We start from the raw sequence: 72,089 nt of genomic DNA, 5'->3' as shown, positions 1-72,089 counted from the left end.
CAAAAGGAAACTCTTTCAGACCATTGAAAGATGGCTGCTACAAACTAGCGTTGGACATAAGGTAGGGTCTAAACACCTCTATAGTTTTTATTTATGAATCTCATATGTCTAGAGAAAAATAGATTTATTTTTCTTCTTGTTGCTAGATATCTTTTGATACAAGGGAGATCAGCCTTGTCTGCAAGATCAATTTATTCGGCCAACACAAGGACATATTTGTTGACTATTGAATTAAAAAAACATTGGAGCACAAGATGGTGCACTTCATGAGGTGTTTTATCTCTACTTCTACCAAACAAAACTTAATACATGTTGGCAATCAATCATCAAAACAATGAACTAATCATGTCCAATAAAAGTGGAAGAGGAGAATAGGGGCTAAAGATAAATTTGATGCTCATGGGTGAAAACATTCCCTAGCTAGGCATCTTTTCATCTAACCTAAATATTGTTACTGAGAACAAAATAGAATTAATGGCACAAAATTTCCAAGAATGCGTCTTTTCTGTTAGGTAACTACTGAGAATAAGTGTGTTTCCTACTCAAAATCTACTGCCAGTAGTTCTTTGGAATGGCCCCCCCACGTAGGATTAATGTCATTCTATATCCAGTCCACAAGACTCTCCTAACTCAAAAGACTTACCTGCCATATATGCTGAATATTTTCATTGAACTCCAAAAGTCTAGCTTCAATGTTCACAACCATGGTAAAATTAGGATAAAAAAAATTTCTATTCACTTCATGCCACATGATGATATCAATATCTTGCTTGTGCCTTCTTATGTTGAACACATCCCTTTTGTTTGAACCTTGTGATAATAATGCACATAAACACTCAAAGAAACCTTTTCTTCTGATTTTAAATTAACAATAGCCTTTAAAGTATGATGAAGCTTATATATTTACAATGGATATGGAAACCTTTAGCAATATATCGTTACATGTATTCTTTGACTAAATTGTCAGCAAGAAAACTTCATGTTGGAAAAAAATATCCTGCTCTACTTAGTACCTTCCTTAGGATCAATCTAGTTCTAATCTCATGGAAATTCAAATTAATGCACCATGTGTGATTTTCTTTGAATTATAATTTTCTTTCAATCTTATACCTGTTAGAAAACACGACACCATAATCAACCCAACCAAAATGAATTTTAATCTTAAGAAATTCTTCATGGACTATAGTGTAGAACTTCCCATTTCAGGATGACTAATGATAATGACCCTCTGTGTACCTGAATAACTAAGTTTTCACAAGGCTTCCTATTGCACTCTTCTTAAATTTCTATTAGTTTTACTAAACGATGCATATTTTGATAGGTTTGAAAATTTATTTTTAGGTCACTCAAGTCATGGAAGAATTTATTATTTAATAAAATTTACAAGATTTTATAAGATGTAGCATGGATGATAATGTTACATAAAAAACCATATGTTACTTGCGCCTGGTCTCATCCTCATTTGGGAGATGCATTGGGGTGGTGAAGATCATAGTGAGAATGGAATTTTGGTGGTCAGTTTAATATTCTGTCCACCTCACTAGTGACTAAGACCTCGTTGGGCAGTTCCTTTTTAAAATCAAAATTTATTTTGATTACAATACTGATCTCGTTCCTTGGATTCCTAGACCACAAATATTACAAAAGAGATAAAGTGAGGTTGGAATGTATTAGGTCCATATTTTCTCTAAATTCTACCAGTATTTAAGAAAAGGGTACATTAAGCCCTACTAGGGTGGTCTATAATGCTTTAGATGTTATTTCATAAGAGGCCTTTGATTAAGGGAGCTAGAAAAAATTTCCCACTGAAACTTGAAGGCCTAGATCCAAAACAAGACAAGAATTTAATCATATTAACTTAATATCATTCATGAACTAGGATGAATTTCCTTTCACCTATAACCATTCTATACCTGATAATATTTGATCACATTAATTTAAGTAATGCATTCCATTCATTATGATGAATCTTAGAGAAGCTCATGAGATGGAAGTTTGATGAGGAATTCTCTTGATTGAGTTAGAAATAGAAAATAGAAATTGATCTATTCAGGTGGTATTTGTGTTAAAATCATTTCATTCACACCATTGCATTGTGCTATAACTAGATGTCAATGAATATAAAACTTTCCATTTCTAACAGAAAATATTTTAGTCAATTAATGGAAAATGCGTGGTCAAAATAGAAAAGTACTTTAGAAAAGCTTAAATATCCTTGTGAAACCCCATATTAAGAGACTAGGCAAGAAAGAAAATATATTTCGATATACATGAAATCATTTTCTTCATATTATAAGTTAATTAAGTTATTGAGAACTTTTTATCATGTTGGGTATTGGTCATGATTTACAACAATATAGTTAAACTTAGAGGAGAATTTGGTTATGCAACTATTGATTGAAAATGATCATGTTCAAACAATTAATACTTAGTCTTATGATGTTATGTCACCATAAGTTGTCTTTAGTTAATAACAAAGTACATGTATTGTTCACATTTTGAATTCTTTTACTTAATTTTGACTTCATGTTATTATTTTCATTGGCATGAGAAACCATTTTAGCAATTCTATTTTCAGATCTACGTTTTTTTTTTTTTTACGCATAATGGATTCTTGTCCAATTGTGCAATTATTTTCATCCACAAGAAGGCATATGTGGATAATTCTCATTGTCTTTTTTTCATTCCCTGGACTAGAATTTGAAAAAGATAGCCCATTGATCATATGTAATTTTTTTTCTCATTTGGTTCACAATTTTCATCCACAGGAAGGCAGATGTGGATAATTCTCATTGTCTTTTTTTTTCATTCTTTGGACTACAATTTGACAGAGATATGCCATTGATCAAATTTATTTACTTTTTTCTCATTTTGTCAGCAAAGGATTGATTTATGGGAGTCAATGTTCATATATATGCTACTGCATATTTCAACCTCAAAAATTTCATGTTTTTGGCATCCTTCTAGGAAACAGTTCATCACCAGAGGAAAACTATACAATATTATTCTTCATAATCTTCTGTAATTGCTATATATTCTACTCGGAATTATTTTATTGTATTTTATTAATATCAAGATTTGGTTGCCTCCTCTTGCTTCAATTATTGATATTCCATGAGTCACCTTATATTCGAAAGCTATTCTTCACTCAATATATGCATACAGTGTGGATGCTATGAATCCATTTTATTATTCTTCACCTTGACTAAATATCTAGTCAGATAATGCCATTAATAGTTGGAACTTTTGCATTCAATAACTGAAATATGGCTACAATGGGTAGTCCTTCAACAGAAAATGCCACTTTTTTTTTAATTAATGCCAATTTGTAGACTCATCTCCTAGACAATATACATGCTACATGATGGGCATATGTGTTCTCCTTTTTTTTGCCAATATTTTGGGCTTCTGGCTTGGGTTCTATGTTTTGAACATGAATATTATGTTAAGCAAACTTATCTTGGATTCATGATAGGAGGCTATATTTCCCTTCCTTTGATTTTTATTGTAGCTTTTGGGTTCAGTTTTGTTGTCTTATATGCCCTCTCACCACGAATTTGGATTCAGTTGTGCAGTGATTTTTTGTTTTTCTTCTCTCTATTATGATATAGTGGGATGTTTTGACTTCATATATTTTGGAATAATAACTTCATTTTCTTGTCAAGTACATTTTGATTTCCTAGATATTGAAATAATTAATTCATTTTCATGTCTAAACATGTATAAGATGAGGCAAAAAATAACTTCAGCAGACTGTAGGACGAGGATTTTTGTTTCTATCTTTATTATTTTGGGATCATGTTTTTTTTTCTACAAACATATTGGGTGCTTGGCAGAATAGTAGCTTTCAAAAGGTTGATAGGATTACAGACGAAATCACCAAATAGATAGAATGTGCAACTTTGTCTTTATATTTTGAAACTCACTAGAATGAAGAAGATAATATTGAACTTTCTGAGTCTAAAGCAAAAATATTTAAACCTTGTATTGTAAGATACATGGGTTACACGCCTTTCCATGACCAAAATAAACCTATGACATTTCCTAGAGATAATATGATATACAAAGAGATGCATTTCCCACCAGAGGATGACAAGATACACTGCCTCATTCATCATCCAATAGAATACAAAAATCCATTTCCATGTCCAAAGGTCCGTGACTATGTGTCATATGCATTCTGACTTCCAAGAAGATTATGCCTCTTCACTTAGAATCTCCCCATACCTTTTGTTCTAGATTACCAACATTAGAACTTGGACAAGTTTATAATGGGCCCACCCTCAACTTTAGCCTTAAAAATTCCTATGAAATATAACATACAACTCAATGCTTATCCAAATACTTCATCACTTAGTCAAATTACATATTGCAAGGAACAATAACATCCCAATAAATAAACCACACAACATAGAGGTTAGGGAGCATGCTAGGTGAGTCCCTTAACTTTATTAATGATGGGGTTACAACAACCATAGTACAATATAGATGAGTCTATCTACTTCCCATGAATCATTTTACGTAGGCATAAATAAATTAAGGAACACCTTCATTGTTGCGATTGTATTTTCCATGGTAAAATAACAAGAAATGTCATGGAGTTAGGGAATTTTTTCAGCATTTATCAATGTGTAACTTTATAAATTACTTTTATATTCCCTCAATCATCATTATAATAACCATCATCATTACATAGTGAAATATTTAGTAAAATCATAGTGAGTTGCACAACCATTAACTCTCATTGTTGTAGCATATTAACTTAAATTTCATGCTATAGCTATGTATCGATTCCATGATTCTTTTAATTCAGTTAATAATTCACATACTTGGTAATATAAACATCACATCATGAAAGAAATTAACATCATAAAAATGTCGCAATAAACAATCACATAATTAGAAAATGATATACCCGGGAAACCCCATACGGTAAAAACCAGCAAACATTTAATTTTATGATTAAATGCTCATGAGGGTATTCACCCCTCACTCATTTCTTATAAGCGAGCACATACCTTGACCACTATCATAAAATATTACATAGAGAAATCATCTTAAATGAAACATAACTAGCTATAATCTATTACAATATTCATGATATCATTTACCCACGAATACTCAATCTCTATGTCTTTATGGTATGAAAACTTCTATCAGTGGATCATCCTACAATTATAATTCTTCAATCTACACAATTATTTATCTACCACAATGTTATGTATGGACTATCCTATGCACAAGTCACCATTCTTTCCTATCATTGTTGTCGTTATCACACTTGATATCATGATTATATAAAATATTAATAAACCAGTCATAAATATTTATTAGTGACACTTCAACATATATTTGTGTGAATGCATAAAAAATAAACAAAATGTAATGAAATATATTCTCTAGCATCATTTCACATGCATTAGTAACAAGAAAATCAATATCAAGCATAATCTTTCAAACAAAAGACTAACATAATCTTGCATTCAATTTATATTATTTCCAAAGGAAAGTTAACATACTAGATATTCTTCTTGTGCATGCAAATGCATCAGAAGATTTTAGGACAACTAGCCCAACAAACAATTTTCTTTATGTCTACTATTATGTTTTCTTTTCCAGAAGGATTAACACAATACATTCTATACTTATGCATGTGAGTGCATGTTCTTTTCCAAAAACATATTTTCCATAGGAGAGTTATTCACAATGGCTATTATGTATAAAATTCAATGCTTTGTTCCAAACAAAGTTAATAGAATAGTTATAATTTCTTGCATGCAACTACCTCTCCTCGTCAACATAAAATAACATGATATATTTTTCTTCTTGCATGTGAAACATATATTTATTTCCAAAGGAAAGTAACTAAATATTGCATGGAAAACCACATTTCTTTTGTAAAGGATCAAATGCATAACATTTATTCTTTCATGCATGCAAAGAGACATTTTCGTCTTACCAAATTAACTAGCCCAATAACTATACATAATATTCTCCCAAAAGAAATCTAATACCATAACTAATCCTTTTATGTGTACAAATACATATTATTTTCCTGAAAAGAAGGCTAACACAATCAATATCATGTGATTGCACCTTTCTTTTCTCCAGAATCTAAGACCAAAACTATAATTTTCCATGCATGCAAGTGTATATGTTTCTTTAAAAAATCTTCCAATTAACACAATAGAGCATGTGATTACTAGTTTTCCTCTCGAAGAATCTAATTCAATAATGCATACAATGACATGTTTTTCTCTTCTCTTCTCTTTAAAGAGTTCTAACAAAACAAATACTTAATTGGATATATATATTTATTTATTTATTTTCCTATCATGTCATACATCAGATAAACTTGTAACATTTCCTCAATAAATAACATGAATATCGAATATCTCTCAGATAACACAACCAATTCACCTTTATACAAAGGTTTTTATGTCAACTCTTTCTCAAAAAAGCTACTTCTGTCTTTCTGCTTCACTGAAGCTTTCCATGTGTGTAAAATCACATACTAATTTCAAGTAGATCCAATATACTAGATATTATTCCTATGCACATAGGCACATATTCTCTTTATCAGTCCAATATTTCTCTTTAATAATTTAATGCATATGAATTATGAGAACATTCTTGTTAATATTTTTAATGAAATAGATTAATTCCTTTTAAATAATTATACACATAAATGTTCTATTTTTTTGTATGCGAATAACTTATTTCTTTTCAAGAAATATCAACATAATTGTCTTATTGTTGTTCATGCGAATAACTTATTTATTTTCAAGAAATATTAAACTTAATAGTTATTTATTCATGCATGACATTAATTTATTTATTTTCAAGAACGTCTATACAATAGTTATCTCTATATGCACATAAACAATTATTCTTATTGCGTTGACAAATCAAATGGCAACACTCTATTTTACTTTGTCTTTCCTCTTTTAGTCATCGACTTTAAGCCTAATTTCCAAACAACAAAAAACAATTTTTTGACATAAAAAAATGTTTTGGTTGGTAATGTCTTCATTAAAAACCTCCCTATGTTTTCACACAGGTGTCATTTTTTGGAAGATTCGAATGAATCTTTGCAGCCCATTGTTCCAGATGTAAGTATTAAATAATTTCCTCCTTCGTCATCAACTTTGAACACAGTTTCCGAGAAGTTGAAAACATTTTTTTTCAAAAATAAAAGATGATTTGCATGAGAACAGGCTCATTTAAAAAAAACTCTTTCTTTTTTTACACATATATCATATTTTGGGAGATACAAAGACATATTTGAACCCTATTTTCCAATAAATCATGCAATTCACACAATTATTTTGACATGAAAATATTTTAAGAATTCAATGAACAAAACACTTATTCCTTTATGCATGCAATTCCTTAGATGTTTTCCAGAAAAATAATCTTGAGTCTTTATCATATGAAAATATTCAACCAAATAAATTTGATTCTTATATCATCATGCACCATATGAAAACACAATAATTTTCAAAGAGCATAGTTACTAGTCTTTTAGCTTGGCATCCATTCTTTCTTTGTATTTTTTGCCTTCTGCATGTATTATGTCATTAGTTTTCATTTTTTCCCATAGGCTTACAATAATTATAATTAAGAAAACACAATAACTAATCTAAATCCTAAAATAATTACATAAATCACCCATAAATCATCCATAAATCTCTCATTCTTTTCTTTTCAAGGTAGAATTTTTTTTTCGTTATGAACAAAATATCACGTATCCATAGCTTTTCTAAAACTATTCCTCATTATTTCTAAAACTCATAAAATATACAAACTTGGAAATCTAATTCATTTAGATAGAAGAATATAGATTCTTCTACATAAAATAATTAAGAATTAATTCTTGTAATATTATTATAATTGAGAATTACAAGGATATTCCTCATGTAATATCAATATAAAAATTAATAATATTTAATTATTCAACAACCCTCATTTTATGAGAGTTTTTAGAAGAGATTATGCCAGAGATATTACAACTACTTACTTTCACTGCCAACTGCTGAAGCACCTACGGGTATGTGAACTTTAACGCCAATTTTCTAAGCTAATGAACTTGAACGAAGACTCCATTAGAGTATGAATCATGTTCCTTGAGTACGTAAGTTATCTGGCTTTCAAGTAGAAATCTAGGCATCTCTCTCTACAGTAGTAGTTTTCATCTATGTGGGATCACTCAGTAGCTATATGGGAAAAGTAAGCATAGACTTATAGCGACATAAGTTTATTATGTAAGCTCCAGTAGTAGTTCCAACAACACCAGTAGCTAGTGAGCCATAAAAACTGACAAGTAGCAATCCGGCTACCATCCAACCAAATCCAGCTAGGCCAACATCGTACCTTTCATCTCGAGACAATTGACATATGACACTAAGATGCTACATAATTTTCCTTTTCATTCTACCACCCAAATGTTAAACCATGTTGTTCCCGCTTAAATCCTCTTCCCTGTAACCCCAGAAAGGTCACTTGAGAGTATATTTCTCCCTCGAGAATGGAGAGCCAAGGGCACACCTCGATAATTACATATGCTCCCCTACATTAGCCCAAGAGAATATTTCTACGCAAAGTAGGCAAGGATATCTCGGGGTGGGATAATGATCATTTTGGAAAAAATTTCTGCTAGACCCCTGGTTGTTTCCCTTTGACAATTATGTACTTATACACATAGAATGAAACCAACAAAATTCTTAGACGTGTAATGTGGAGTATTCATGGCATCAAATGGGTATGTCCACAACTTGTTGAATATTTTTCCTTTTGCTTCCTTACATTCCTATCCAAATTCTAAGATTTATCCCATGAAACTTTTTATGCCATTATCCAAAAAAGAAAATTTGAGTTATTTCAGAGTCTCCAGCACATTTCCAATGGGCCACAATCCATGCAAGCTTCCTCTGCATTTTATTTTGTTGTGTATAGTAGTCTACATCCGCTTCACACAAACTTGCACCTCTTCGTAATTTCCACAATTATTCTCATATATTTTATATACCAGGGTATCAATCTATGAGATATTTGAAATGGGTGATCAAATACATTGAAGAAAGATCCAAAAGGTTAAACAATAGTCAAATTTGGGTCGACCTATATTAAAGGAACAAACAAATGATGTGAATTTAAGTAAACGAAATTTTCCTATTTCAATTCAACTAACACAAGGAAATAACCCCATATGTATATGGACTCTATGTTGAAGCTTTTTGTCAGCAGTAGTATTAATGCTCAACAAATTGAGCATGATACTCTGCATAGGGTTTATTAGATAATTTCTTAGTATAATTATATTTGATGGACTATTTCTTACTTGGGTGTGTATGGAAGATAGCGAGGACTACAGAAGTGGAAATATAATAGCTCCATTAGTGCTTCGTCATTTGGAATAGTTCAATATAATTGGCTCATGTTGACCAACTGAATTTAGATGTTTATTATACCCACAGGTGTAAAATAACCTATCTTGGTGTTTTCTTAGTTATACTTATAAATTTTTTCTTGCAATGCGGACATTAGTAAATTAAACTACCTACATTTAGATGATATGAAACAGGCTCTACTGCCTATGCGACTATGCTTTATCCTATTTGCTATGTGTGTGTATGTCATGTATTTTCCTTTGTTGTGAACTATGCTAGTGCTGGATTGATTACTTAGTCAATTGAATAAATTGGTTAAGCATCAAGCGCTTCAATTAAAGTTGTTGGATCAATTTCTTTCATTAAGTCAACAATCTATTTATTAATTCATCATAGCGACAAGTAAGCATATGATATGTGGGTCAACTACTTAAGCCACGGACTTACTGCCTCGCAACCCACCTTGTTAATTTCAGATTTTTGATCAAACACAGTATCCCCTCAATCAAACACATGACCATGTCTTATGATATATATATTCAAGTTTGACATATAAAATTTGAAAAACATAATGGAGAGTTAATCCTTACCATATTCACTTCTTTGACTTAATTTTCATATGTAAAGGATATCTTTCTATAAATTCACTTATCTCATATTCTTATTGAAATTATGGTAATACTAAGAGAATGTAGAGCATGGTAATATGATTTAAATTGTTAAATAAGCTCACTTAGACATGTCTTACATAAGAGATTGACATTTTAATATTAAGATTCATATCTTAATAAAAAATTATCATAAAACCATCTTGCCACTCAATTTGTTAATGATGCGAGACTTCAAGTTAATCTACTTAATCTAACAAATTTACAGCTATTGCAAATGGAAGATTTGATATTATATTGTCAATTTCATTAGGCTAACGTATTCCAAGATGAATGGTGCTATCAATATTTAATAAAATAGATTTAGAACATTATACAACATACTACAACAAAAACGTATTCCAAGATGAATGGTGCTATCAATATTTAATGAAATAGATTTAGAACATTATACAACATACTACAACAAAATGGAGGTAAATATTCTACGCCATAAATTAATAGCAATGTCTTTGATTAAAAATTAGAAATGATTGGAATGATATGGGAATGTAATTACGAATAATTTTTAAATAAATTTAATTTATTAGTATTTAAGTGATAGATTAATTTTTAATAATTGGTACACTCAAATTGAATCTTAATTAATTGGAATTGAGTTTAGACCTATAATGAAGCCATTCTTTATTCTAAATCAGATTAACAAGGTAAAATTCTTATAATTAAAATGAGCAAATCAATGCCCCTCGTAGATCTGATATTGTTGGTTAATGTGTCATATGTCAATATGCTGTTGAATATGGAAGGAATTACATATGTATGTTATAATGAGAGTTATATCATTAACATATATAAGAAATAGTTATCATAATTTTCAACTAATGCAATGATTTAAGTGTGATTGAATTAACTGTTTACATTGAGTTCAGTGAATAATATTTTGATATATTACTCTATATGTGATTGGAGTAAGCCATTATGTTGATTTTAGTGAATCCTATTGCATTACATTAACTTAAGTATCATTGCATTAATTCATTGCATTGATTTCATTGAATACAATTGGATTGCATTGGTCTAAGTGTGATTGAATTACTTGATTGCATTGATTTCAATTAATATTCTTGGATTCCTTAATTTAAGTGTGTTTGGGTTAATTAATTGCATTTATTTCATTGAATACTATTGGTTAGCAAGGTAAAATTCTTATAGTTAAAATGAATAGATCAAATCCCTTAGTAGATTTGATATTGTTGATTAATATCTCACATGTCAATATGATGTTCAATATGGAAGGAAAAACACATGTATGTTATAATGAGCAGTATATCATTAAAATCTTTTAAAAATAGTTATAATAGTTTTCAACTAATGCATTGGCTTAAGTGTGACTAGATTAAAAGATTGCATTGATTTCTGTAAATACTATTGGATTGCATTAATCTAAGTGTGATTGAATTAATTGATTGCATTTGTTTTAGTGAATATTATTTTGATACATTAGTTAATGTGAGATTGAATTAATTAATTTATTTGATTTCAGTGACTAATATTAGATGCATTACTTTAAGTGTGATTATATTAAATAATTGCATTGATTTCAATGAATACTATTGGATTTCATTAATTTAAGTGTGATTGAAGTAATCGCTTACATTGATTTCAATGAATAATATGAGATACATTAGGTTAACTGTGATTGAATTAATTTATTGCATTGATTTTAGTGAGTATTATTGGATTTCATCTATATTAGTATATGTTAATGTATTGCATTATCATTTAACATGGATTTATTGATGCAACCTATCAAATAAAGGTTATTTTCTAGCCTAGTGTTTCGTTTGATTGGGTTGGGCACATGAGTCAATTGCATCGTTTCACAATCTCTATACATATCACATCCATCCTTCCTTATGAGGCTGACAATGAGTTTACTTGGTATTTATGCTTTCATGTAAATTGCACATTAGTAATAGATTAAAGATATTTCGAAATCTCACTAACATGAACTTATATATATATATATATATATATATATATATATATATATATATATATATATACCTAAAACACCAAAAAATATATATATATTTTATGAAAAGTAAATTATACAGAATTATACTTAAGATAAAAAAAAAAAAAATCATGCAATCCACACCATTAGTTAGTAATGAAAATATTTTAAAACTTCAATGCGCATGAAATATCTTAAGCATTCAATGAAAAAAACACTTATTACCATATCCATGGAATTCCATACAGCTTTTCTCAAGAGATTAATCTCGACTATTTATCATATGAATTTTTTCAAGCAAATAAATTCGATTCTTATTTCTTCATGCACCATATGCAAATACAATAATTTTCAAAGAGCATTTTTACTTATCTTTTAATGCATGCTTGGAATCCATCCTTTCTCTCTCTTTGTTCCATTCTACATGTCTTTTTCCATTACTTCTCATATTTTCTCATAGGCTTACAATAAGTAGAATTAAGAAAATGCAATAGATTTTTTGAATCCTTAAAAAAATCCATAAATCACCCCTAAATATCTCCATAAATCATCCATAAATCACTTCATAAATCATACTTTTCTAAATTATACAATCACTCAATCAATCATCCATAAATCTCTCATGGTTTTCTTTTCAAGGTATATTTCGTTTGTCTTATGAACACAATATCACTTATCCATATCTTTTCTAAAACTATTACTCTTTATTTCTAAAACTTATAAAATATGACAACATGGAAATATAATTTATTTAGATAGAAGAATATAAATTCTTCTAAATATAAGAATTAAGAATTAATTCTTGTAATATACTTATAATTAAAAAATACAAGAATATTCTTCATGTAATGTCATTATAAGAATTAATAATATTTAATTATTCCACAACACTCATTTTATGAGATTTTTTATGGGAACTTATGCCACGGATATTACATACTCCCTCCATTAAAGATAACATTTTCCTTGGTGTTCTTCTCTTGTTGGAACACTAACTTTTACTCATACTATAACAATCTAAATAACAAAAAATGGAATCATTTCCCTTCAGAATGAAGAGTTTTTTATGTTTAATATGTAGAATCAATAATGTTTATCAAATGAAATAATTTTTGTTATCAATTATTTATGCAATGTCAGATAATACTTTAATCATAATACTTCCACAAGTACTGAGAGAGCAATGGCCCTCTAATAATCAAAATGATAAAAAAAAATGTATCAACTGGATATTATCTTTTATTTAGGGGTTCCACCAATCTTTCTATCCCACTGGTGTTATTAGGAAATTACTATGATTCTCTCCCACAATAATTCCAATCAAATTTAGACTCACAAAATTTATCTCTAGTTATTTTTCTTTGGTCTATAAATAATTTAGAGTTCAAAATCTCATTGTTTTACCTGATACAAATCATTTCGGTCACATATACATTTCAATTTATTTCCACATGCATGCATATAGATATATCTTTTCTAACATGTTCATTTCCTTACACAGACCTACAAGAAAAACCTATTTCATCGAAATTATCACTTATATAAATTAATAGTTCATGCATGCAAAACTATAACACATACAACATATTAGGGATATGCAGCTTACAATCTATTTTAACATCATTCATCTTTAGATGATTTCAAAATCAATAGCAGAATATAGACATATTTTATCTAACCATAGTTAATTCCTGGGAATTATTCAGGGACCAAGCATATTCCACCCAACCATGAACTTATCAAATAGTTACCCACCGACCTAAGATATCTTGCAGCTAGAATAAAAAACCTCAATGTTTCCTTGGTGCCTTCTTCCATGTAGATTTTTAGCAGCATCCTGATTTAAGATCTGCCAACATTTTTCTTGGGATTTTTTGTTTCATTTTTTGGGAATTTTTTCTTTTTCTTGAAAGCACACATTTCTCTCCCGCCATGCTTTATTCCACCACACTTTTTATTTCTCTCAAACTAAGTGATTAACATAGTATTTCTCTTCTATTATGTTAATATTATTTTTTTATTATTATTTTCTCCTAGGGGCTTTTAGGAGACTTTTAGGGAACGTCAATCGTTGACTTAACCACCAATACCTTTTCATAAGCTAGCAAGAAGTCTTCTAAGACACTAGTTTTATTTCCTGAATATACCAGATAGTCTATTAATTAACTTAATAATAAAATGAAATATTACATGATCACATCAGTCCCATCGTGGCTTCTATATCCATTCAATCCTCTAATAATTCAATAACTAAAGATAGTCAATGTCTAAAAATCCATTGTAATTTACATAACTGCCAATTTTCATATTATCGTTAACTAAAAGGAACATTTATGTACATCATGCATCCATACTTGACCCTCCACATGGATCCAACTATTTGCACATTCACAAAAAATCATCGCAAGTCATACATGTGGTATACATTCCAAATTTCCACTAATAATAGTCATGTAAATTAGAAAAAAAACATTAACATATCTGAAATACCCTAAGATTGTATTTTCTCTAAGGTCCCACCTTACAAAACTTCAATATTATATAGAAATAATAGTTTCAGTGAACACTAAGGAACAAAATGTGATTTTGTCTTTCTTTACAATTAGCTCACAGACATGTAAGCTACAACCATTGGGGAATTTTGGGAAATAAAATTGAAATCATGCATTTTTCAACCACTGAGGCATTTTATCAAATAGTTTGCAGGCATGAAATCTACATCCATTGAGGAATTTTAACAAATAGTTTACAAGTATGCACTCTACAACCATTGGAGCATTTTAACAAACAATTTGTGAGCATGCAATCTACCACCATTGAGGCATTTTAACAAATAGTTAGTGGACATGAAATAAATGTCATAAATATGTTTAAACTATTAGAGACATAGTAAAACTATAATATAGAAAATGTTAGAAAATTATATATTACGAAGCAATGGAACACATAAAATATGGCAAAAATATAAACACACAAAACACATAAAACAAGAGAGACACAGATATACGTGGTTCACCCAGTTTGGGCTACGTCCACGAAGAAACAACCAATCCTTCCTTTTATATTATCCAACAAACTGAAGAGGTACAACCTACAGCAAATCCACTATAACACCCTCTTCTCTCTCAATCTCCTCTCTCTTTCTCACTCAAAATACTGATATTCATAGACACAATACAATTCCCTCATATATAGTGAGGTTTTTCCTTCTAGGGAAAAAAAACCCTAAGTTAAACATAAATTCTACTGTTAGATCATCTGCCTAATGAACGACCCAGATTGACTAGAAATTACTAGACTTTTACAAGGCAATTTTACATCTATTTTTAGCTTCGGGGGCGCTGCCCCCGATCCCCCGCTGGGGGACAGCTAGCCCATAGACCCCCGAGGACCCCTACAGGGGGGAAAAGTCCTCCCCCTCACCCCCCTGCGTGCATGGGTGTACAGTCTTCCTGGGTATACATCCGGCTGAAACCATTGAATACAAAAGATAATCAGGTTCCACACCCAACAATCTCCCACTTGGAGGCTGATTGTAGAAACTCCACCGCTACTTCATTTGCTAGACAATAACTCAACTTTGGACCTGGCTATTTCTCATCTTCTTCATCATACTTGAAGACCAATTGAAACTGAGTAGATTCTCAGTTTCTCCCTGGTTAAAACCTTTGTTAACATATCTACAGGATTTTGGCTAGTGTGTATCTTTTCCAGCTTCGACTCTCCATCTTTCAATGTTGACTGTATGAAATGGTACTTGAATAATATATGCTTAGTCTTGGAATGAAATGTAGAGTTCTTTGCAAGATGTATGGCAGTCTGGCTATCACTGCATAACCTGTCCAACTCCTGCTTCTTGCCCAATTCATCTAGAAACCTTTGTAACCAGATCATTTCTTTACTAGCCTCTATAGCAGCAACAGACTCTGCTTCTATTGTTTAAAGTGCAACAACACTTTGGATTTTTGAAACCCAACTGACAGTTGTTCCACCTATAGTAAATACATATCCTATAGTGCTCCTCCTGTTATCTCTGTCACCTACCATATCTGCATCAACATATCTCTGTAGAGAAATGTTTGAACCACCAAATCATAATGCTTGATTTCTGGTACCTCTCAAATACCTGATAATCCACTTCACTTCCATCCAATGTTCTTTTCCTGGATTGTTCATGTACCTGCTTACAACTCCCACTGCATGTGCAATATTAGGCCTTGTGCAGACCATTGCATACATTAAGCTTCCAACTGCTGATGCATATGGAACTTTAGACATATGAGCCATTTATTCCTAAGTCTTGGGACACACCTCCTTACTTGCTTTGAAATGGCTAGCCAAAGGTATACCAACTGGTTTTGCATTCTGGATATTAAACCTTTTCAACACCTTTTCTATGTACTCACTTTGAGAAAATGTTAATTTGTGATTCTTCCTGACTCTCGTTATTCTCATACTAAGGATTTGTTTTCCAGCACCCAAATCCTTCATTGCAAATGAGTTTGCCAATTTTTTTTGAGCACATTTATTTCCTTCATGTTACAACCTGCAACAAGCATGTCATTTACATACAATAACAATATAATATAGCTGCCATCATTTTGCCTTTTTAAATAAACACAATGATTAGAGTGACATCTAGTATAACCTTGTTCAGTCATAAACCTATCAAATTTTAGATACCACTACATTGGAGCCTATTTTAAGCCATACAAGCTCTTCTTCAACCTGCACACTAGTTTCTCCTTCCCTTTTACCTCATATCCTTATGGCTGCTGCATATATATCTCTTCCTCCAAATCCCCATGGAGAAAGGTTGTCTTTACATCTAACTTCTCAAGATGCAAATCTTCAGCTACTACTAGACTTAAAATAGTTCTTATTGAAGTCATTTTAACAACAGGAGAAAATATTTCATCAAAATCAAGACCTTTATTCTGTGCAAACCCCTTCACCACAAGTCTAGCTTTGTACCTTTGTTTTCCTCCATCTTCTTCCTTCAGCTTGTAAACCCATTTATTCTCCAATGTTGTTTTACCTGTAGGCAACCTGACTAAGTCCCAAGTCTGGTTATGTGCTAAGGAGTCCATCTCTCCTTTCATGGCTTGCTCCCACTTCTTCCTGGTTTCTACCTGCACTGCTTCTTCATAACATTCTGGTTCACTAGAATTAGTTAACAATACATAACATAATGAAGGACGGTATCGTTTAGGGGGTCTACTTATCTTGGTAGATCTTATAACATCACTTTCAGGTGTTTGAGGTGCTTTTTGTTGCTGTGGGTGTTTATCATTATGATTTTCAGGCACCATCACTTTTTCTGTGATGTTGTCAAGCACTGTGTATTCTCTGTTTTCTTTTTCATGTTTCTTTTCCTGTAGCTGATCCTTATACAAAACCTTTTCGTTGAATATTACATCTCTGCTCCTAATGATTTTTTGATTTTCATAATCATATAAGCAATAACCAAAATCATAAACACCATATTCAATAAAGGTACATTTCTTTTATTTTTCCTGAAGCTTTGTTCTATTTTTTTTATTAATGTGGACAAAGGCTTCACAACCAAAAGTCTTCAAAAATGAGTAGTTACCTTTTACCTGTCCATGCCTCCTCTGGAATACCACCATCTGAGGAACTTGAAGGCCCTCTTTTTATTCGATAAATAGCAGTATCTACAGCATCTGTCCAAAATTGGAAAGGCAATCCTGCATGCAATCTCATGCACCTTGCATGCTCCATGATTGTCTTGTTCATCCTTTTTGACACACCATTTTCTTGTGGTGTTCCTGGAACTGTCTTCTCTCTACGAATTCCATTCTCTGAACAATACCTATCAAACTCTTTGCTGCAATATGCACCTCCATTATCTGATCTAAGACACTTCAACCTTTTTCCTGTCTCATTTTCAACCAAAGCTTTCCATTTCTTGAAAGTATCAAATGCATCAGATTTATTTAGAATACAATAAATCCAGGTTTTTCTAGTTGCATCATCAATAAGAAAACATAATAATGAGAGCCACCAAGAGATGATACCTGAGTAGGTCCCCATACATTTGTATGCACAAGCTCTAATTTTTCGCTCTTCTTTTCTTTCCCAACTCTAAGGAATCTGAATCTCTTCTGTTTTCCATAAACGAAATTCTCACAGAATTTTAAATCAACTTGCTTCAAACCTGCTAACAAATTTCTTGAGTGAAGAATCTGCATCCCCTTTTCACTCATGTGCCTGATCCTATGATGCCACAATGCCATATCTTCTCCTGTAGAGGTTAAAGCATTAAAAGAGTTAGAAATATCATTGCATAAATACAATGTACCAACCTTTTCTCCTTTCACTATTACCAGGGATCCTTTAGTGACCTTCCAGGTTTTATCTGTGAAAGTAGTTACGCAACGTTCACCTCCCAACTGCCCTATTGAAGTCAGACTTTTCTTCAGATCTGGAACATGCCTTACCTTCTTCAATAGCCACTAATTTCCATTTTGTTGTTTTGTGAAAACTATACCCATTCCAACGATTTTACAGGGTTTATCATCACCCAATCGAACTTGTCCAAAATCTCCTTGAACATAATCATGAAAATGTTTCTTATCAGCTGTGGCATGGAATGAGGCCCCTAAATTTATCACCCAGGCATCAATAATATCTTCTAATGAAAGAATCAAAGCATCTTGCAACATCACCTGTTACATTCGCTTCATGATTATTTTCTTGCTACACATCTCCTTCTTTTCCCTTCCGAGACTTACAGTCTTTCTTCAGGTGTCCTTTCTTCCCGCATTTTCAGCACACTATCCCCAATCTAGACTTGGATCTGCCTTTTCTTGCTTTACTGCGATATCCTGGGCTCTTTCCTCTTTCCATTTTTCTTCCCCTAGTCTCTACAGTCAAAGCATTACCTGATGTCTCACCAGAGCTTTTCCATCGCATTTCCTCGCTAAGGGTTGCACCAACAACATCATCAAACTTTAAAGTACTAGATCTAGAGACAGAGTTACTAACAGCCATAACTAAACCATTCCAACTTTCTAGCAATGAGCACAAAAATAACAGAGCCCTAACTTCATCATCAAAATTTACCCCTACAGAACTTAACTGACTTGTAACTATATTAAAATCAATTAAATGATTTGCAATAGATCCACCTTCTGACATCTTCATATTAAATAAACACTTCATAAGAAATACCTTATTTGAGGCCGATGGTTTTTCATACAGTTCGGCCAATGCCGACATTAAACTCTGTGTTGTCGTTTCCTTTGAAATATTAAATGCTACCAATGCCGCTAGGCATAACCGTATTGTTCCAAGTGTCTTTCTGTCCAAAATATCCCATTCTGTGTCTGTCATACTCGTCGGCTTCTTTGTCTTTCCGCTCAATGGTAGGTACAGATCTCTCTGATATATATAATCTTCCATATACATCTTCCACAACTGTTAGTTTTTGCCATTGAATTTTTCGACCCTAAACCTACCATCTTTCACCATTGCTCCCACTCGAACCGAGAACCCTTCTCTCCTATGAGTTTATCAGCCAAATAGACCTTCAACTCTGATACCAATTATTAGAAAACTATATATTATGGAGAAATGAGACACATAAAATATTGCAGAAATATAAACACAGAAAATGTATAAAACAAGAGAGACACATATATATGTGGTTCACCCAGTTTGGGCTACATCCACGGAGAAACGACTAGTCCTTCCTTTTATATTATCTATCAAACTGAAGATATACAACCTACATCAAATCTGCTGTAACACCCTCTTCACTCTCAATCTCCTCTCTCTTTCTCACTCAGAATATAGATATTCATAGACGCAATACAATTCCCTCATATATAGTGAGGGGTTGCCTTCTAGGGAAAAAACCCTAAATTAAACATAACTTCTACCATCAGATCATCCGCCTAATGAACAATGCAGATTGATTAGAAATTACTAGACTTTTATAAGCCAATTTTACATCTATTTTTAGCTTTGGGGGCACTGCCCCCGAACCCCCATTGGGGGACCGCTGGCCCCCAGACCTCCCAGCCGGGGGGCATTTACCCCCGAAGGGTGGACAAGTCCCCCCCCGCAACCCCCACGTGGAGGGGTCTACAGTCTTCCTGGGGTATACATCCGGCTGAAACCTCTGAATACATAAGATAATCAGGCTCCACACCCAACAAAAAATAGCATGAATGATATTAATATCATGAATGGTAAATTTTTTGTAAAACTATATAATCAACAATCCCTATAGGGCAATGACATATTGTCAAAATCGACCAAATTATGGAATCTGAGACTAAAAATAGCTCTTTTGGAATCAAAGTGGGGTTGCATGGCCATATGGTACAAATACCCCCCTGATGGTCAGGTGAATCACATCCAAAACTCTTAGGGATGCAATTCTTTAAAACAGCAAAACTTTGGATCTCATTTACCACTTTTGTCAAACACATGGAATGAAAAATTTCATCATCAACTCTACATGAATAAATACAAACCAACAGTACGTTATTATGAGTTGTTGATTGAATTTAAGTTCACTATATGAATTCCACTTGACTCATTGTTCATTTTTAACATCTAAAGAGGTTCTTTCAGTGTTTATTTCTTTACATTCTATTTTCCTCTTTAGTGTCAACCCCAACTTCTACGTTCTTTAGTTATCACACAAACCATACATACATTTGTTATTTATAAGAAGTGCATTGTAACTTTACTCATTTTTTATTTTCTTTATGCACCATAATCATTATTGTAACATTATGCATTGAAAGTTTGGTAATTAATCCTCACTATAACTAGTGATTGTTCATTATTATTAATAGCTGCAAAAACATTTTTATTATTTGTTATACACATCGATATTCAAATGTAAAGAACACAACTTTTAAAGAAACATTATCACTATCTATTCTTTCTCGCAATCATTAATCATGCATCACACATATCATGTCAATTGTAGTTTATGGAAGTTTAGTTATAATCATACCTAAGATGATTCCCACTATCATCATTCCTCTACCTTTCTTTTTCTCAATGATTGCCAAAATGTGCTAGTGTTGCAACATTTTTCTCTCATAACACTTTTAACATCCTTGGTATCCTCGCAAGAAAATGAATAGAGCTAGGAAATTTTTTCGGCATTTACCAACGTGTAACTTTCTAAATTATTTTTTGAATTCCCTCAATGATCACTAGAATGACCATAATCATTACATAAATAAATATCTAGTAAAATAATAGTGAGTTATGAAACCATTAACTTCCATTGTTGTATTATCTTAACTTAAATTTTTTGCTACAACTATGCATTGATTCCATGATTCTTTTAATTCAATTAGTAATTCGCATATTTGATAATATAAAAATCACATCACGAGAGAAATTAACATCATAAAAATGGCACAATGAACAATAATATAATTAGACATCTATATACCTTGGAAACCCCATAGGGTTAAAACCAAAAAGAAAATAATTTTATTATTAAACACTCGTGAGGGTGTTCACTCCTCACTCAATGGTTATAAGGGAGTCCAACCCTTGACCATTGTCGTAAAATATTACATAGAAAAATAATCATAAATGAAACATAACTAGATATAAGTGATTACAATAGTCATCATATCCTTTACTCACAGATCCTCAATCTCTATATCTTGATGGTCAGACAGCTTCTATCAGTGGATAATCCTACAGCTACAATTCCTCAATCTACAAAATTCTTTATCTGCCACAATTTTTAACATGAACTATCCTTCGCACAAGTCACTATTCTTTGGTGTCATTACTTTCGTCAGCACACTTTATATCATGATTATATGAAATATTAATAAACCAATAATCAATCTTTATTAATGATACTTCAACATCTATTTTTGTGCATGCATAAATAATAAACATAATGTAACGAAATATCTTCTTTAACATCATTTCACATGCGTTAGTAACAAGAAAATCACTATCAAGCGTCATCTTTCGAACAAAACACTAACATAATATTGCATGCACTTTCATATTATTTCCCAAGGAAAGCTAACATAATAGTTATTGTTCTTGTACATGAAAATGCATAATAAACTTGTAGGAGGACTAGCCCAACAAACAATTTTCTGTGTGCCTACTATTATGTTTTCATTTCCAAAATGATTAACGCAATAGATTCTATACTTATGCATGTGAATCCGTGTTCTTTTCCAAAACCATATTTTCCATGGGAGAGCTATTCACAATGGCTATTATGTATAAAAACGAATTCTCTATTCCAAACAAAGTTAAGATAAAAGTTATAATTTCTTGCATGCAAGTATTTGTGCTTTTCAACATAAAATAGCATGATATCTTGTTCTTCTTGCATGTGAAACATATATTTATTTCCAAAGGAAACTAACTAAATCTTGCATGGAAAACCACATTTCTTTTCTAATGGATCGAATGAATAACATCTATTCTTTCATGCATGCACAAAAACATTTTCATCTAGCCAAATTAACTAGCACAACAATTATACATAATCTTCTACCAAAACAAATCTAGTACCGTAAGTAATCTTTTTATGTGTACAAATACATATTATTTTTCTCAAAGGAAGGCTAATGCAATCAATATCATGTGATTTCACCTTTCTTTTTTCTAGACTCTAATACAAAAACTGTAATTTTCCATGAATGCACATGTACATGTTTCTTTAAATAATCTTCCAAAAGAATCTGAACATAATAAAGCATGTGATTACCAGTTTTCCTCTCCAAGAATCTAATTCAATAATGCATACAATGACATGTTTTCATGTCCTCTTCTTTTTAAAGACTTCTAATAAAACAAATATATATATATATATATATATATATATATATATATATATATATATATATATATAATTCTTTTTCCAAAAGTTAGCTAACTCACTAGCCATTATGAATGCAATACAAAATATTTTCCTATCATGTGAGGCATCAGATAAAATTGTAACATTTCCTGAAGAAATAGCATGAATAGCAAATAATTCTCAAATAACACAACCAATTCAATTTTATGCAAAGGTTTTTATGTGAACTCTTTCTCAAAAAAGTTACTTGTGTCTTTCTGCTTCACTCAAGCTTCCCATGCATGTAAAGTCACATATTAATTTCGAGTACATCCAATATACTAGATATTACTCCTATGCACATAAGTGCATATTCTCTTTAAGAGTCCAATATTTCTCTTTAAAACTTTAATGCATATGCATTATGAGAACATCCTTGGTAATATTTTGAATGAAATAGCTTAATTATTTTTCAAGAATTATACACATAACTGTTCTATTCTTGTGTATGCAAATAACTTATTTCTTTTCAAGAAATATCAACATAAAAATTTTATTTTGTTCATGCAAGTAATTGATTTATTTTAAAGAAATATGAAACTTAATAGTTATTGGTTCATGCATGAAATTAATTTATTTATTTTCAAGAACATTTACACAATAGTTATCTCTATATGCACCTAAACCACTATTATTATTGCGCTAACAAACCAAATGACAACACTCTATTTTACTATGTCTTTCCTTTTTCAGTCATCGACTTTGGGCCGGTTTCCAAACAACTAAAAATACTTTTTTTACATCAAAAAGAGGTTTTGGTTGGTAATGTCTTTGTTAAATATAACCTCTCTCATTTTTTACACAGGTGTCATTTTTTGGAAGATTCAAATGGAATTTGCAGTCCATTTTTCCACATGTAAATATTAAATAATTTATTGTTTTGTCATCAAATTTGAACACAGTTTCCAAGAATTTGAAAACGAATTTTTGAAATATAAAAGAGGATTTTGGTGAAAATGGGTTCATTTAGAGAAAACTCTTTCTTTTTTTACACCTATATCACATTTTGGGAGACACAGTGACATATCTAAACCCTATTTTCCAATAAATCATGCAATTCACACAATTATTTTGACATGAAAATATTTTAAGAATTCAATGAACAAAACACTTATTCCTGTATGCATGGAATTCCATAGAGGTTTTCACAAGAAAATAATCTCGACTCTTTATCATATGAAAATTTTCAAGAAAATAAATGTGATTCTTATATCATCATCCACCATATGCAAACACAATAATTTTCAAAGACATAGTTAATTACCTTTTAATGGATGCTTGAAATCCATTATTTCTCTCTATTTTCTACCTTCTACATGTATTATGTCATTATTTCTCATATTTTCCCATAGGATTACAATAAGTAGAATTAAGAAAATGCAATATCTTTCTAAATCGTAAAAGAGTTCCATAAATCACTTCATATATCATATTTTTCTAAATTACACAATCACTCAATAAAGCACCCATAAATCTCTGATTCTTCTATTTTCAAGGTAGATTTTATTTTTTCCTTATGAACAATATATTACCTATCCATAACTTTTCTAAAACTATTACTCATTATATACCAACTTGGAAATATAATTTATTTAGATAGAAGAATATAAATTCTTCTAAATAAAAGAATTAAGAATTATTTCTTGTAATATTCTTATAATTAAGAATTACAAGGATATTCCTCATGTAATATAAATATAAAAATTAATAATATTTAATTATTCAACAACCCTCATATTACAACTACTTACTTGCACTACCAACTGTTGAAGCACCTGTGGGTTTGTGATCTTTACCACCAATTTTCTAAGTTAATGAATTTGAACAAAATACTCCTGTAGAGTATGAATCATGTTCTCTAACTAGGTAAGTTATGTGCCTTTCAAGTAACAATCTAGGCATCTCTCTCTACAGTAGTACTTGTCATCTATGTGGGCTCACTCGATAGCTATATGGGCAAAGTGAGAACAGGATTATAGAGACAAAAGTTTATTCTATAATCTCTAGTAGTAGTACCAATGACACCTATAGATACTGAGCTAGGCAAACCGACAAGTAGCAATCCAGCTACCATCCAACCAAAGCCATCTACTCTAGGGTTGCTTCCCCTCCATTTTATTTTGTTGTGTATAGTAGTTTAGGGCCGCTTCGAACAAACTTTCACCTCTTGGTAAAATGCATAATTATTCTGATATATATTATATACCAGGGTATCAATCTATGATATATTTGAAATGGGTGATCAACTACATTGAAGAAAGAGCTAAAAGGTTAAACAACAGTCAAATTTGGTTTGATCTATCTTTAAGGAACACGCCAATGCTGTGAATTTAAGTAAATGAATTTTTCCTACTTTAACTCAAATAACACCAAGAAATTACCCCATGTGTATATGTACTCTATGTTGAATATTTTCATCAATAGGAGTATTAACACTCAACAAATTGAGAATGATACTCTATATAGGGATTGTGAGATAATTTCTTAGTATAATTATATGTTATAGACTATATCTTACATAGGTGTGTATGGAAGATAGCAAGGTCTGAAAAAGTGGAAATATAATAGCTCCATTGGTGCTTCATCATTTGGAAAAGTTCAATATAATTGGGTCATGTCAACCAGGTGATTTTAGATGTTTATTATGCCCACAAGTGTAAAATAATATATCTTAGTTATTTCTTAGTTATACTTATAAAGTTTTTCTTTCATAATGGAAATTAGTAAATTAAGATATCTGCATCCAAATGATATGAACTAGGTTCTCTTTCCATTGTGCCTATGCATTGTATGTTATGTATTTTCCTTTCATGTGAATTATGCTACCGTTGAATTGATTACTTAGTCAATTGAATAAATTAGTTAAGGATCAAGTGCTTCAATTAAAGTTGTTGGATCAATTGATTTCATTCGGTCAATAAGCTATGTATTGAGTCTTCATAGAGACAAATAAGCATAAAGGGTATGGGTCAACTACTTAAGGCAGGGACTTGATGCCTTGCAACCCACCTTGTTAATTTCAAATTCTTGATCCAACACAATCTCCCCTCAATCAAACAAATGACCATGTCTCATGATATATATATATATTCAATTTTGATATATAAAATTAAAATAAGAGAATCGAGAGTTAATCATTAACACCTACTCTTCTTTGACTTATTTTTAATATGTGAAGGATATCCTCCAATAAATTCATTTCTCTCATATTCTTATTGAAATTCTGGTAATACGATGGGAATGTATAACATGGTAATAGGATTTAAATTGTTAAATAAAATCACCTAGACTATCTTACATAAGAGATTGATATTTCACATTAATATTCATATATTAATAACAAATTATCATAAAAGTATCTTACCACTCAATTTGTAAATGGTGCTAGACTTCAAGTTAATCTAATTAATCTAACAAATTTACACCTATTGCAAATGGAAGCTTTCAGATTCTATTGTCAATTTCATTAGCTTAAAGTATTGTAACATGAATGGTGGTATCAATATTTAATAAAATATATCTAAAACATTATAGAAAATACTACAACAAATTGGAGGTACATATTTTACCCCATAAATAAATAGCTATGTCTTTGATTAAATTAATTACAAATGATTGGAACGATAGTGGGAATGCAATTAGGAATAATCTTTAAATCAATTTATTTTATTAGTATTTAAGTGATAGTTGGATTAATTTTTAATAATTTGTACATTCAAATTGACTCTTACTTAATTGCAATTGAGTTTAGACCTATAATGAAGCCATTCTTTATTCTAAATCAGGTTAGCAAGGTAAAATTCTTATAATTAAAACAAGGACATTCGTGCCCCTAGTAGATTTGATATTGTTGGTTAATGTGTCACATGTAAATATTATGTTGAGTATGGAAGGAATTACATATGTATGCTATAATGATAATTATATCATTAACATCTATAAGAAATAGTTATCATAATTTTCAACTAATGCAACGATTTAAGTCTGGTTTAATTATTTGTTTACATTGAGTTCAGTGAAATATATTTTTATATATTAATCTATATGTTATTGTGTTGATAGTGCTAGACCTGCCAACATGTAAGGGGATCTCCCTGATAAGAAGTCCCAATTAGACCTCAGACCGTTTGGTGTAGGAGTCCTAGCAGTGGGTCCTACGGTAATGCCTTGACCACTATTTTGCATAGAGGCAAGTAGGATAACTCATTGGTAGCAAGGGTTTGGTAGTTGTAGTGAGCCAAGGAAGGTGCATGAGAGGTTCTAGCACATAGGGGTTGAGACGAGGGTGCCAATTGGAAACCTGTGATAGCACGCAGTTAAGAAGGGAACACACGAGCAAATATGCATCACAACATGGAAGGCATGTTAGAAATCAATCCAAAGTGATGCTTAAACCAACAACACAGTTTAGAAAGATTCGTACATACATATACAGATAGATATACATATATGCATAAGTAAATAGATACGTATATCATTTAGAGTAAACCAGATAGCATAGATATAATACAACATATGCATGAAACATGTTGGTTCTTGTTATATTAAGAAGTGAAAGCTCCACTCATACAATACATCCATGTCCAACCACTAATTTTGATAGTGGAACATTATAGCCACAACTGCTTCCTCCTCCAAAGAGATGTACTAGCTCCGCATAGTGGAGAAGCCTAGGCTCATTACAATAATGTCCAAGCTCTCTCCAAGATAGTCCTATCGGAAGCTTGACTGACCAAAAGCCTTTACAATGAGTTATGAGGGACTATTTATAGAAAAGGGTGGGGTAACCTTTGACATTCCCCTTTGTGACAGTTCATCTACCCTCATGACTCGTCATCTACTCTATGGTTGTTACATCCAACTATCAACACTTGAATTACACTTGACAAGATGTTACATTACAATTCACATGTACCCATGTGAGACAAAATGGCTTCAGAAATCCATGCAAGACATCACTAACACTCTGTCCGTGGTGGTGAGACCAACTCTTTGACATGCTTGTGATGGTGAAGGTGGTGAATTGATGCCAAGCTTGGTCATCCATGATGGCGTGCATGCACTCCATGGTGACATCTTGCTGAAGCAAACTCTTGCCTCCGTTGCATCCGGGCGCATTGGTATGGCTCGTCCACCCAACTCATCTTTTATCATGTGTATGGTCTTCTTGGGTGTGGCTGAGTTGGAAACACATTGATGCATAATGTTCGTGTTGATCTTCTAGTGTGTCCTAGTGGTCATGTGCGTCAACTGTCAACTACATGCTTACCTCCAATTGGACCTGCTTCTTGTCTTAGCCTTGGTGAGTGTGTTGAATGGGTTGGATTACATGCCTGCACACAATAACATGCATGTTGTTGCATTCCTTACATGCGATCAACAACACTTCTCACCATTTCTACTTTGTGTGAGCTGTTGGGATGGATCTATAACTTGTACAGGCATAATTTCATTTGTGAGTGCATGTTGTGCCCCGTGTTGTTCCTATTCCTACTACAACTAATTCGCTTGTATTTGTAGCTCATGTTCTTCATTAGGTTATTTCTTCAGCATATGAAACTCCTTCTTTTTTCCATTCTCTGCCCTAGTGCAATCTTCATGTCACGCTGTCACCTCATAGCTTGAATCTCCAAAGTTTCTTTCATCATTAGTGGATCTACCTGAGCTTACAACTTTGTTCCACCCCCGTGTTGTCAAAAACCTTTCTCTTGCATTAGTTGCATCTGGTATGCTGCCTTCAGCTATTGTTCATGATGCTTCTCGATGTGATGTTTCTATCATCATATCTTGATGTCCTAGTCTACGAATAACTTGATGTCTTTGTGGGTAGGAAAGTCCATAGACACTTGATCGACTGCATCCCCAAGTGTGCTCTAGACGGTGTCTTCAACTCTAATCTCTTGGAAACCATTCTACCTGTACTGCTCAGAGGCAGATGGATACCTCTGATACCTAGAGACCTAGAAACACTCATGGCAGGAAATCTATCAGTTGAAAACCAAAATGAACTTGAGAATTCACTTGCAACATACCTCTGGGACTGATCATGAAGGTCATGCAATTTTGGCCAAGAGGTCAAGATACTAAGTGCTAAAACTATGCAAGTCACAGTCTATGCTACTGGGAGGTTTACTGACTACTAGAACTATGCAATGCATAGTCTAGTCTAGCTGCTGACTATTGGAATTGCGCAATGCACAATTCCAGCTAGGACTGATTGTGGGCTCAGAGACTTCTTTGCAAAATTTTCTGGGCTAGTAATTACTGTCCCTCGGAAATGCATGAAAGAGTCCTGGAGGATAGTTCTTGGGAAAAAATTCACATTTATGGAGAGGAATATAGAGCCTTCCTTCCCCGGATTGATCGATGTTGTCTTAGTGAAGGTAGAGTCCAGGCCAAGTTTGGCCAAACTCACCGACTAACAACTGAAAGCGAATGTGAATGCGAATGCATGGTGATACCAAGTGTAAGCATAAGTGAATGATTGTTCATGCAAATGGTGAATGAAAATTCATAAAATGGAAAAAAATGCATGTGGGTGAGGCGAGTCGCCGAATCAATGACCGTTCGTGAAAAGTAATTTCATGCATGAAACAGCAGTAAGATGTTAATGAAAAGAGAAATGATACTAGTACAAGATAGTATATATATGGAAACAACAGAAAGTGCTCTCTTAAATGAAGCAGACAATGCTCATACGAAGTGAGAAACAAAAAGCACCAGAAATGCAACACAAAAGATGGAAAGTGATCTTACACTAAAACAACTGAGTTGAATGTGCTGACATCTCCTATATGTGATCTCGGATGTCAGAGCCGCAAGGTTGATGTGAGGAATGAGTTGTGCAACATTTGGTTGATGATTTTTTATAAAATCAAGGTTGTGATGCGCATGCAACAAATCTAGGGAAAGCGACAATTGGTGGGAGGTTTTTGAAATGATCCTTGCATATAACCTCCAACTGCCAAAAATATATCCCTGAAACAAGGGATTCATTTGCATGCTACCTTGGGAGAAGCAAACCACACATGCAAGGATTTTCTTCTTGGTCCTGGAGGGAACTGGTCAACTCAGCTGCACATGCAAGAGGATGCCCAACTGCTAAGAGAAAATGCACATTTCAAGCTGGGGTTTGGGCTGGTGACTCAGAAGATTTGTGAAATTTTTGGGTAAAGTAGCTGACTGCTGCCCAAATTTGCTTGAATTCTCGTCTAAGTAGCCCAGCTGGGAAGGATTGCGTAATTTCTTGGGTGAAGCTCGCTCAACAGAAATGCGCAATTCTATGGCCAGCCACACTGTCAGTCAGGATTCCATAATTTTTATAGGGAAGGTAGGTTGCCCTCCAGATTTGCACAAATTGTTAGAGGAGCTACCTAGCCTACTACTGGACCAAGTCCAGATGAACAGCCTATGAGGGGAATGCATCAAGGTTTGATCGACAGGTTGTCTTTCTGCAAGAAATTCATCGGAGCTTGTGTTCTTGATGAAGTAAGACATGTTGCTATGGAGGCTCCAGAACAAAGCTAAGGAAAAATTTTGTGGGGTGGTTGTAGCCACTACAGCACTTGGCGACACACTGGTAGAACTCCACCTCTCTGAATGGACCTTGTTTGTGAAAATATAGTCTAACACCTCCGAAAGTATTGTTTAGTTCTCAACTTGTTTTGGTTTCACACTAGCTTGATTGTAAGATGTATCATCCGCCAAGCTCTTGGTCAATTGGCACGCATTCCAATCCAAGCCAACATAGTTGTTTCGATTGGGGTTAAGGGGTATATTGATGCACAAGTATTATAGTTTTTAGAGTCTTAGTTTCATCTCTAGTGTTTCTCCACTGCCAATAAGCCTAGACAGTACCCCGATGAAGTCATATAGGAACACAAGCATGGATCCACTGCTAGAGAGCCTAGTCAGTACCCCGACAGAGTTACTTACATCACCTCTCTGTGCAGAAACCCTTTCTCTTCTTTTGCCTTATTCATTTTCTCTTCTTTTTTTTTACTTTTTCACTTTTTCATTCTTTTCATTTTTCATCTTCGTAAGTGCGCGTAACTGTTATGAAACCAGCTCACTAAAAGATAGAAACTATAGATCACCGCCTTAGGAATAAGCCTCCTCGAGGGGGCAACCTCCTTTACATGACACAAATGAACAATTATTGGATGATTCAAATGACAAAACCTCCTTTCTATATATAGGAGTCTACACAGTCACAATATAACCAAGATGACCTAACAATAATAATATAAAGGCACAAAAATAAGAATAGAGTGATTCTACCGGGTGCAATAATAACAATATGGGGAAAATAGGGGCACAATAATAGCAATAAGGGATACAACGACAACAGTAATGGGGAGATCACTAATATTCTAGGGACCTAACACGTCCCTCTCGTTCAGAAAAGTGTTTTCCTCAACGCTTGAGTAGTTCTGAATGCTTCTATATAAAATTCTCATCCTCCCATGTGGAATATTCAATGGGTAAGTTTTTCCACTTGATGAGATACTCTAAAATGGATCGATTTCATAGTTGTCGAGTTCTTGCTTCCTTGACTACTTCAGGTTCCAATATGATTTTTCCTTCCTCATCAAGTTCTGGTAATATTGTCTGAACTGGAAGCTTGTCACCTATAACCTTCTTTAAGTATGAAACATGGAAAACTAGGTGCACTAGAGAAGTTGCAGGAAGCTCCAATTTGTATGCCATAGTACCTATCTTTTGCAACACCTTGTACAAACCATAATACTTTGGTGATAATTTGTTATCCTTCTTAGCTTGCTTGAGGGACATTTGTTTATATGGCTGTAGCCATAGGAATACCCAATCACCTACCTCAAAACTTCTTTCACTGCGATGTTGATCTGCCTTCTGTTTCATTCTATTATGTGCCAAGGTGAGGTTATCCTTTAAGAGTTGGAGAACTTCTTGCTGATGCTTGACGTGATCTTCCACTTCTTGAACCTCACAATTTTCTCTTAAATATGATGTGATGGATGGTGGATGATATCCATAAAGTGCCATAAATTGGGTCATTTTTGTTGTAGTATGGATGGAAGTGTTATGCCACCATTCAGCCAGAGGCAACCATTTGACCCATTGTGTCTGTTTATCAGATACAAAGCAATGAAGATATCCTTCCGATCATTTTTTACTATCTCAGTTTTCCCATCAAATTGAGCATAATAGGATGAGCTATGAGCTAACTGAGTACTAAGACAAGAAAATAATTTTGTCCAAAAATTTCCAGTGAAAATGGGATCTCTGTCACTTACAATAAACTTTGGATTTCCATGCATCTTTTGAATTGTTTCCATAAATGCAGTAGAAACTGTACTCGCTTTAAATGGATGAGATAATGCACAAAAGTGTGCATACTTGATAAGTTTGTCCACTACCACCATGATAACACTCTTTCCTTTGGACTTGGGTAACCTGCGATAAAATCCATTGAAACCTCCTCCCAATGTTGGCTTTGAATGGATAAAGGTTGTAATAGTCTTGGAGTCTTACTTTTTAAAACTTTATTGTGTTGGTAAACCAAACATTTCGCCACAAAATTTTGAATATCCGATTTAAGGCCATCCCAAAAAAAATCCTTCTTAACGATATGGTAGGTTTTTAGAAATCTTCAGTGCCCTCCTAAGGGAGAGGTGTGCAATTCCCTAAGAATGTTTTGCTTGAGTTGGGAATTCTTACATAGGTATAAGAGATCCTTGTACTATAAAGAATCATTTTTCCAGATAAATGTATCAGATGTACCGGGATCTTGTTGTATCTTTTGAATGAGTGCCCACACATCCTTGTGATTCTTCCATTCATCCCTTGCTTCGTTTAACTAATCTAGTTGGTTAATAGAAATGGCGCCAAGAAATGCTTCCACATCCTCATCCTTTCCTGAGAGTACAACTGCCACAACATTTTGCTTCCCTTTTCTGTAGATGATTACAAAGTCATATCCCAACATCTTTGTGCCCTATTTTTGCTGCTCTTGTGAAGATAATCTTTGTTCGAAAAAGTATTTAACACTATAATGATCTGTTTTTACCTTGAAGTGTCTTCCCATTAGGTAGGGACGCCATTTCTTAGGTGCATGTAGTATTGCTAACATTTCCTTCTCATAAATAGCTTTATGTAAATACTTTCCTTTGATTGGATGACTTTTGAAACCAACGGGTCTTTCTTCTTGCAATAAAATAGCACCAATTCCATTTCTTGAGGCATCACATTCCACAATAAAGGTTTTTGTGAAGTCCAGTGTAGCTAAGACTGGTGCTTGGCACATTGCCTCTTTAAGATGTTCAAAGGACTTCGTTGCTTCCGGAGTCCATGAAAATGCATCTTTCTTCAATAATGTTGTTAGAGGTGCTGCTATTCTCCCATAATTCTTAGCAAACTTGCAATAATACCCTATCAACCCGGGAAATCCTCGTAGATTCTTTATGGATGTGGGGATTTTCCATTCCTTAATGGTTTTAATTTTGCTAGGGTCTACCTTAACACATTCGCGAGATACAATATGACCCAGATATTCCACCTCTTGCACTCCAAAGAAACATTTGGAGATTTTTGCATACAATTGTTTCTCCTCCAATAGTTTGATTCCCATGTCAACATGTTGGACATGATCCTTCCAAGACTTGTTGTAGATTAGTATATCATCAAAAAATACTAACACAAATTTTCTAAGGAAGGGTTGGAAATGGAATTCATCAAACCTTGAAATTTAGAAGGTGCATTAGTAAGGCCAACAGGCATGACCAAAAATTCATAATGACCCTCATGAGTTCTAAATGCTATTTTTGGAATGTCTTCAGTCTTCATTCTGATTTGATGATATCCTGTATGAAGATCCAACTTGGTGAAGTAAATTGATCCATGCAATGCATCCAATAATTCATCAATGACAGGAACAGGAAATTTATCTTTAATAGTGAGCTTGTTGAGCTCCTTATAATCTGGACACATGCACCATGATCCATCCTTCTTGTGAACTAATACTACTGGAGCAGAGAAAGAACTTTGATTAGGTTGAATTATACTAGCCTCTAGCATTTCTGTAACCATACGTTCAATTTCACTCTTTTGGACATAGGGATATCTATAAGGCCTGATGTTTGGAGGAACACTTCCTGGAATTAAATTAATAGCATGATCATGATCACGAATAGGTGGGAGGCCCTTGGGAGTCTCAAATACCTTGGAATGATTTTCCAAGACTTTTTGGAGATCTGTAGAGATGGATGATTTCGATGTGGGAAACTCTAGTGATCATAATTATGCAATTATGCCTCATTGTTCTTTCTTTAGAAGCTTTGTCATTCCATTAGAGCTGATTATCTTTCCCGGTTTCCCTGTGATACCCCTTAATTCAACTTCCTTTCCTTCTGAAGAGAATTTCATGAAAAGTTCTTGAAAATTAAAAGCTATTGTACCCAAGGATTGTAGCCATTGGACTCCTAGTACAACATCAGCACCACCCATTGGAATGGAAATCATTGGGCTATTCAATACATATTCTCCCATGGATAGCTTTATATTATGGCACTTTCTTGAGAAATTCATGGTTCCTCCACTTGCAACCATCACTTGACACTCTCGTGCTGGATATAGGAAGCAATTTAATTCCTTGGCTATCTTACAATGAATAAACTTATGGGTACTTTCCGAATCAATCAACACTATTACCATTTTCTTCTTGATATGCGCTTCTATCTTGATAGTTTGAGGAGTGGTAATTCTAGCCAATGAATTACAAGATGTGGTTGGATTCATTTCTCTTTTTTCTAGGGTTTGTTCCTGGTGTATATCCTCTTCTTTTGACGTTTCTTGTTCCTTTTCTTCCTCCTCTTCACAATTTATGTAAAATAATTTCTTCTCAGCACACTTATGACCTTTAGTGTATTTTCTATCACAACTGTGACAAAACCCTTTTGTTCTTTTTTCTTCCAATTGTTGTGGTGTCAAACTTCTAGGTTATGGATGGCTAGCGGAAGTAACACTTCCATATTTATGATTGTGAGTGGTACGCTTCCTCATTTCCATAATTTTTGCTTTCCATTTTCCTTGCCAACCTGAATGCCTTCTCCAATGAATCTGGTTCCCAAAGGCGAACCTCATGTTGGATGTTATCTTTTAAAGTCCCTATGAATAGATCAATCCTATGCTCCTCTAGAATATCTTTTACCCTTTTATTCAATTTTTGGAAGTCCTCAATGTGCTCCATCATTGAACCCTTTTGTTTGAGATTTATCAATTGGCTAAAAAAAGTGTTACTTTTTGTATCCTCATAACGTGCTATCATTTCATCCATTAAAATAGCTCAAGTGACAATTTGTTTACAAGAGAAAAGCCATCGATACCATACAAAATGATTTGGTTCCAAATATAAAGTTGCAATGCATACCTTTTGTGTGTTTTTCACATTATGGAGATCGAAAAATTGCTCCATCTGTAGTATCCATGTTCTGGGATCCTTGCCATCAAGCTTCCTCATATCGATCTTTGGAACATGGTGGTTCTTTGATCCAACATTAGAGTCTATGAAATCATGATTAACATTTATTTTTTTCTCATCCTAGGTTTCCTTTACCACCCTTGCGCCATTAGTAAGCATTCCTCATAGAAACTTTGTCAAATTTGTCTTCAAATTTTTCTGCAAATCTTCCATGCCTTTCTTTAAATCATCCATCTTAGCTTCCATGCCATCCATATTAGTTTCCACACCATCCATCTTAGCCTCCATGCCATCCATCTTAGCTTCTAAGTCATCCATATTAGCTTCTACGCCATTCTTTAAACCATCCATCTTAGCTTCTATGTCTTTCTTTAAACCATCCATCTTATTTTCTGTTACCTTTTGTGCAAGTGAAATTTGTTGCACTTGGTTTTGTAATATTGATATATCATGTTGCATTTCTTCCTCTTATTCATGAGTCACGCTAGAGATTTCAGGTTGCTTTACTATGCCCCTTGAATTCCTTCAAACTAATTTTTCAAACCAAGCTTATGGAAGAATTTTAAAAAAATACACACCTTTTTTTTGTAGGTGCTCTATATTGAATCTGATGTACCTCTATAATTTTGGATCTCCCAGTTCTGAAATCATGATCTATAGTAGCCCTCTACCTTCTCTCTCCAATGCCACCAGTCTAATCTAAATTGGATTCTCCAAGGAAGAACTATGTCAAATCTCCCACAGTGACCTGATTATAGACTAGTTCATTAAAGCAAAATCGTACGATGTGCCATATGTCACTGTTTCAACCTTAGGACATGAAACCGACACACAGAAAACTAATGTCCATCCTTGTTCTACAACTTCTTACGAAATTTCAATTTGATGCTTAGAGAGACAGTTATGATGATTTTCCTAAGGTCACTTGTTTAGGGTGTAATTTGGGAGCCTGCAGAAACCCTAAATGTCTCAGATTATATCTCTGAAAATATAGTGAGATAAGGTCTGAAATTCAGACTCAAGGTTCAAACCATTTTCTTCTCAAATGAGCTTTTTTTTAACTTCTGAAACTTTTTAGGGAACAAGTTAAAGGGAAACTTCCACGATGACCTGTTTTAGATGAAATTATGGAGCTTTCAGAAACCCTAACTTCCTCAGATCATATCTCTGAAAATAAAGTGATAAAAGATCTGAAATTCGGATTTGAGCTTCAACAGGATTTCTTCTCAAATGGGTTTTTTTTTAGCTTCTGAAACATCGCAGACAAAAAGTTATAGCGAGAATTTCATGATGACCTATCTGGTTTTGTAATATTGATATATCATGTTGCATTTCTTCCTCTTCTTCATGAGTCACGCTAGAGCTTTCAAGTTGATTACTGGGTGTTTCCATTTTCTTTCTTCAGGGCATCAATTACTAATAATAATTCTTTACTATGCCCCTTGAATTCCTTCAAACTAATTTTTAAAACCAAGCTTATGAAAAAAATTTAAAAAAATACACACTTTTCTTTTGTAGGTGCTTGATATTGAATTTGATGTACCTCTATAATTTTCGATCTCCCAGTTCTGAAATCATGATCTGTAGTAGCCCTCTTCCTTCTCTTCCCAATGCCACCAGTCAGATCAAAATTGGATTCTAAAAGGAAGAGTTATGCCAAATCTCCCAAAGTGACCTGATTATATACTAGTTCAGTAAAGCGAAATTGTATGATGTTCCACATGTCACTGTTTCAACCTTAGGATATGAAACCGATACACAGAAAACTAATGTCCGTCCTTATTCTGCAACTTCTTACGAAATTTTAATTTTATGCTTAGAGAGAAAGTTATGATGATTTTCCCAAGGTCACCTGTTTAGGCTGTAATTTGGGAGCCTGCAAAAACCCTAGATGTCTAAGATTATATCTCTGAAAATATAGTGAGACAAGGTCTGAAATTAAAACTCAACGTTCAAACCATTTTCTTCTCAAACGAGCTTTTTTCTAACTTCTGAAACTTTGTAGCGAACAAGTTAAAGTGAAACTTCCACGATGACCTATTTTAGATGAAATTATGGAGCTTGCAAAAGCCCTAACTTCCTCAGATCATATCTCTGAAAATAAATCAATAAAAGATTTGAAATTCAGATTCGATTTTCAGCAAGATTTCTTCTTAAATGGTTTTTTTTTTAGCTTCTGAAATGTCGCAGACAAAAATTTATAGCGAGAATTCCATAATGACCTGTCTGGAGGAGCGAAACCCTAGAATCCAAAGCTCTGATACAAAATGTTATGAAACCCGCTCACAAAAAGATAGAAAAGATAGATCAACGCCTTAGGAATAAGCCTCTTCAAGGGCGCAACCTCCTTTAAATTACACAAATGAACAATTCTTTGATGATTCAAATGACAAAACCTACTTTCTATATATACGAGTCTACGAGGTCACAATATGACCAAGCCAACCTAACAATAATAATATAAAGGCACAAAAATAAGAATAGAGGGATTCTATGGGACACAATAATAACAATAGGGGATACAACAACAGTAGTAATGGGGGCATCACTAATATTATAGGGACCTAACAATAACACTTATTCATTTCAGAGGCAGAAGAGGGATCTTGAATCATTGAGAGCAGAAGAGCTTGTTCCTGCAGAGAAGTAGTTTATTTTACCTTTGATGTGCCTGATAAGGTTTTCCCCCTCACCTTACTCTACTTGACTGGGCTGACAAAGGTTAACCCAAAAACAACCGAATAGAGTAGGTGATACTAGTTAGTGCATAAGCATTGTGTTTTCACCAACGTTTAGTTCAAACATTATGTATTTTCCATTGATTTATCATCGACTGAAGAGAACAAGTTCTTACATAAGAGAGTAGACAATATATAACCAAATGCTGATAGTTGTACAAGTCCTATTGTACTTTACCCAGCTTGTTTCAAGAGTCATACACAACTAGCATACGAACAAAACAAGAAAACAAACAACAAATAAAAATAGAAACAGAAGCAAAAGCAAAAGCAAAGCGAGTAAGAAAACAAGTAAGTAGAAAAACAAACCAACAAAGCAGGTAAGAAAACAAGCGTGCAAGAAAACAGACTAAAAGAAAACACTACTTCTACTCCTAAGCTAATAGTCCATGGGCCATCTCATGTGAAGTGATACTTCCAATGTAGCAACTGGTGCATTGGTTGCCCCATGTTGGAGAAGGCATGGTTCATGAACAAGACAGTTTTGCTAACCAACAAACAAGAAATATGTAACATGGAAGACAAGCACACTCTGAGTTTAAAAGCATCCACAGAACAAAAACGAATGAAAGCGCATGACATGCATTCTATGGAGCTGCCATGGTGTTGTGCTACATTGCGTGCAGATGTTAAGTGTATGCACTCTCTTGATTATGACATGCAAGAAAATGTGAGAGAGGTAGACCACTTATGTTATGCATGTGTGCTTGCTTTGTAAGATTCCTCCAATGCATGAGCGATGGGGTTGTGTAGTTCGAGTGGAGGAAGCAAAAGCTGGTTGTTTGGTTGATCTTCAATGTAAAGTAGAGAGTGATTAGGAGCCTTGAGTGTTTCAACAATTTCCTTACTGGAAGTGAAAACAACCTCACGATAGCGAGGGCCTGACATAACCATCAGCTCGAGTTGAAGTGCGTCGACAGCCTGCGGGGTCTTAACTTCGTTGATAGATCGATCATCGTAGGCTAGTGTCTTGGATACATTAAAAACGATTGAATCAACATCGTGTTTAGATTAGGAAGTGGAAATATGACGACAACCAAGATTATAAAATTGAGGATGTTTGTCGGCATCCTCATGATTTGATGAGTCGGGAAGAGAGGTAGATGGGAAGCAAAGATGTTCACCATCTGTGTTTTTAGAAACGACAGATGACAGATTGGACAGATTTTCAGAGGAAGATGTGTCATCTCGACAATGTAATGATAGACTAACATTTGACATGTCCTATGAATGATCAGAAGTAGAAACATCTAGAAATGACTTTTCACAGGGGAAATCAACAATGGCAGAATCACAAGGGATGTTAGGATAAAGAGGATGAGATGCGGCTAGAAGGGAGTCATCCTTCACCGCGAGTTCTTCTTTAGATTCCCATACACACTCATCATGAATGATGGGGTGATTTGGCTACATAACACCAACCTCTTCGACAAATTGATCCTATTTTAGAGCATTTGAGGAGTCCGAAATGGGAAAACACAAGACCGTAAAATCTGAAGGATCAACAGAACGTGAGGATGGAGGTTGAGGGAAAAAATACACGTGACAACCGATAGGCTTGCAAGCCAAATTTGTGCAGATATCAAGACTAGGTGAGGTGGGAGGATGTGATAGTTCAACAGATGTGTGTGCATGATCTACCACACCACTCCATGGTAGTGGAGTTGTTTGATGAGCTGAAGGCAGACAGTCACTTGTGACAACAATTGTGCTTGCCCATGATTGCGCAATTCTGTCACTGAAGTGTGTTCAGCAAGGTTTAGATATGTGAAGACGATACTCAAATCTTCCATCAACAAATTCCCAATCAATATCATCTTTGAGGAATCGATATCGAAGATTACAAAAGTGTGTGTAAAAATATTCAATGGATTCATTAGGTTCTTTTTGTAATTCTATAATTTCTTTATTGAGTGTAGTTAAAGTGATTGAAAGCATGGTCTATATCCATGACCAGATGAACAACAGAATGAATAGATTTTTCCAGCAGCATGGCATACTAATGCATTGGGTTCCCTTGAACCGTGTAGATGAACAATACGTAGCTCATGTATTCTTCAAAGAATACATGTCTTTAGCATGAGCCTAAAACATCGACCGCATGCCTAACCAAGGTTACATGGCATCCATCATCATATGTTTTATGAGACAAGTTATCTGAGAGCTTTTATGAGATGATGAAATCGTTTCCATAAGACATACAGTCCGGAAGAGCAACTCGGTAGTTAATCATGATAGATATGTAGAGATTCAAAATAGACGTGAGGGCTTATCTTGTCATCTGGCCCGCCTTCTAGCACCAAAATGTTGATGGTGTTGGACCCACCAACATGTAAGGGTATCTCCCCAGTAAGAAGTCCCAATTTGACCTCATAGTGTTTGGTGTAGGAGTCCCAATAGTGGGTCATACGGTAATTCCTTGACCCCGATTTTGCACAAAGGCAAGTAGGATAACTCTATTGGTAGCAAGGGTGTGAGAGCTGCAGTGAGTCAAGGAAGGTGCATGAGAGGTTCTAAGACACGGGGATTGAGATGAGTGCACCCCTTGGAAACCTGTGATAGCATGGAGTTAAGAAGGTAACACATGAGAAAATATGCATCACAACATGGAAAGCAAGTTAGCTAGCAATCCAAAGTGATGGTTAAACAAACAACACGTTTCAAAAAGATTCATACATATATACACAGAAAATTCGATACATGCATGCGTAAGTGAACAAATAAATATATCATTTAAAGTAAACCAGATAGCATAGAATACAATACAACATATGTATGAAATGTGTTGTCTCTGTTACATTGAGAAGTGTAAGTTGCAATCATACAATACATCCATGTCCAACCACCAGTTCGGACAGCAGAATGTTACAGCCACAACTACCTACTCCTCCAAAGATATGTAGTAGCTCTGCATAGTGGAGAAGCCAAGGCTCGTTATAATACTGTCCAGGGTTTCTCTAAGATAGTCCTACCAGAAGCTTGGCTAACCAAAATCCTTTACAATGAGTTATGAGGTTCTATTTATAGCAAACGGTGGAGTGACTCTTGACATTCCCCTTTGTGACAGTTAATCTACCCTCAAGACTTTTCATCTACTATATGACTATTACATCCAAATATGAACACTTGACTTACACTTGACAAGACATTACATTAAAATGCACATGTACCCATTTGAGACAAAATAGCTTAAGAAAGCCATGCAAGACATCACTGACACTCGGCCCATTGTGGTTAAATTAACTCTTTGACATGCTTTTGATGGTGAAGATGGTGAGATGATGCCAAGCTTAGTCGTCCGTGATGGTGTGCATGCACTCCATGGTGACATCTTGTTCAAGTGAACTCTTGCCTTCATTGCATCCAGGTGCATTGGTATGGATCCTCCATCTAACTCATCTACTAACATGCACATGGTCTTCTTAGGTGTGGCTGAACGGGCAACACACTAATTCATAGTGTTCATTTTGATCTTCCAGTGTGTGCTGGTGGTTATGTGCATTAATTGTCAACTACATGCTTAGCTCTAGTAAGACTTGCTTCTTGTATTTCCCTTAGTGAGTGTGCTGAATGGGTTGGATCACATGCATGCATACAATGACATACATGATGCTGAATCCCTTGCATGTGCTCAACAACAATTCTCTCCATGTCTGCTCCATGCCAGCTATTGGGATGGATCTATAACTTGTATGGGCACAACTTCATTTATGAGTGCATGTTGTGCCCACTGTTGTTCCTTTTCCTTCCGCAAGTCATTCGATTGTCTCTGTAGCTCATTTTATTCCTTGAGTTGTTGCTTCAACACATGTTACTCCTTCTTTGTTCCATTCTTTGTCCTAGCATGATCTTCATGTTGCATCGTCACCTCATAGCTTGTGTCTCCAAAGTTTCTTTCATCATCATTGGATCAGCTTCAGCTTTCAACTTTGTTCCACCTCTGTGTTGTCAACAACCTTCCTCTTGCATTCGTTGCATTCATTATGCTGCCTTTAGTTTTTGTTCATGATACTGCTCACTGTGATGTTGGTGCCATCATATCTTGATGTCCTTGTCTATGAATAGCTTGATGTCTTCGTGGGTAGGCATGTCCATAGACACTTAATCGACTGCATCCCCAAGTGTGCTCTGGACGGTGTCTTCAACTCTACTCTCTTGAAAACCATTGTACCAGTACTGATGAGAGACCCATGAACAAATGAGATACTTGGAGACATGGCAACACACATGGCAAGCAATCTGTCAGTCTAAAACCAAATTGAACTTGAGAACTGACTTGCAACATACAGGTGTGAATGATCATGAAGGTCGTGCAATTTCGGCTGTGAGGTCAAGAGACTGAATGCTAAAACTGTGCAAGGCATAGTCTAGGCTACTGGTAGGCTAACTGACTGTTGGAAGTGTGCAATGCATAGTCCAATCTAGTTGTTGACTGCAGGAATTACGCAATGCGCAATTCCAGCCAGGAGTGACTGTAGGCACAAGGATTGCATTGCGGAATTTTCTGGGCCAGTAATCACGGTCCCTCAGAAATGCACAAAACAATCCTTAAGGATAGTGCTTGGGAACAAATATGCATTTTTGAAGAGGAAGACAGAGCCTTCCTTCCCAAGATTGCACAATGTTGTCTCAATTAAGGCAGAGTCCAGGCCAAGGTTGGCTAGACTCGCCGATGGGCAACTGAAAGAAAATGTGAATGTGAATACATGGCGATATTGAATGTAAGAAAAAGTGAATGATCATGCATGCAAGCGGTGAATGACAGGTTCAAAAAACAGAACAACATGCATGTGGGTGAGGCGAGTTTCCGAATCAGTGACTGTTCGTGAAAAACAGTTTCATGCATGTGACACCAGTGATATGTTAATGAAAACTGAAACGGTGCTAGTACAAGCTAGTATGTACCAAAATGACATCTAGCACTCACTAAAATCAAGAAAATGGTGCTAATATGAAGCAAAACACAAAAGGTGCGAGAAATGCAACACAAGAGATGGAAAGCGAGCTTACACCAAAATAGTTGAGTTGAATGTGCCAACAGATCCTAGATGAGACGTGGGATGTCAAAGCTACAAGGATGATGTGAGGAAAGAGCATTGCAGTGTCTGGTTGATGAGTTTTGATAAAATCAAATTTGTGATGCGCATGCCACAAATCTATGGAAAATGACACTTGGTGGGGGGTTTATGAAATGATCCTTGCATGTAACCTCCAAATGCAAAAAATAGATCCGTGAAACAATGGATGGCTTTCCATGCTACCTTGGGAGAAGAAACCCACACATGCAAGTATGGTTTGCGCGATCCCGGAGGGAACCAGTCAACTTAGCCACACATGCAAGAGGTTGCTCAACTGTTGGTAGAAAATGCGCATTTCTTGCTAAGAACTAGGCTAGATGTTCCAAATATTTGTGCAATTTCTGGGCAAAGCAATTGACTGTTGCCTAAATTTTCACAAATTTTGGGCTGAGGAGCCTAGCTTGGAAGGATTGTGCAATTTTGTGGGTGAAGCTTGCTCAACAAAACTACACAATTTTGTGGGTAAATCTTGTTCAACAAAATTGTGCAATTTTGGGACCCAGCAGGGTGCCAGTCAACATTGTGCAATTTCTAGAGGAAAGGTTGGTTTCGCTCCAAATTTGCACAAATTCTTGAATGAGCTGCCCAACGTTCTGCTGGACCAAGTCCGGATAACAACCTATTAGGGCAATGCATCAAGGTTTGATCGATAGACTGTCTTTCTGCAAGAAAATCACTGGAGATTGTGTTCTTTACGAAGCAAGACATGCTGATGTGAAGGTTGGTAGCGAGGCTCCAAAATGAAGCTAAGGAAAAAATTTGGAGGGTGGTTGTAGCCACTACAACAGATTGAATTAAGCCATTATGTTGATTTCAGTGAATACTATTGTATTGCATTAACTTATGTATGATTGAATTAATTTGTTGCATTGATTTCATTGAATACTATTGTATTGCATTAGTCTAAGTTTGTTTGAATTAATTCATTGGATTAATTTTAGTGAATATTATTTGGATAAATTAGTTAAAGTGAGATTGAATGAATTGATTGCACTGATTTCAGTGAATATTATTGGATGCGTTACTTTAAGTGTGTTTGGATTAATTAATTGCATTGATTTTAGTGAATACTATTGGTTAGCAAGGTAAAGTTCTTATAGTTAAAATGAGTAGATCAAATCCCTTCATAGATTTGATATTGTTGATTGATGTCTCACATGTCGATTTGATGTTGAATATGAAAGGAATTACACATGTATGCTATAATGAGCAGTATACCATTAAAATATATCAAAAATAGTTATAATAGTTTTCAAATATTGCATTGGTTTAAGTGTCATTGAATTAATTGATTGCATTGATTTTCATGAATACTATGGGATTGCATTAGTCTAAGTGTGATTATTAATTGCATTGATTTCAGTGAATATTATTTTATGCATTACTTTAAGTGTTATTAAATTAATTAATTGCATTGATTTTAGTGAATACTATTGGATTTCATTAATTTAAGTGTGATTGAATTAATCGATTACATTGATTTCAGTGAATAATATGTGATACATTAGGTGAAGCGTGATTGAATTAATTGATTGCATTGATTTTAGTGAATATTATTGCATTTCATTTATATCATTATCTATTAATGTATTGCATTATCATATAACATGGATTTATTGATGCAACCTATCAAATAAAGGTTATTTTCTAGCCTAGGGTTTAGTTTGATTGGGGTTGGCAGATGAGTCTATTGCATCGTTTCACAATCTATATACATATCTCATCCATCTTCCCTTATGATGCTCACAATGATCTTACTTGGTATTCATGCTTTGATGTGAATTGCACATCAGTAATAGATTAAAAATATTTAGGAATCTCACTAACATGAACTTATTTGAAATATATATATATACACACTAAAAAAAATAAATATAAATATATATATATATATATATATATATATATATATATATATATATATAATTAAAAGTGAATTATAAAAAAAATTATTTAAAAAAAAAAAAAAAAAAAAACAAATATTCTTCATTAAAAGAGATTATTATTCTATTTTTATATATCAGTCGAGTTCTAGTGAGATGGAGACCATGTATGAACAAATCTGTTTTAGGTGGAAATATTTCCAAGAGTGGACATTTAATTTGGATCTCATGAGTTTGACCATAAGTGAATACTATTGGATTGTGTTAACTTCAATATATATATATATATATATATATATATATATATATATATATATATATATATATATATGATGAGCCCCAAAAATGCACAATTATTTGGGCTCATTCAACCTCCTAATTTGGCTTAGTCCACCATTCTCATTTGTTTATTGCATGTTTTTGATTATTTTTGTGTTAATAGAGTGAATTTGGTTAGTCGTTATGCCAACAAGTCTAATGGGTGCTTTGTGTAGCCTTTTTGGTCAACTTGGAGACAAATTTGAAGGTCTTAATGAGCACTTGGCAGCCAAATTCGTGGGAGAACAAGCTAGAGGATTTGTAGGAAGGTGTCCCCCTCATTTATGGGCCCTTACCTCGAATTATCCACCATCAGCTCGGAGTTCAAGGGCCACCGAATCAATCAGCTCAAGGGCAGCCAAGCAAGTCAAGTTGGACTGCTGTTAGCTACAAGTCTTGGGCAGCCAAGTCCCTAACTTTTAGGAGGACTGTTGGGTCCTCAAATTGTATAAATAAGAAGGCTTGGGGCCTCATTTTGGTTAGCTAGTGGGTAGTCATTTTGTGTAGCTAGTTAGTCAATTTGGGGATAACTAGTTAGTCAATTTGGTTAGTCATGTTGTAGCTCGGTTTTTGCTCCTTGTAAGCCAGTTTTGGCATGTCATTAGATTCATGATTATTCAATAAAGACAGGCAGCTTTTGATCCACTTCTGCGTTTTTAAGAGAGCAATAGACCTCCTCTGTTTTGTAATGTTAAATTCTTTTTGTTTCAGCACTTTAGTTCATTGCTTTACCATGCAATTCAAAATTACAGGTTTGCTGAGTTAGTTTTATGAGATTGAATGAGTTTAGCTTATGGTTGAATTGCTTTCGGTTGTTTAGTTAGATTAGCAGGTTGATAATACATTGGAGCTCCAAGGAAAAAGGTTGAGGAAGTCTCCACTGCTATCTCTGTTTGGAGATTGGAGTGCAGCCTATACCAACCACAAAAATACGTAGTCCTTCACTTTATACATGCTGCAACATAGTCTCGTTTATGATAGATCTTTCCATGCACTTCACTCTTGCACCATACACCTTCATCACAGCTTCATGCACATTCCTCTACACGCTTTATACTGCTGTTCATTGGTTCACCTTCCAACTCTTTCATTACCACATAGCTTCATCCTTTTGTCCTTTTTTTGATCCCATCCTTTCATCCTTCAACCCACTTCACACACTCATTCTCCAACCTACTTCTCCACTCCTGAGCCATCACCAGCCTTGTTCCTACCTTACACATCTTCCCCCACCATTCCATCACTCCTCCATCACTTCAAACACCCACGGTAGGCCATCCTGTAGAAATTTGTAGACATCCTGTAGAAACCCTTGCGGTTCCTATAGAATCCCCTGCAGACATCCTGTAGGAGGCCACTCACTCGGTTGCTGAGCCTCTGAACATGAGGAACCTCTGTGGACTGATGCTAAGGATCTCTGGGGACCTCTCCTAACCTCCCCAACCTTTCCCAAACTTTCCTTCCTTCCGCATCACATCTGCACAACCAAACCCTAATAAGCACAAAAACACAATCACTCCATCCACTTAAAGAAAAAATACAAAAACATGTCTTTTAAGCTGCAAGTAGATTAGATTCATGCATTTTCACTTATTAGAAGTAATGGCATCACTGGTAGAAGTTTCCTTCACATTCTTTGCATCATAGAGGTTAGACTAGTTAAATTAGGGTTTCCTAGGGTTTCCATGTTTTGATTTGCTTTCAGTTCATTTTTGCCAAGTAGATTAGTCTTCTTTGAGCTAGTTTTCGTCCATCATTGATAAATCTTCTTCTGTGAGCCTATAGAAGTTGGCTTGAGCCCTAGCGGACTTGTGCCAGCTGACCAAGTGACAGCTGCGACAAGAGCTAGTACTTGTGCATACAGCACCGTCGCTTCCAAGTTTGTACGAACTACCGGGTTGATAAAATTAAGAGACAGGAAGCCCCAGGAGTTGTAGCATTATTGTTACAATACTGGAGCTCACCATCTTTTTGGCGCCGTTGCCGGGGAAGCAGCAGAGTATTGGTGATTGTTGCTATTCTTCTGTTTTCTACTACAACCTTCTGCTCAGTAGTTTATTTCATTTTTCATTCTGCAAAAGTAGCATAGATATTTCCTGCTTTCATAGATTAGTATTTCCTGCTTTCATAGATTAGTATTTCCTGCTTTCCTAGATTAGCCTTTCAATTCCGCAATTTCAATTTTGCAAGCGTAGATTAGTATTTCAATTTTGCAAGCGTAGACTAGCCTTTCCATTCCTGCAATTTCATTTGAGCAAAATAGATTAGTCCTTTCCTGCTTTCATTTCAATTCCGCATTTTCATTTCAGCAAGATAGTTAGTTGCAGTTCAATCTATTTCAGTTTTGCAAGTAGAAGTAGAAAAAAGAAAAAAAAACAACCAAAAAGATTTCATTTTATGCTTTGTAGGAGTAGAGATAAGTTAGAAAAATGATTGCACAACCCCCTCACTGCTGCACACAGCCAACGTTCTTCTTCGATGGCTGTGATGAAAGAACCCCTGGGTGGACATCAAGACATATCTGAAGAACCTCTAGGGGAGAAGAAGAAAGAAACACTCCTCTGAAGCAAATGGCTACAAGCAGAAATGATTGGAGCAGTCCCTTGTCCAAAGATGAATTTGAAAATCAGATCGAAGGTTTCAAGAGTGATATGAGGCAGTTTCTTGCCATGCAACTGGATACCTTGCGGATCCAAAAGAAGCAAGAAGAAGCCAAGAGGGCTTTGGCCATTTTTTGTCCTAGGTGCACTAGAAAGCATCCTAGGAACGAATGTCCAATGCACCCTCTAGAAGTGTGTTTCATCTGTGAAGAATACCATCCTACAGATCAGTGCCCTTCCTTGCCCAGAATCAAAGCTACATATCAAAGAGCCAAGGGAGCCACTGAATCACTCTGTTATATGAACCAAAGGAGGCCACATGGACCCATACCCTACCAGCAGGAACTACAAGGGACACCCGAGACCTATTATGACCCTTACCAAGCCACCTTCATGCCTTCTTGGGGTCCCCCTGCTCATCCTTCCTGGTTCACACCCCCTCCTTATTCCTTCACAGATCCATATTATGCCCAACCAGTTGCTCATTCGTTTCACTCTTATGCTCAGCCACAGCCTCAGTGGAATGCACCTTATCAGGAGTGGAGGCCCCAGTACAACTCTCATCCCACTCATTTTCCTCCACCACCTGCTCATCCACAACCATCGCCTCCTCCTCCACCAAGGCAACCCCAAATGCCTACCCAACCACAATGCCATCCATCTCCATCTCAATTTCACACCTCCACTCAGCTACCCGTACCTCCATTTCCAAAACCATGCAATGAAGCAGCTCAACCCAATTGCAAATCTGAGGCACAACATGTGCAAATGATTCCTCGTGAGCTCAATGATGTTCACCAAAGCTCAGGAAAAGTAATGCAAAAAAAAGATCATCTTGAAAGCATTGAAGGACCAAAAGCAAAAGAAGATTCAAAAGAGGAGATCAAAAAACCATGGGCTGCACTTGATGAATAAAAGAGATCAGAATCAGAGATCGGGAGAGTTCCCTCATGGTTACCATCAAATCCTCCATGTATTCCAGAGAAAGATCAGCAAAAAGAGGAAGATCAGAAAGTAATGTTAGAAGGTGACATGAAGAATGATCCAGATCAGCAAGAGAACCAAGGATATCAAAGCTTTATTGAGATATGGTTTCAGAAGCTCACTAAGTTGCAGCATCACTCTCCTCCTTAGCTATGTTTTGTACTCCCAAAGTCAGATCATTTTGTCTCTGAAAGTTGGATAGGTGTCCAAGCATGCATTTCGAGCCTTCACATCATTTTTTCTCTAATCTCGATGTGCACATGGCTCCATTGGAAGTATCCTTATACTTGAAAATGATTTTGTTTTTCAAGTAGGGTAGGGTAGGAAAGAATGAAAAAAAAAGGAAAAATAAAGAAATGAAAAAATGAAAATAAGAGAAAAATAAAAATCTAAGGTGAAAACCCCCTCGGAGGCGCCTTAGATTGGCTCATTGATTGAAAACCTCCATGAGGCGGTCAATGGGTTGGAAAGAAAAGAAAATAAAAGAGAAAAAGATCTTTGGGTGAAAACCTCCCTTGGAGGCGCCCAAGGCAGGCAATTAGGGTGAAAACCTCCATGAGGCGCCCTAGTTGTTTTTTAAAAAAAAAAAAGAGAAAAAAGAAAAAGAAAAATAAAGCTAATCATCATTGAATAATTTTATGTTGCAGCAATGACATTTCAGGTTGCAAGAAGGATGTTTCATGGCAGGAGGAGCACTCAAATCAAGGTCAAAGGAGTTTTTGTGCCTTCTACAGGAAGTTTTGTATCTTCTATAGGAAGCTTACAAAAAAGCCAAATTGATCTCCGAAGAGGACCTGAAGGCTTGGAATATGTCCATAAGGCCTACACTCATCCATGTCTCCACTCCTCACCCCTTTTCCATCATTTTTTCATGGCATTATGCTTCTTTCCTCAAAACTGTGTTTTCTATAGGAAGCTCTGTATTTCTACAGGAAACATACTGTAGAACCTTTGGACGAGCCAAATTCAATCTCAAAAGTGAATCTAATGGTGGGAATCTGTTGATTAGGCCTACAAGCACTTTTGTGTCCATCCCTTGCCTCTCTCCATCATTCGTCCACCTCATTGTGCTTCTCATTGTGCTTCTACAGGAACTTCCTGTAGAAATTGAGGGAAACTAGCCATGGATTTCAAAAAGTGGTTTGGCGAACATGGTAGATTCCTCAAAGGTTTAGAAGTCCTCCTGCAATTTTCCAACTCCTCCTCCATCATCTCCATACCTACATCACAGCCAAAATTCATTTTGTCATCCCATGCAAGCACATGCAAAGTACTTTGAAGCAAAAACACATAGAGCAGAATTTGTTTTTGCCATAACGTGAGAACCATGCATCCATTTTACAAACCATTTTATGGGGGATTGTACAAGGCCGATGGCAACATGCTTGAGCAGTTTCATTCAATTCTGATGCACGGTTTCCAAGAAATCAGCCTCCATCACCATCAGCCATTTTTGCATTTTCTCCATATCCGTGCATCCGTTTTAAAACCTGTTTCATGGGGAGATGCACATGGGTGATAGTAGCCTACCCAAGCAGTTTCAGCCGATTCCAATGCACGGTTTCCGAGAAATCGAGCTCTGAAATCTTCAGCCATTTTCCATTTTTCTCGAAATCCGTGCATCCATTGATCACGAATTTGCTATGGGAGATGCATCATGATGGTAGGAACATGCCCACCGAGTTTCAGCTCAATCCGGTTTGCCGTTTGGGAGAAATGGCAAAAAGAAGTTCTGGTTTTGTGACCATGCAGCAGCAGCAGCTTGAACAGGCAGAATTGAACATGGAAACGATGGCATGCAGCTCAGATCCGGCCAGAGGACACCTGCACAAGGAGAAAACAATCAAGGATTAGCAGCCAAGCCACATGCAATCAGAAAAACCAATGCATGCAGCAATGTCAGGCCATAGCAGCTCACGACAACCATTCAAACTTCGAGGTATGTGACTAATCTCATTCTTCTATTGCATAAAATTAATTTGAAAACTGCATGAATGAATGAAATGGTGAGATTAAGCCACGAATGGAATAAGTTTAACCCGACACCCAGTTCTCTAGCGCTCAAGGAAAAATCACGCAGCATACGTGTATGGTCGTTCATGGAAAATTTGAAAAACACAGTTAGTGGTAGATTGGTTGAACTTCAGTGCACAGGGCATCAATTAATTAACAAATAGAAGAGTTCATGATAGCACAGCAGTTCATATGCGCCAGCACACGTTTTTCCACCTCACCTCACCACAAATCACGCAGTGAATAAAGGAACGCTCGGCTGAAGACTCACGTTAATTGTTGTTCATGTACACTTGCTAACTGTTGTTCATTTACACTTGCAAATGTTAAACTCACGTCCTTCATCAAGTTTTTGGGCTTGTTAACAATTCTCCCGCATGCAAAGATCATTCAAAGGCCGAATCACGCTCTACAGGCGTTTCTACAGGATGTCGTCTACAGGAAAGGCAGAGAACAGCTCTGCAGAAGGAAAACGCTGAAAGATTCAGTTGGCTTTGTGCAAACACCTTCTTGATAAGTATGACAACATTATTAGCATGGCATTTAGCAATGATAAAACTTTCCAAAATGCTTTGAATTCATCATTGGGATTCTTTATTAATTTGAATACAATGTCACCAGAATATATTTCTTTGTTTGTTGATGATAACCGTCGGAAGGATCCAATGAAATCAGCGAAGAGCCTACTTTGGCCGTGCAAGTTCTCACAACAGGTTCATGGCCAACACAGCTAGGTGCATGTTGTAACCTGCCCACAGAAATCTGGGCTGTGTGTGAACTTAATGTTTCCACTTATCAGATGTGTATTCTAATGCTGTTTGAACAGGCAACAAATATCCTAGCTGCAGATCTGAAAAGGTGCTTGCAATCTCTTGCCTGTGTAAAGGGAAAATGTACTGCGTAAAGAACCTATGGGCAGGGATATAGGTGAAAAAGATACATTCCAGTTCAATGACAGTTTCGCCAGCAAGTTTTACAAGGTGAAAATAGGAACAGTGGCTGCAAGAAAAAAGAAAAGAACCACTCATACAAGGCCTGTTCATTCGCACAAATACCACATTAGAACAGTATTATTGAATGAATCGATGTAGAATGTCAAGCCCCACTTGCATACAGCCTTATCCATTCTTTTGATGTTTCCACAGCCTCAATTTCATTTGTCTTCCAGTGTTTTGCAATATTTTCAGAAAAGAGGGTCATCTGGATTTGGTGCACTTAACAGTGCTTGCATACTCAGTAAAATTGTTCGAATTTGCAATGCTGGACTCCACTTGATGGAGATCAAAGAGATGCAGTTGCAGGATCTGTCCTATGATCAAGGAGCTCAACATACAGTTTATATTGGCTTGCATACCTCAGTGTGAACTGCAAATTGATATCTCTCAATGGGTATTTGAATTCCACGGTTGCAATCACAATTTAGACACACATGGAGATCTAACCTTCAGGTAGACTTCATGGATATGATAAAGAAGCAACAGTGAGGGTCTCAATGATGATGTAACAAACACAAAAAGACCACCACAGAAGGAACAGGCAGAGGAATGAGGGAAAAGGACAAGCTGTTGAGGCCAAAGCAGGGGGTGGTAAAATAACACAAATGCCAAGGGAGAAGCGGTTGCAAGCACGAGCAGAGGAGACTGAAAAAGGCCAAACAAGTAGGGACACACCCAAGGCAGCCACAACACAGTTCAAGGAGAAGGCACCCCCAGCCAAGCAAGCAAATCAGAGAAAATTGTTTCCACAGGAAGTTAGCAGACTGTTTCTACAGGAAGACAGAGACTGTTTCTACAGGAAGACAGAGACCTTTTCTACAGGAAGCCAGTGAACTGTTCTACATGAAGTTTGAAAGGAGGGAAGCCAAAGGAGAAATTGGCCGAGATGCTAGCCAAGGAAGTCACCGGGGCCATCAAAGACGAGGAGAGAGATTGGTTGCTCAGAGGATGAGCAACACTTTCAGTAGGGGGGTGATGATGAGCCCCAAAAATGCACAATTATTTGGGCTCATTCAACCTCCTAATTTGGCTTAGTCCACCATTCTCATTTGTTTATTGCATGTTTTTGATTATTTTTGTGTTAATAGAGTGAATTTGGTTAGTCGTTATGCCAACAAGTCTAATGGGTGCTTTGTGTAGCCTTTTTGGTCAACTTGGAGACAAATTTGAAGGTCTTAATGAGCACTTGGCAGCCAAATTCGTGGGAGAATAAGCTAGAGGATTTGTAGGAAGGTGTCCCCCTCATTTATGGGCCCTTACCTCGAATTCTCCACCATCAGCTCGGAGTTCAAGGGCCACCGAATCAATCAGCTCAAGGGCAGCCAAGCAAGTCAAGTTGGACTGCTGTTAGCTACAAGTCTTGGGCAGCCAAGTCCCTAACTTTTAGGAGGACTGTTGGGTCCTCAAATTGTATAAATAAGAAGGCTTGGGGCCTCATTTTGGTTAGCTAGTGGGTAGTCATTTTGTGTAGCTAGTTAGTCAATTTGGGGGTAACTAGTTAGTCAATTTGGTTAGGCATGTTGTAGCTCGGTTTTTGCTCCTTGTAAGCCAGTTTTGGCATGTCATTAGATTCATGATTATTCAATAAAGACAGGCAGCTTTTGATCCACTTCTGCGTTTTTAAGAGAGCAATAGACCTCCTCTGTTTTGTAATGTTAAATTCTTTTTGTTTCAGCACTTTAGTTCATTGCTTTACCATGCAATTCAAAATTACAGGTTTGCTGAGTTAGTTTTATGAGATTGAATGAGTTTAGCTTATGGTTGAATTGCTTTCGGTTGTTTAGTTAGATTAGCAGGTTGATAATACATTGGAGCTCCAAGGAAAAAGGTTGAGGAAGTCTCCACTGCCATCTCTGTTTGGAGATTGGAGTGCAGCCTATACCAACCACACAAATACGTAGTCCTTCACTTTATACATGCTGCAACATAGTCTCGTTTATGATAGATCTTTCCATGCACTTCACTCTTGCACCATACACCTTCATCAAAACTTCATGCACATTCCTCTACACGCTTTATACTGCTGTTCATTGGTTCACCTTCCAACTCTTTCATTACCACGTAGCTTCATCCTTTTGTCCTTTTGTTGATCCCATCCTTTCATCCTTCAACCCACTTCACACACTCGTTCTCCAACCTACTTCTCCACTCCTGAGCCATCACCAGCCTTGTTCCTGCCTTACACATCTTCCCCCACTCCTCCATCACTTCAAACACCCACGGTAGGCCATCCTGTAGAAATTTGTAGACATCCTGTAGAAACCCTTGCTGTTCCTATAGAATCCCCTGCAGACATCCTGTAGGAGGCCACTCACTCGGTTGTTGAGCCTCTGAGCATGAGGAACCTCTGTGGACTGATGCTAAGGATCTCTGGGGACCTCTCCTAACCTCCCCAACCTTTCCCAAGCTTTCCTTCCTTCCGCATCACATCTGCACAACCAAACCCTAATAAGCACAAAAACACAATCACTCCATCCACTTAAAAAAAAAAATACAAAAACATGTCTTTTAAGCTGCAAGTAGATTAGATTCATGCATTTTCACTTATTAGAAGTAATGGCATCACTGGTAGAAGTTTCCTTCACATTCTTTGCATCATAGAGGTTAGACTAGTTAAATTAGGGTTTCCTAGGGTTTCCATGTTTTGATTTGCTTTCAGTTCATTTTTGCCAAGTAGATTAGTCTTCTTTGAGCTAGCTTTCGTCCATCATTGATAAAGCTTCTTCTGTGAGCCTATAGAAGTTGGCTTGAGCCCTAGCGGACTTGTGCCAGCTGACCAAGTGACAGCTGCGACAAGAGCTAGTACTTGTGCATACAGCACCGTCGCTTCCAAGTTTGTACGAACTACCGGGTTGACAAAATTAAGGGACAGGAAGCCCCAGGAGTTGTAGCATTATTGCTACAATACTGGAGCTCACCAATATATATATATATATATATATATATATATATATATATATATATATCATGGATCAAATAATTATGTAAGATAGATTTAGTGCAAATTTGCACTAGGACATCATATCTAGCATAGATCCATCATAAATTTTTAGACTCATGAGGATTTAGAGTTGATATCAAGCTATACTTAACAAACAAACGTAAATGAGAAAAGTTAAAATAAAATTGTCATAGATATCCAAGAAATTGTGTTATCTTGCACAACCAGAACCAACCTAGATCCATCTTAAAATTGGATCTTTGAAGAGCTGAGAGTGATCAAATCTATCTAGGTGCAAACCTTTCCTCAAATTTTTCACTCAAAAGAGAGGGTTTCACCTCAAGAGATTTGATCTCATTCAACGCTTGATAGGTCAAGAGTTAAGATAGATCTAAGCTAGTAAATATTTCAAATTGATACACATACTTATTATCAAAAATATTTAAAATTAATATGCTATTAGTTTTGAACAAATCATGTTTTGTATTTTAGTTAATTAAGACATGCATAACATCATTTTATCCTAATTTAAATATTTACTTAAAGAAATGGTCACTAAAAACATATCAAAGTGAGATTCAAATTAGAAATTTCAATAGGACTAAGAAAAAATAAATTCTTCATGAAGATGTGGTCATAATAACATCATCATTTGTCACCAATGACTCAAAATTAAAAGATCTGGGAAAATATTAATATTGAAATTTTGATCACAACTTGATAAATTCTAAAATACTTTCTAAAAAGTAATAATTTTAAATTAGTTAATAATTTAGATTAAAGTTTTGAATATAAAGTTTTATCTATGCTTAATTTTATTCCATTTTAATAATTATGAATTTTTAGTATCATACAAATATATGAAATCATTTTCATATTTTTATTTAAATCATGTGAATATTCTTGGATCATATGGCACTAGTTTATAATGTACATTTGGTATATGCTTCAAGCTGTAATATTAGTGTTTCGGAACATCCTCACTAGTTGTTGTGGTTGGGTAATTGACTATAGTTGAAAGGTTACAAATTATATTGACATCGTGTATAGAAAATAATACCATGCTAAAGAATGTAGAGAGTAAATATCCAAATATAACTAATGATATAACTCTTAATGGACAGACATTTGAGGTGGGTGCGATTCTAAGGAACTAGAAGAGAGTATAAGAAATCACTCCACATTACATACCACCTATCCTTCAATGAACACATTTCTTCCCATAAGAGGAGGGAGGGGATGCCACCTTTGACACATCTACCAAAATGGCAAGGGATTTGTCACTACGAAAAGAATTCATAGGTTCATCCATAGCTTCATCCAAGAACTATCCTTCCATGGTATAGACCTCGATTCAAAGTATCTGCAAACTATGACATAAATGGAAAACTTGGGGCAATTATTGTTTGAGTGGAGATATTCCATACAAATAGAGGCTAAATCCATGGGTCATTACCTCATACATATCACAATAACTTTCCTCACAAATGATTTATGCAAGATGACATTAGAAAATATACTCCCTCATAGTGGATAGCCTTGACTTGGTTAGCATAATGGCCTATAATTTTCAGGGTCTTAGCAAGTAATATATGAGTGGAGCACCATCGTCCCTCTATGATCATGCTTCTAATAGTAACAACATCTTTGAATCCCAATCATTGTTGGACATTGAATTTTCTTCTAGCAAAGTAGTGATGCAAATTCCCCTCTCTGGGCACTAAAGTGAACTCTAGAATGTATAGGATGTTGAAATAAACTCCCCATATATTAGCGTAGGTATATAAAATGGCATCATTACCTAATCTGTAATTCATGATTTCATTGGAGAGAATGTAGCCACCAATATTTTCAATACCACCATCGTTTTCGCTTGCTATTACATGATAATTGATTTTATTTACTACAAATTTTGACATTCTTGTTGTGGTAGCTTGAGATACAATAGTCATTGTGCGTATATGTCTAATCTAGAACTCACATTTTCCAAAAACTGACTACTTTCTGTACAGGTATCCCACTTGGTTTATATAGGAATTAGATAAAATTTGTCTCATATTTTATGTTAAAATTGAACACAAATAAGTCTGAACATCTCCAATATGGTTAATCGTACATATTATTATATGTATAAATTATCTAAAACTCATATCATATATTATTTTAGAATTATCTTTATCAAAAGTTAATATTTATATACCATCACATGTAGAATATTGTTTTGTAATGATCTTTTTATTATTATTGGATGTAAATTTTATATCTCAGTGTTGTGAAGTTTATTTGATATGGTAAAGGAATATTTATTTTTAGTATTAAATATTGTACAAAGGCTATATAAATTTATTGTAAATTTTTTGTGGTATTTTCTCACAAGGATTTTGTTGAAATATAATACTACCTTTTAAATGGTTTATTCCAAAAATTTAGGATAGATAGTGTATATAATTTGCATTGTCAAATCTCTTCTATTTAGATTAAATTGTATTTCAGATGGATTTATGATGCAAATTAGAGTTTTCTATGCTAAAATTACCCAAGGCATACATATATTTTTTGACATTGTACCAAAGTGGATGACACTAGAGTTAGAGTTAATCACAAAAGTTAGGAAAGTCTAATGTCACTTAATACATTTGAGCTATGGTTACAAGTAATTGGTACAAAATAGGGCAGCGGAATCTCATGGTCTAGATGTGATGCAAGTGAGCTAGGGTTAATCAACCGATGGATATGATTGTAATTACATGGGAAAAACATTCAAGTCTAGCTATTTGGAGATAGTTAGTACTTTCTAGAAAAAATGGAACATAGTACTTATATAAACCTTTATTATTGAATATTGCAATACATGTTAGAAATTGGGTCCACGAGGAATGTATTTTTTGAATTGTTGTTTGTGTTACATTTATTTGTGATTGTAATTTTTGACTAGAAAACTCCTTCTAGAGTATGAAATATCCCACATTGTTAGACCTACCTTAGAATTGAAGAGGTGACTATTCCATTTCATATCATAGACGTAACATACCTCCCTTCCATACTTTTTTTGTTTTTACTTTGTACTTACTCAGAATATCGTACTTTTAGAGTATAGATTTCTCGATTTACTCTATACATTATGTTCTCTTGTAACTTATGATGGAAATAATTAAACTAAAAGATCCATTGTAATTGTTTTTGGGTTGTCTCTCCATTATTCTCTCCATTACAAATTACTAATTCCTTTCACAAGGAATAATATTTTATCGTGTATCAATTTTGGCATGGATTGCCCTAATAAAATCTAGTGTTACCTTCTATCAATCCAAATGGAGTAATGAAAGCCTTTTGTGTTTGGTTTTTAATTTATTTTTAATTAATGATGGAAATAATTAAATTGAAAAACCATTGTAATTATTTCTGAGTGATCTCTTCATTATGCTCTCCCAATTATCGTGTATCAATTTTGGCATGGATTATCCTACCAAAATCTAGTGTTACCTTCTATCAATCCAAATGGAGTAATGAAAGCCTTTTGTGTTTGGTTTTTAATTTATTTCCGGGGTTTGTGACCTCTCACTAATTTCTACTAACGAATATGATTGTAGTTCCATTACTAGGATACCCCAAGGCGCTCTTTGTAAATATGGATTTAATTAGCCAGGGTTTAACCACGAAGTATTGGAATCTCTTGGTTGTTCATATATTTTTGTGTTGTTCATATACTTTTAAATTTCTCATGGGTTATATAGAACAAAACTGTATACCTAGTGTAATTAATTTTGGTTCGACTCTCAAGGCACATTTATATTCTCCATTTCCCACTAATTGGCATTGTAGTAATATGTGATACCCAACCTCTGATTAATTTAGGTGTATTAAATAGCAATTTAGTGAAGGCCTTTCGTATTTCATACCTGGAAAGGTAGTTGCATGCCACATTATTATTACATGTGACCTTCAAGATGGCTTGTATGTACATTCCTTGTGAAGGGTTAGGATCTAAAACTTTTGATCTGATGGTGGAATTTCAATTAGGGAGATTGAAAACCCTATCACCCAATTCACGTTTTCATTTTTTTTGTTCGTTTTTCTTTTCTTAGTCTACCAAATAGTCGCTCTACAACAACCTCATGTATTTCTAATTCTTGAAGATAGAGACTGTGCTCACAATGAGTTATTTCTTCCAAGGGTGGAAATATATGGTGATTTTTCTATGGCCATAAATGTAAAACATGGTAAGAGAGTGTACATTTGTTTTCCGTGAAGTTCATGGTTATATTCAAAATTTTCCTTGCCATCTAATTATATTCATTTACTATGGGGATTTTACCTTAATCCTTTCCTTTTTTTAGGGATTAACAGTGTGTATGTGACCACAGACGTAGTCTCGTGGAATTCAACTTGAGTGGAAAGGAATATTAATTCCAAGCTAACTATTCCTCACGTCACACACTATTATATTATATCCTTGGGAATTCATTATGCCATTCATCATGTTGTTAGGGTGTTGACTCAATTTATATATTTTCTCTGCTCTTTGTGGAAAAAAATAAATATTCACTACGGAGTATAAAGCTCAGCCTCACCAGAAACTCCCTTCAATATAGTAGCTCAAATTTTTTCCTCGCCGAGGTTTTGGGAACAAATTCCCACCATTTAATGAAAAAACATTTGTAATCTTTTCTTTATACCTTTGCTTCATCTCACACGTATTTCTCAACAATTGTATGGTTATTATGATGTTAACCCAAATTTTCCTTTGTCAATAACCCAATTTTCTTCATTTAAGACTTATTGAGGGTTTTCTATAATATTATGATAGCTTTATATATATTCTTACTTGCTTATTATACATAGTCTGTTCCTTACATTCCCTAATAATTAGCACTTCTTTATGCCTTAGAGGTACAAATTTCGAAGGAGTCATTTTTCTACTTTGGATTTTTATTTTAGCATGAACGGTAACTATACTTTTGCATGGCCATAGGTCGCTTTACTCTCGTGATCACATGCATATGCCCTCGGTAAATTTTAGGGGCAAATTTTAGCCCAAGGACAAAATTTAAGGGGTTTTTCATTTTAGAGGGATGAGATTTTTATAAAACACCCATTTCATATATTTAGCCCAGCTTTTATTTAAACATAATTATTTTTTTCATTTTAGCCCAAAAAAAAGTGGATAAACTATGAAAATATTCATTTGACCCGATTCACCTAATTTTTTATGTTATATTCCATTACAATCGCGTGATTTTCTGCTTCGCAATGTTAAATTTGTTTGCAAACACACATTTTCTGGTTTAGGAGGTGGTTTGGGAGGTTGTATTTGGTCCCAATTGCCCTGATCTCTTCAGCTCCCTGTTTTCAACTCTGGTTTTCATTGATGGCAAGGGTGTAAGTAAATAAAAATATAAATAAAGTGATGGTATAGTAAATAAATAAAACTTGAGGTGGTTTGGGAGGTTGTATTTGGTCCCAATCGCCATGATTTCTTATGTGAATGGCTCCTTGTTTTCAAATCTGATTTTCATCGATGGAAAAGGCGTAAATAAATAAAAATAAAATAAAGTAGAGGTATGGTAAATAAGTAAAACCTATTTTTATACTTACTCCAAAACTATGGTAAATAAATAAAAATATAAATAAAGTGGAGGTATGGTAAATAAATAAAACCCCTTTTTATACTTACTCCAAAGGTATGGTAAATAAATAAAAATATAAATAAAATAGAGGTAAGGTAAATAAATAAACCTCTTTTTATATTTAGTCCATAACCCTCTTTCTATTTAAGAAGGCTCCAAAAAGAGGTTTTATTTAAGTGAATCCTATGGGCCAAATACCATATTTATAAAAGAGGTATGGTAAATTAATAAAAATATAAATAAAAGCGAGGTATGGTAAATAAATAAAACATTTTTTTATATTTACTCCATAAGTCACCTTATATTTACGAAGACTCAAAAAATGTTTTATATTTAGGTGAAGCCTATGGGCCAAATACCATGGGCCAAATTATTATTAATACCATGCAAAAAAACATTATTAACCCTAATATTAGTATTAATAAAAATAAAGATGGCACATAGTATTGACCCATGGTATTCACGTGCAATGTAGCCTATTTAAAGGGGGATGAGATATAGTGATATGTAAACTAGCATAGAGTGAAAAAATATTTGATCCCTCTTGAGGGGCTTCATAGATCAAGAATAAAAGTGGATCTTTAATGTCACTTAAACATTTTAACTCAGTTAAAATAAAAATAAAAAATAAAAAATAATTATTAATTTTATTAATTTTTATAAATTACTAATAGTAGTTTTTAAGCTCTAGGTTTATGATAACCCATGGTGATACCATGGTATTCATGTGACCATAGAATGTTTAAAGGGGAAATTATGTCAGCTTAGATCCATCTTAATTCCAAGTCTACCAAGTGCTCAGAGGGATAAATAGATTTCATCCCTCTAAGAATGGAATATGTGGAGTTTAGATGGATATAGGTTAGCTTTTATGACAATGAAGATATTAAATAGATCTAGGAAATTATATTGTAAAATACATCTTAACGTGAATGGTTAAAGTTACATTTAGTCACCTCACAAAATTTAGTAAAATATACCAATATCTCCATTAATATTGGTTTTTTTATTTAACAAAAGAGAAATCAAAACAGTAAAGTCTTATCACACTTTTCGCACCACCCTCGCAAAAGAGAGATAGTCGTTGCCCAGATTTCCCACCATTTTCCAAACCCTCTCAATATGATATCTTCATGAAAAAGTTAAGGTACTAATCTTGGATTAGTTTTTTGAAAAACATCTTGGTTTCTACAACCTTTCTTCTTCTTTGTTATTCTTATTTTGTCGTAATGATCTGTAGGGGTTGGGACATTGTACAATATTGCCCTAAAAGGTGGAGATTGTGCACTAAAAGGGAAATTAATCCATATGTTACAACTCTGTTAAAAAATGTGAGATGTATGAATGTAGTGAATTATGCTAATAAGAAATTTAGGTTGGGAGAGAGGTAATTAAATTTTATTATTTAATTTAAGATTTCCAATTAAAGTAATAATAAATATACATTTATATATTGATTGGAAGTATTCTGACAACAATCACTTATTTCCATTAGATCCCCTTTAGGCCTTTGGGATACTTACTACTTTTTTATATTATATAGTTGGGGCTTGCTACTTGTTGGCGTGTTGGGGTAAACAAACTTGATGTGTTTTTTCTTATCTAACAGTTGGAGTCTATGGAATAAGAAAGAAATTTGATTTCCATTTTCTCATCGTGATAGGTAAATGTTCATAGATGAAGATTCCATCTTAGCAACTCTGTCACAAGGAAATTATGTATATTTTTTTGTTGCTCAATACAAAATCAAGAAAATTGTTTTTTTTTTTTTAAAGTCAACATTGGTTGCATTTAGGAGCAAAGAGTTGTCTCCATGTCTTCTTCATGCAAGATAGTTGAATGGTCGAATGATCCTGCCATATGACTGTTGATAGCTAGCTTGCGGTACAAGGCTATCTTTGATGATGAAGCAGTAGTAGTAGCTTGGTGGTGGGGAAGATTTGGAAAGTTAAATCTTCAATGAAATACATGATTTTTATGTAGTTGGCCCTAACGAATAATGTTTTGACATGAGAGGTTCTACAAAATAAGGAAAGGTAGGGTCTTGGAATTTGTACTTTACACAAATGTGAAGGGGAAACAATAGACCACGTGATGGTATTCAATTGTTTTTTTCTCAGGAGGTATGGGGTGTTCTTCTCCCCTTATTTGAGGATAGGATACTTGGCAGGAGGCTTCCTTGTTGGACTGTTTGATGATAGAGCACCCAAATAACATAAATCATTGCCCCTGATTGCCTCTAGAGCCATTTCGATAGGAAATAAGGAATAATAATTCTGTAGACAAGGAGATGCCTCCTTTTCAGGTACATCATCCAATAAAATACCTATATGAAGGCATAAAAATTACTCCAAAGGTTAAATTTCGATGGTGGGTTGCAATATGGAGGTTGATAGAACTTATCCATGGACTTTATTTGTTGGAGCTTTCCAAGGTGATATTCTTGTTATATATATTATCTTCGAACATTTGTGATATTCTTGCTCTATATATTATCTGTGATTCAAACCCAAGTCAGTTACTCCTGTATGTGTGATATTCTTGTTATGTATATTATCTGTGATTCGAACCGGAGTCAGTAACATGCAAGAGGAAAATTCGAACTGGTGCTACTTTTGGTGTTTTTCATGTCTACCTCTGTGAGAAAATTATCCCCAATACAACAAGTTCTGGATTCACATATCTCCTGATATTTGATTATTTTCCACATTTTGAAGTGGGCACAGAGGATAGCTCTTGTTTCAAGTGCAAACATATTCATTACAGGTCATAATGGGCAGTGGAGCAGTAGGGATGGGCTTGTAAGCAGAACTTCGGCGAAAATCACATGAGGAAAGACCTTTGTTGACGCGTTTCGAACCAACCAGTGTGGTTCATCGTCAGGACAAGTTGAAGAAACAGATCCAGCTAAGCATGTTAAATAGTCTGAGCAGAGACTCTAATGACTAAATCGATCAACGGCTAATTTTGACCTATGGACCCAGGTCAAATTACAGTTCATTAATTTAATTTAATTATTATTTATAATATTAATACATAAAATATTTATTTAATGGTTAGTTTTAAAAAATTAATTAATTAATTTATTAATATATATATATATATATATATATATATATATATATATATATATATTAAAGTACTAATAATAGGTTATTAATAAAAGTTAGGATTCAAAATAAATAAAATACTATTAGGGTTAATTTAAGAAGGTAATTCACTTATTTATTTATTCACTAATTTTTGTTAATATAAAATATATATATATATATATATATATATATATATATATATATATATATATATATATATATTCCAATTAAAATATATAGTTAAGGTTAAAAATATCAATAAATAAAATAATATAAATGGTTAGTTAGAAAAGGTAATATTTAATTTAATTATATTATTTGTTATTATATATAAGTAATTTTTTTTTGTTTAATTAAGTTATTTATTTATTAATATTATATTAGTAAAATAGTCTTGATATTAATATATTATTAAAATTGGTAGAGAAAATATCATTATTAATTTAATATTATTAATATTAATATTAATATTATTCTTATTAATATTAATATTAATATTAGTATTATTATTATTAATATTATTATTTATGGAAAAGAGTTAAAATAGGTAAGATAAAATACTTTAAAGGTTAGCTAAAAACTTTAATTTAATTTATTTATTTAAATTATATATATATATATATATATATATATATATATATATATATATATATTAAAGTAATAATATTCGGTTATTTAGATAAAAGTTAGGTAAAAGACAGTTGAAAAAAAATAAAATAAATAAATAAATAAATAAATATAAATATATATATATATATATATATTAAATAAAATAAAATAAAAATAATGATAATAAAACTAATAATAATAATGCTTAAAAAAATAAAATAAATAAATAAATAAAATAAAAAATAAAAATAAAAATAAAAATATATAATAATAATAATAATAATACTCCTTAATACTTGTAAATATAGGGAATATAAATGAATAAATAAATAAAATAGAGAGAACGACAAAAAAGGGGAGGGACAGGAAAAAGACCAAAACCAACCACAGAACAAAACGGATCAACCCCAGAAGGAAGGCTCGAGGGGGAACACAGAAAACTACGACGACAGGATAGGGATCCAACAGCTACTGATTTTCCAGTTGTCATCTCTATTGAGATTGATAGGCCTTTTTTCAATCTCAGTATTCCGTAAGAAAATGCATACGGAGCAGTATCTTCATGCCGATTCCCATCATTTCCCTGCTCAAAAGATGGGTGTTCTTAACACCCTTGCTACTCGTGCCCTGAGGATTTCTGATAATAAGAGCTTTGATAAGGAGAGATCCCATCTCCTTAATGTCTTTGTGGAGAATGGTTACAGTAGGCGCCTGGGTCAGAAGGCTTTCCTTAAAACCTCTAAAAATGCGATGATTAATAAAGAACCGAGGGAGCACCAACTAGGGGTCCATCTTCCCTATGTTCAAGGAACCACGGACAAAATTGCTCGGATCCTTAAGAGTTATGATATCCCCTCTACCTTTAGGCCCCTCAACACCATTCGTAAGTCCCTCCGATCGGTGAAAGATCATGTTGACCTCATGGACATGAAGGGTGTCTACTTGATCCCCTGTTCTTGTGGAACCCCCTACATTGGGGAAACAGGACGCTCCATCCATCAGAGGATAAGCGAACATGCAGCTGACCTAAGACATGGGAGAACCAAGTCTTCAACATTAGTAGAGCATGTAGAAAAGACCAAGCATCAGGTTTGTATTGAAGAGGCCAAGTTCGTTGCTAAGATTGCTCATTTCCATCATCGGAAATTCAGGGTAGCTATTGAGATTTAAAAAAGGCCTAACAATCTCAATAGAGATGACGGCTGGAAAATCAGTAGCTGTTGGATCCCTGCCCTGTCATCGTAGTTTTCCGTGTTCCCCCTCGAGCCTTCCTTCTGGGGTTGATCCGTTTTGCTCTGTGGTTGGTTTTGGTCTTTTTCCTGTCCCTCCCCTTTTTTGTCATTCTCTCTATTTTATTTATTTATTCATTTATATTCCCTATATTTACAAGTATTTAGGAGTATTATTATTATTATTATTATTATTATATATTTTTAGTTTTATTTTTTATTTTTTTTAAGCATTATTATTATTAGTTTTATTATCATTATTTTTATTTTTATTTTTATTTTATTTTATTTTATTTTATTTAATATATTTAATATATATATATATATATATATATATATATATATATATATATATTTATTTATTTTATTTTTTTTCAACTGTCTTTTACCTAACTTTGATCTAAATAACCGAATATTATTACTTATATATATATATATATATATATATATATATATATATATATATATATATTAATAAATAATTTAAATAAATAAATTAAATTAAAGTTTTTAACTAACCTTTAAAGTATTTTATCTTACCTATTTTAACTATTTTCCATAAATAATAATATTAATAATAATAATACTAATACTAATATTAATATTAATATTAATATTAATATTAATAAGAATAATAATAATAATAATATTAATAATATTAAATTAATAATGGTATTTTGTCTACCAATTTTAATAATATATTAATATCAAGACTATTTTACTAATATAATATTAATTAATAAATAACTTAATTAAAAAAAAAAAAATTACTTATATATAATAACAAATAATTTAATTTAATTAAATATTACCTTTTCTAACTAACCATTTATATTATTTTATTTATTGATATTTTTAGCCTTAACTATATATTTTAATTGGAATATATATATATATATATATATATATATATATATATTTATTTATTTTATATTAACAAAAATTAGTGAATAAATAAATAAGTGAATTACCTTCTTAAACTAACCCTAATAGTATTTTATTTATTTTGAATCCTAACTTTTATTAATAACCTATTATTAGTACTTTAATATATATATATATATATATATACACGTATATTAATAAATAAATAAATTAATTTTTTAAAACTAACCATTAAATAAATATTTTATGTATTAATATTATAAATAATAATAAAATTAAATTAATGAACTGTAATTTGACCTGGGTCCGTAGGTCAAAATTAGTCGTTGGTCGATTTAGTCGTTGGAGTCTCTGCTCAGACTATTTAACATGCTTAGCTGGATCTGTTTCTTCAACTTGTCCTGATGATGAACCACACTGGTTGGTTCGAAACGCGTCGACAAAGGTCTTTCCTCATGTGATTTTCGCTGAAGTTCTGCTTACAACTATTATGGATCACGGAAAACTCAATTCAATAAGGGATGGGCTTGTTGGCTCAATATAATTTGAACCCAACTACAAATTCGATGCCAAAAACTTCACTACTAGTTTTGGGGGTTCCCTGGCAATAGAAAAGTATAAAATTAGGAGGTTTGAAACTTTGAGGCCGTGCCCATCATATATACCTTTTTGTATCATAACAAGCTTGACAATGGGAAATCCTTTGGCATTCGTGCTGGAGCAACCCTGCAACTTCCCAAGTGTGCAGGTTGTTCACAATTCACGCTATGATTTATTTATTTATGTATTTGCTTTTGGTTGAAATTGCTACATGTACAGATAGCCTATGTGAAATCCTTGATAATCTTTCCATTTTAAGACCAAGTGAAGAAAACATAGATCATAGTTGAATATAGTTTAACTTGGAGATGTTTAGAAGATTCATTTGTGAATTGAGTTACTACAAATAAGCTTCTTATCTTCATTTAATGAACTGTGTCAAATACCTCAGCTTTATTTATAGATTTGTTGAGTTAATGGCTAGTGAATTGCTTGATAAAGACTTTGTTCTTGATCTGGATTCCCCTTGGATGCCAGCAAATGGAAATTGTAGACCTCAATAATATAATTAATGCTCCTATCAAACCGTGCTTTAGTTACCGAGGGTACTAAATTTATTGTGATTTATTTTTCTAGTTTGTAAATTACACCATGTAGAGGGAAAGCAGAGCTTTGTAGATCCTCCTCTAAGTGAGCTTGATCCTGAAATGAATGTGATAATTGGGAAAGAAAAGCAATCACAATTCAATGGCTTGGAACTTATTTCTTCTGAAAATTTTACATATTGGGCAGTTATGGAAGCTATTGGATCATGTCTAACAAAAAAGTATTCAGAACGACTCCCTCGTAAGAGGTAAGTGCCTGAAGATATAACTAGGAATGTGAAGAATGCCACCATCATGATTGTGAATGTGTTTGAGCTGCTTGGCAGTTTCTTCTTTCCACTTGGTATTTTTTTCTTCTTAAACTCAGTTTCCCTTAGCTTCTGGACCTGTATCTTTTAGTTTGAATGTTTGACATGTGTGTAATGGTTTCTGGGTTCAGCGTTATAGTGTAGAGACCTATAATTGTTGCATGGGTATCTATTATCACAATAATGGATACAATTTTTGGACACTTTTCTATATTTATTCACTATTGTGTTGGGTTGGGATTTATGCCATACATATAATATTTTGGCAATGAATTCATTGACCAAAGTGAGAGGCTTTGTTAGCAGAGGGCCCTCGAAGCATTCCATCTTGACAGCAGTACATAGGGTGTTAATTTTCAACCATTATCTCAATCCCCAACTAGTGTTGTTGTTTAAACAAATCTCCTCCAACCACATCATCGCATTATGATGTGGATGGTTCTGAACTACAAACCTCCTTCGATAAGATTACCATCCCTATTTTGGCATGTAACATGTAAAAAATTTCTTTGCAATGTTTAGGGTTTCGACTTGCCACATGGAGGACATCTGTCTCATGGATTGATGACAGAAAAAAAGCAAGTATTTGTTACAACAATTTACCTTGAATCAATGCCATATCATCTAGATGAGTCCACAGGTAAGCTCACATTTCCATTCTAATAATAATTAGGAGGGAAAGAGTTTCATCATTGACCAATATTGAACCAATCTTTTGGGGGAGTGTTCAAAGTGTTAATGGTCAGTTTTGTTTTCTTGGGTTATAGGATTCATTGACTATGAGATGCTTGAGAATAATTCCACCCTCTTTAGGATCATGTTTATCATTGTTGGTGTTAGTGCATATCCTCGAGATATTGATTACCCTCACATGAGGCAGGTATTGAAGATGGGTATTTTTAGATCTTATAATGGCAGTCCTTTCAAAAAATTCTCTTTGTTGTGGAATATTACACCTACAAGAACTTTGTTGTGGAATATTATCAAAACTAATAGAAGGATATGAAAGAGTGTACGGTAAGAACCTTGACAAACGTGACCACTGAAAGTTGCAACATTGTTTGTAGGAAGAGAAAATTATGTTTCTTTTTTCCAAACATGTATATTAGTATATTACAGTTTAATGAATATGGTTTCCTATTATAACATATAGTTTCATATTTTAACAAAACATTCACCAACACTTCACAATGTTTTATTATTCAGTGGAAGGTTTGCCAATATCTTACATGATTTTATAATTCAGTGAAAGATTTGCCATGACTTTACAAGATAATATAATCTGGTGAGAGATTCGCCAAAAATATTATATATACATATTATATTATTGATAAAATCGCCTCCCATTTTCCTATATATCATGGGATTCGCTCATTTATTATATATATAAATTTAGAGTAGTTCTTAAACTTTTCCATGCACATGGCGAAAGATGGTAGTTGCACATGCCGAAAGATGGTAGTTGCAATTAGGATTTTGAAACCTAGTATTAGGTTCCATGAGTTTTATTTTAAATCAATTTAAATCCTTACCGGATTCGTTTCCTCCATTAAATTTGTTAGACCAGTATTTTGAACCTCCGTGTATCGGGTTCGAATTGTGTATGAAGAGTTCTCATACTAAAATAGTAAATGATTTTGATTAGTCATTTTTTCTTCTAATACGCACACGCACGAGAAGGAATGTCATTATGACATACACTATTATATAATAATTTTTTAGGGTGACAAAATTAAGTTCTATTATGGCTTGAATTTCATGCTTGATCATTAGTTTTTATAGCATGGTTTAATTTTCTTCTCCAGTCATTTTTCCAACTTGTATAGAATTATGCATGTTTCTAGTTTTAGCCATTTACATCATGATTCTAATGGTGTTACATGAAAAACAAATTTATGTATATTATTATCTTTTGGCTAAAAGTAATTTGAACTATTTTATTTACTTCTCTTTGAATTCATTTGCATATATAAAATTTATTTATGAAGTAACAAGTTAACGAAAATTAGTATTCTTTCTTTATTTTTCTCAATTAAGAGTATTATTCTTGTCCTTATAGTATGATGTATATTACCTGTAATGTTTATTCAACATTGTATTAAAACGTAATTCGTAGCTTCACTCTAATTATATTTTTCCCTTTTCTTTCAATTTAACGTATCATAAAAAATTATCAATAGTCCTTGATTGTGTTCCAGTGTCGACACGTATTATATTTTCCTTTGTTAAATAGAATTTATTTTATTTCGATATTTAACTATAGCTACAAGAACCCCAAAGTCATATAGAAAGATAAGAAAATTATTTTTCCTTATATCTAATTTTAAAAACAATGTTTTGGTTCTTACATTGACATATTTTTTTCATGTTTTCATTTCCGAAGGAATAATAAAATTATTTTCAATACCGAGATTAATCATACATAAGATTGGATAATTTAGTTCATAGTCAGTCAATAATTTTTACCGTAACGTAGATTTTGGTCTTTTCAGCTGTAACATAATTCTAGAATAGCTATTATGTGATTGTCCTTATCGTATTATGCTAGCTCTCTTAATACTAATATTATGTGATTGTCCTTATCGTATTATGCTAGCTCTCTTAATACTAATCCGTAGTTATGCTAGTTCTCTTAATACTAATCCCTAGTTACCTGAATTTTTTTATGCATACAGTTTACTATGTTGGAGTCATAAATTCATATTTATAGAAAGTAATTTTTTTCCCTCTAACTAGGTTCACGATAGAAGAATATAATACATTAAGGGATAAGAAAATCTCATTATCTCTATATTTACTTTCCTAAAGGAATTAGTTCCATCATGTATACCCAATGTTTATCCATTGGTTAGAACTATAAACTTGATAAATGTTCGGTCAATAAAATAGTCATTATTTTACTGTATTTATTTATCCTTTGAATGAGAGTGAGTCTATGTTAATAAGTATAAACTTTGATAAAAATTGGGTCAATAAAATGGTCATTATCTTACTGTATTCATTTATCTTGTGAATGAGAGTGAATCTATGTCAACAAAATGCAACCTTTGTAGCCCAAATACATTCTTTATCATACAAAGTTTTGATGGTACTTAGAAAAAAACAGTAAAGCCTCTATGAATTAATAAGAAGAAGTTTCCATTGGCAATGATTAAGTACTTTTCCAAAAGAAATCCCAATCACATTGGGACTACAATCATGGATAAATTTGTCAGTCATTTATGCTTCTATGTAATTCAAGATTAATAATTAATCACACAAATCTAATTTTATGCAACCATATAAGCATTCCTAAATCTTTATTTTGTGCTCAAACATTAACTCTAGAATTACTATGTCACTATTCTCACTCTTAAATTTCCATTTATATTTGTTTCTATATAGATGCCTACATGCATTATAGGAAGATAACCTCATCACATAACATAATAAATAACTCTTCATGCATAATCCTAACGGATGTATACCGAATATTCAAGAACAGGGCATCATCCACCCTACCATAAACTGTCTCCACGAGTCCCCCCAAGCTTAGACTTTCTACGTTCAAGAACCAACTACCTCTTTGATTACTAAGTGCTTTATTTTATATCTTTCTTCCCAACAGTGTTTTTTTTACCAACATCTGCATTAACGTTTGCCCACCTTTTTCTGAGGCTTTTTGTTTTAGTTTAAAAAAAAAAACTTTTATTTCCTTTAAAGCACAAATTTCTTTGTCGTTGTGCTATATTCTACCCCACTTAGTATTTCTCCCCAACTAGGTGATTAACATAATATTTCTCTCCCCTTATCTCAATATTTCTAATTAGTTTCTCCTAAGATTTTTTAGGAGAATTTTTAGGGAAAGTCCATCATATAGACTTAACCACCAACAAGTTTTTCTAAATTGGAAAAAAATCTTCTAAAACTCTAGTACTATTTCCTAAAAATTCCGAACAGTTTATTTATTGATGTAAATAATAATAAAATATTTAAATCATTTCATAAATATAATCACGACCTTCATAGTTATTCAATCTAATAATAGTTTATTGTGTAAAAATAATGAGTGTTTAAAAAGAAAACATAAAAATGTTACAATAAACTTGGGTTGTACATTGAAATTAAAACTCTTATTTTAAATGATACCATTCCTAAATTTATCAAATTAACATTCATTCACCATTTCATAGATATCTTAAAATTCCATGTTTTCATTGATATTTCATCCACTAATATCAATATCAATACATTGTTTAAGACATTTCCTCCACACCAAATAAGTGATCATAGAGATGGAAAAATAGTAAAAGTGTCCAAG

This window comes from Pinus tabuliformis, chromosome 7 (assembly GCF_031772625.1).
Source record: "Pinus tabuliformis cultivar Carrire ecotype Pingquan chromosome 7, CPIR1, whole genome shotgun sequence".
In the NCBI taxonomy this organism is placed as follows: domain Eukaryota; kingdom Viridiplantae; phylum Streptophyta; class Pinopsida; order Pinales; family Pinaceae; genus Pinus; species Pinus tabuliformis.
This window is presented reverse-complemented; position numbering follows the sequence as displayed.